Source organism: Malus domestica, chromosome 03 (genome assembly GCF_042453785.1).
Source record: "Malus domestica chromosome 03, GDT2T_hap1".
NCBI classification, from domain to species: Eukaryota; Viridiplantae; Streptophyta; class Magnoliopsida; order Rosales; family Rosaceae; genus Malus; species Malus domestica.
The window spans coordinates 35,827,977-35,891,280 of record NC_091663.1 but is presented as its reverse complement, the minus strand read 5'-3'; the positions used below and the strand labels follow the sequence as shown (position 1 = coordinate 35,891,280).

General features: G+C 37.7%; 8 protein-coding genes across 14 annotated transcripts; 2 read left to right on the top strand and 6 right to left on the bottom strand.

Moving 5' to 3' along the window:
* The first annotated feature begins 5,230 nt into the window (after positions 1-5,230).
* On the top strand, positions 5,231-6,586 carry LOC103432477 (gibberellin receptor GID1B-like). Its single transcript, NM_001294353.1, has 2 exons — positions 5,231-5,269; positions 5,585-6,586. The coding sequence occupies exons 1-2, from the start codon at positions 5,231-5,233 to the stop codon at positions 6,584-6,586; spliced, it is 1,041 nt and encodes a 346-aa protein (NP_001281282.1).
* A 4,911-nt stretch (positions 6,587-11,497) lies between these two features.
* Positions 11,498-15,587, bottom strand: LOC103432476 (pentatricopeptide repeat-containing protein At2g30780). Of its 2 annotated transcripts, none has more exons than XM_008370677.4 (3): positions 15,005-15,587; positions 13,218-14,462; positions 11,498-12,078 (listed from the first exon to the last, which is right to left on the bottom strand). In XM_008370677.4, the coding sequence occupies exons 1-2, from the start codon at positions 15,461-15,463 to the stop codon at positions 13,338-13,340; spliced, it is 1,584 nt and encodes a 527-aa protein (XP_008368899.3). In that variant the 5' UTR covers positions 15,464-15,587; the 3' UTR covers positions 11,498-12,078; positions 13,218-13,337. The 2 variants fall into 2 exon arrangements, with proteins under 2 accessions (XP_008368899.3, XP_070675535.1); XM_070819434.1 differs by having other exon boundaries at positions 12,758-14,462; positions 15,005-15,566.
* A 6,069-nt stretch (positions 15,588-21,656) lies between these two features.
* LOC139194857 (uncharacterized) lies at positions 21,657-22,829 on the bottom strand. The gene is made up of 2 exons (XM_070819783.1): positions 22,425-22,829; positions 21,657-22,253 (listed from the first exon to the last, which is right to left on the bottom strand). Exons 1-2 carry the CDS (start codon positions 22,827-22,829, stop codon positions 21,657-21,659), a joined length of 1,002 nt encoding a protein of 333 aa, XP_070675884.1.
* A 3,640-nt stretch (positions 22,830-26,469) lies between these two features.
* LOC103408095 (LEC14B protein-like) lies at positions 26,470-30,472 on the top strand. 4 transcript variants are annotated; one of them, XM_008346961.4, is made up of 11 exons: positions 26,470-26,762; positions 27,082-27,126; positions 27,231-27,657; positions 27,915-28,034; positions 28,284-28,361; positions 28,716-28,892; positions 29,104-29,181; positions 29,340-29,515; positions 29,747-29,905; positions 30,110-30,170; positions 30,247-30,472. In XM_008346961.4, exons 3-11 carry the CDS (start codon positions 27,259-27,261, stop codon positions 30,409-30,411), a joined length of 1,413 nt encoding a protein of 470 aa, XP_008345183.3. In that variant the 5' UTR covers positions 26,470-26,762; positions 27,082-27,126; positions 27,231-27,258; the 3' UTR covers positions 30,412-30,472. The 4 variants fall into 4 exon arrangements, with proteins under 4 accessions (XP_008345183.3, XP_008345184.3, XP_017180408.3 ...); XM_008346962.4 differs by having other exon boundaries at positions 26,505-26,762; positions 27,228-27,657; XM_017324919.3 differs by lacking the exon at positions 27,082-27,126 and having other exon boundaries at positions 26,522-26,762.
* Positions 30,473-33,643: 3,171 nt separating this feature from the next.
* On the bottom strand, positions 33,644-35,488 carry LOC103432474 (DNA damage-repair/toleration protein DRT100). The gene has a single exon (XM_008370675.4). The coding sequence runs from the start codon at positions 35,078-35,080 to the stop codon at positions 33,863-33,865; it is 1,218 nt and encodes a 405-aa protein (XP_008368897.3). The 5' UTR covers positions 35,081-35,488; the 3' UTR covers positions 33,644-33,862.
* A 3,996-nt stretch (positions 35,489-39,484) lies between these two features.
* LOC103432473 (histidine-containing phosphotransfer protein 1) lies at positions 39,485-41,960 on the bottom strand. Its single transcript, XM_008370673.4, has 6 exons — positions 41,589-41,960; positions 40,987-41,117; positions 40,797-40,865; positions 40,512-40,583; positions 39,998-40,070; positions 39,485-39,762 (listed from the first exon to the last, which is right to left on the bottom strand). The coding sequence occupies exons 1-6, from the start codon at positions 41,649-41,651 to the stop codon at positions 39,712-39,714; spliced, it is 459 nt and encodes a 152-aa protein (XP_008368895.1). The 5' UTR covers positions 41,652-41,960; the 3' UTR covers positions 39,485-39,711.
* A 2,046-nt stretch (positions 41,961-44,006) lies between these two features.
* Positions 44,007-49,855, bottom strand: LOC103432472 (autophagy-related protein 18g). Of its 2 annotated transcripts, none has more exons than XM_008370672.4 (9): positions 49,285-49,855; positions 48,143-48,607; positions 47,567-48,004; positions 46,697-46,942; positions 45,754-46,593; positions 45,518-45,675; positions 45,189-45,319; positions 44,506-45,072; positions 44,007-44,390 (listed from the first exon to the last, which is right to left on the bottom strand). In XM_008370672.4, exons 1-8 carry the CDS (start codon positions 49,453-49,455, stop codon positions 44,507-44,509), a joined length of 3,015 nt encoding a protein of 1,004 aa, XP_008368894.3. In that variant the 5' UTR covers positions 49,456-49,855; the 3' UTR covers positions 44,007-44,390; position 44,506. The 2 variants fall into 2 exon arrangements, with proteins under 2 accessions (XP_008368894.3, XP_070675534.1); XM_070819433.1 differs by having other exon boundaries at positions 48,143-49,121; positions 49,285-49,786.
* Positions 49,856-52,824: 2,969 nt separating this feature from the next.
* On the bottom strand, positions 52,825-56,185 carry LOC103432471 (receptor-like cytosolic serine/threonine-protein kinase RBK2). Of its 2 annotated transcripts, XM_029100374.2 has the most exons (9): positions 55,615-55,778; positions 55,446-55,528; positions 54,893-55,321; positions 54,527-54,775; positions 54,210-54,367; positions 54,013-54,092; positions 53,788-53,923; positions 53,510-53,659; positions 52,825-53,257 (listed from the first exon to the last, which is right to left on the bottom strand). In XM_029100374.2, exons 3-9 carry the CDS (start codon positions 55,251-55,253, stop codon positions 53,144-53,146), a joined length of 1,248 nt encoding a protein of 415 aa, XP_028956207.1. In that variant the 5' UTR covers positions 55,254-55,321; positions 55,446-55,528; positions 55,615-55,778; the 3' UTR covers positions 52,825-53,143. The 2 variants fall into 2 exon arrangements, with proteins under 2 accessions (XP_028956207.1, XP_008368893.1); XM_008370671.4 differs by lacking the exon at positions 55,446-55,528 and having other exon boundaries at positions 55,615-56,185.
* Between the last annotated feature and the right edge of the window lie 7,119 nt (positions 56,186-63,304).

Here is a 63,304-nt window from a genome sequence, read left to right as displayed (position 1 = left end):
ACAAAACTCAAAGCCTCCATTATAAATAACTTTTATTATTTTTTATTTTGTTGAAAAGAGCTTCGTCAATAGTCCCCTCAGGCAGCGACAAAAAGGGTAAATTACGGTGTGACTCCCTGAACTATCATTCCAATTGAAATTGATTTCTTGAACTATTTTTTGGTAAATTAACCCTCTGAACTATTTAAAATGATTCAATTAACCCCCTGCTGTTAGATTGCAAAATCAATTCTATCAAATTCAAGGACAAATTAGTCATTTCATCTTTAATTGTTACTTGTCAGCTATAACCACCAATAAAATTTGACACATGGGCGCAAAATAATTCAAAATTATATAGCATAATGAGAAAACATAAAAAAACCAAACGTTTACATAACGGACCATCCACATTGTTATCACACATTATTTTGTTTTCAAATGTCATAATTACATTGTTTGACGAGTAAGAATTGATGAAGGAATGACTAATTTTTCTTTGAATCTGACGAAATAGTGGATGGAATACCGGTAAGGGGTCAATTGGCTTATTTCAAATAATTCATGGGGTTAATTTACAAAAAAATAGTTTAGGGGTTTAATTTCAACTGAAATAATAGTTCAAGGAGTCAAATAGCAGTTTACCCGTGACAAAAAAATGTCGTCATGTGCCTTCCACTACCGGACGAAAACCGTGTCGTGCTCAATGGTAGGTTCGTGGTTTCAAGGATGTGACAAGGATAAAATCGAAATTTTATCCTGGTGTTTTGGGACGGAACCCTTTGTCGCCACATGGTATCACGTTGGACGCACGCATGAAACTCTTTTCTTTTTTTTTCTTTTTTTTTTCTGAATTTTCTAAAAGTATATTCAGTGCACCAAAAATTTTAGACCCAAAGCTTATATTGTTTTTTGACCAAAAAAAAAAACTTATACTTTTCTTTTAAAATTATATTAATTTTCAATTTTTTCATAGTAAGTATCACTGAGTTGTCAAAAAAAAAATAAAAAATTAGATCTTACATATAGTGATCTAATATATCTTTGAGACGGTTATATCTTAAATTAAACTTGTGCTATTGTTGAGTGATATGTATCATTGTGTCTTGCCTTTTGTATTGTTAGTAAAAAACATACACATTTTGTTCTTAGGAAAACAAATTTACGAGTAGTGAAAACGTTTTAAAAGAAAAGTATCACATTGTATGTGAGATGTCTTAGGTTCGATTCTCGTTGAAGACGAATTTGAACTACATTATTGTTAGCCCATTGTAAGGCTTAATGCATTCTCCCACCCCTTAGTGTAGATATCAGTTGTTCAAAAAAAAAAAAAACACACACACACACACCAGAAAGTTGAAGTCAAAGCTCTAAATGATAATTTATACCTAAATCAATCCACTATTAATCAACCAGGATAATACATATCAAAGTTTAAGAAGTGAGTAACAAATGTGATTAGTTCAAGGCTCATATATTTCGAAATGAGGTCATAAACTAAATCATCTAAAATACAATAATGGTATAGTTTTTGAAGTTTGTAAACACTAAAATAGCAATTGAGATTTGCTCTGGATCCAACTATCCAGAGTCCAAGGACTAGATAATTTGGACCACTCAAATTGAATCCGACTATCCCCAATCCACTAGCCAACCTCGCACAAACTAAGTGCTCCAATTTCTCTTTTGCACAAGCCAAAGATCCAAATTTCTTCATCCTTAAACTTCGAAAAATAAGGTTCGGGAGGATCCAAATTCAAATGATAATGGAGATAATTTCAAATGATGATATATATATGTGTGTGTGTGTGTATCTGTTGTATGTAGCTAAATAATAAATTACTTGAGTAGCGGCATTTGCCCCCAATAGTCCTTGATTAACTCCGTCCATGAACGAAATTCCAAGTTGTTTAAATTACTATAAACATTTTACTTCTTCGATGTGAAACTCATACATATCAACATCACCAAACAATAGCATAAAAACAATTAGCCATAGTCCCGTGAACATCATCGGGAATATCTTATCAATCATCTATGTTTATGTTTCAAATTTAATCTATCTTGCATTACTCAGCATAAAGTGTTGCCTCAAAGGAATATCTTATCAATCATCTCCTAAAAGCCAAACCATGAGGGCCACGTGGCACACTCACATAGTCTGGTGAACAAACATCATCGGGAATATCTGATCAATTATCTATGTTTATGTTTCCAAATTTAATCTATCTTGCATTACTCAACATAAAGTGTCGCCTCAAAGAAATATTTGATCAATCATCTCCTAAAAGCCAAACCATGAGGGCCACGTGGCACACTCACATAGTCCGGTGAACATCATCGATTAAATGAGATATTTACTATACCAAAAACATGTTTCAGTACAACAAACATCATAATACAAATAGTTCAATTCTATAAATAAAAATTCAAATCATTTATATTTTTACATTTGGTGCAGAGCCGTGGTGCACTGAAAAATTTCTCACAAGAGAAGAGCTTCAAAAAGGGTTCCACCACCGAGTTCATCGTATCAACCTTTTAGAATAAGGCCCTCCCATGTGGGCCCCATCCTTAAAACTCTAGAAGTATCCAATCGCCACGTGTTCGTAGCCTATGATGGATTGAACATGCTCCAGATAATACAACAAAACTCAAAGCCCCCATTATAAATAACTTTTATTATTTTTTAAATTTTGTTGAAAAGAGCTCCGTTAATAGTCCCCTCGGGCTGTGACAAAAAGGGTAAATTGGTTGGACTCCCTGAATTATCATTCCAATTGAAATTGATTTCTTGAACTATTTTTTTGGTAAATTAACCATCTGAATTATTTAAAATGATTCAATTAACCCCTTGCCGTTAGATTGCATAATCAATTCCGTCAAATTCAAGGACAAATTAGTCATTTCATCTTTAATTGTTACTTGTCAGCTATAACCACCAATAAAATTTGACACATGGACACAAAATAATTCAAAATTATATAGCATAATGAGAAAACATAAAAAATCAAACGTTTACATAACGGACCATCCACATTGTTATCACACATTATTTTGTTTTCAAATGTCATAATTACACTGTTGGTTATAGTTGACAAGTAAGAATTGATGAAGGAATGACTAATTTTTCTTTGAATTTGACGAAATAGTGGATGGAATATACCGGCAAGTGGTCAATTGGCTTATTTCAAATAATTCATGGGGTTAATTTACCAAAAAAATAATTCAGGGGGTTAATTTCAACTGGAATAATAGTTCAAGGAGTCAAATAGCAGTTTACCCGTGATAAAAAAATGTCGTCACGTGCCTTCCACTAACGGACAATACCGTGTCGTGCTCAATGGTAGGCTCATGGTTTCAAGGATGTGACAAGGATAAAATCAAAATTTTATCCTGGTGGTTAGGGACAGAACCATTTGTCGTCGCGTGGTATCGCGTTGGACACACTCAGGAAACTCTTCTCTTTTTTCTTTTTGAATTTTCTAAAAGTATATTCAGTGCACCAAAAAGACTCAAAGCTTATATTGTTTTTTGACCAAAAAAAATAAAGCTTTTATTTTTCTTTTAAAATTATACTAATTTTCAATTTTTTCATAGTAAGTATTACTGAGTTGTCAAAAAAATTAAATTAGATCTTACATATAGTGTTGTAATATATCTTTGAGATAGTTATGTCTTAAATTAAACTTGTGTCGTTGAGTGATACGTATCATTGTGTCTTGCCTTTTGTATTGTTGGTAAAAAACATACGTAAAAAATAGTATAAAAGTTTGCACATATAATATGTGTGATATGATGTCATGAGTTAAGAGTAACAAGAAAAAATGTAGAAGATATATGAGATGAAAGAATATAGTTCAAAAGTTGTTTTTGGCTTCTCATTTTATAGCGATAATTTAACACATTTTGTTCTTATTACTGAGGAATAGGAAAACAAATTTACGAGTAGTGAAAACATTTTAAAAGAAAAGTATCGCATTGTAAGTGAGATGTCTTAGGTTCGATTCTCGTCGAAGACGAATTTGAACTACATTATTGCTAGCCCATTGTAAGGTTTAACGCATTCTCCCACCCCTTAATGTAGATATCGGTTGTTAAAAAAAACACACACACACACCAGAAAGTTGAAGTCAAAGCTCTAAATGATAATTTATACCTAAATCAATCCACTATTAATCAACCAGGTTAATACATATGAAAGTTTAAAAAGTGAGTAACAAATGAGATTTGTTCAAGGCTCATATATCTCAAAATGAGGTCATAAACTAAATCATCTAAAACACAATAATGATATAATTTTTGAAGTTTGTAAATACCAAAATAGCAATTGAGATTCGTTCTGGATTTAACTATCCAGAGTTCAAAGACTGAACAATTTAGACCACTTAAATTGAATCCGACTGTCCCCAATCCACTAGCCAACCTCACACAAACTAAGTGCTCCAATTTTCCTTTTGCACAAGCCAAAGATCCGAATTTCTTCGTCCTTAAACTCCGAAATGTAAGGTTCGAGAGGATCCGAATTCCCAAAACAGAAAAACATTTACAACGACATCTTATTATTTATGAGAAAATAGAAAATAATTAAATAAAAAAGAAGTGCAAAAATACAGTGTGAAGCCAAAACATAAGTGTCAGTAGCCATTCCGACCTTTTTAACCCATTCGCGCTAGCGACCACGCCACAACGCACACCCTTCTCTCTCGTTCTCTCTCTCTAAAACTAAAAAAAACCAGCAGCAGAAAGCAAAAAAAAAAAAAAACATACAAAAAGTGGGTCCCATTGAACAGTGAATTTGGCCGCCCGCTTTGTCGTCTCTCTCGTCCCCGTCTCCACCACCGTCGTTCCTCTGCGTTTGACTCTCAACCTCCCGCTCCCTCTCTCTCTTAAATATGTACTCTCTCTCTTTCTCTCTCTAAACAGTGATATCTTTTCTCTCTCCCCTTGTGCTCTATTATTTCTTACAAGTGTCTACTCACCGCTCTTCCTTCAGTAAACCCAAAACGAGGAATCAAAAAATTCAATCCGATTCAAGTACAACAAACCCAGCACTTCGCACTGCAGAGAGAAACAAAAGTCCACTGCTCCCTTCGGTAAACCCATCACGTCCTGTCCCCAAACCCAGCAGCTCTGCTCGTGTGTCCATCAAAGGGGTCGTTTGGCTCAGCGTACTCGCTTGGTTTTGAGCCCTTCTTGCTGGGTTTCGGAAAGTCTTGCTGGGTTTGAGAGATACAGAGATTATAGAGACATGGCTGGTAGTAATGAAGTCAGCGTCAATGAATCCAAGGTAGTTCCTCTCTCTCCTTATTTTTCTCAAATTTGACCCCTTTTTTTTTCTTTCTATTTCTAAATTGGGTTGCCTGGCAAGACGACTCGTCTTGATAACCATTTCGTTCTTAGTTTTTGTTTTTCGGACTTTCATTTGGGGCAAAGTTCAAAATTTCAGTTGGATTCTTTCTTATCTTTTTTCCTTTTTGATTTGGTTTCAAGGGGCTTGAATTTTCGTAGTTCTTTCTAATTCTTCCATTTTTGTTGTTGAAAAACAAGGAGTTTTTGATGGATTAATTTCTAATTTCTCTAGTTCTTTCCTTTTTTTTGGCAGAAAGTTGTTCCGCTCAACACATGGGTACTAATCTCCAATTTCAAGCTAGCTTACAACCTCCTCCGCCGCGCTGACGGAACGTTCAACCGCGAGCTGGCGGAGTTCCTCGAACGGAAAGTCCCCGCCAACGTAACTCCGGTTGACGGGGTTTTCTCGTTTGATCACGTCGACACAGCCACCGGCCTCCTCAACCGTGTTTATAAATTTGCCCCCAAAAACGAGTCGCAATGGGGCATTTCGGATCTTGAGCAGCCCTTGAGCACCACCAAGGTCGTCCCGGTCATAATCTTCTTCCACGGCGGAAGCTTCACACATTCCTCAGCCAACAGCGCCATCTACGACACCTTCTGCCGCCGCCTTGTCAACACTTGCAAGGCTGTTGTAGTCTCTGTAAACTACCGCCGTTCGCCTGAACATCGGTATCCTTGTGCTTATGAAGACGGATGGGCGGCTCTCAAGTGGGTGAAATCGAGAAAGTGGCTGCAGAGCGGGAAGGGTAAGAACTCGAAAGTTCACGTTTACCTAGCTGGAGACAGCTCGGGCGGCAACATTGCTCACCACGTCGCAGTCAAGGCGGCAGAAGCGGAGGTTGAGGTGCTCGGAAACATCCTTCTCCACCCGATGTTTGGGGGGCAGAAGAGAACAGAAACAGAGAAGAGATTGGATGGGAAGTACTTCGTAACAATACAAGACCGTGATTGGTACTGGCGGGCATTTCTGCCAGAAGGCGAAGACAGAGATCATCCGGCGTGTCACGTTTTCGGCCCGAGGGACAAGAGCCTCGAGGGCTTGAAATTTCCCAAGAGTCTTGTTGTTGTGGCCGGTTTCGATCTCATGCAAGATTGGCAATTGGCTTATGTGGAAGGGCTTAAAAACGCAGGGCAGGATGTGAAGCTTCGGTTCTTAAAGCAGGCGACGATCGGGTTCTACTTCTTGCCGAACAACGAGCATTTCTACTGCCTCATGGAGGAGGTGAAGAGCTTCGTGAATCCTGACTGTTAATAGATTGATTCTACTTAACTTTACCCGCAAGGCAGCCATTGATACGTAGCAAAAAAGCTTGACATTTTTACTCGGGTGCTCTGTCGTGTGTAGTTGTAAGATTGTCTAGTATTTACTTACTTTATTTACCATTTTGTTGAGGTAATTTGAGAGCTCTCTTCTGCTGCCTCGGAACCGTTCGTTCATGTTCTTGTTTCGGCGGCTTGGAAGGATCGGAACTCGTTTACCGGATTCGGCGTAGCCACTGGATGTAAGAGCTTACTTCCAGCATGATTGATGATAAGCATCGTTGTAGAACTTGCAACGGAGATGCTGGCGGTATCCCAAAAACATACGGCAGTGCGTGATGGCTTGGGATGCCGCCAAAGTGGCATTCCCGGTGCATGTAAGTTCCTCTCGAAGCGTTAGGTGGTCGATTAATATGTTGTTTAGTACATGGTTTTATTATAAGCACTACTAATTTGAAAAATATGAACTGTGGAGCATAATGCTTCTTGTGTATGAACATAAAATGTTATACTTCGTGTACTGTATTAGGTTAAATTAGGCTTAATTATAAAGATTTCGTTTGATATTTGAACTTAATCTCGATTCCTAATCTTCCATTAATGCTTTGTTTAGGTAGTAATCTGGTTTGCTTTTCTTTTGATTTTTCTGGGTTTTGCCAACTTCAATCACGCCTTTCTAGTGAGGAGCTTTGACTCTGTTTGCGTTTTGTGTCTTTATGCGTGACATGATAGATTATGCTTGATTTGAGTGCATGCCTTTTTGCATGTTTTATTAGGACACTGATATTTCAACGCTACGAAACAGCGAGAGATTCTTACGTGCAACCGAATATATTATTAATTGTGTTTACAATTTTTATCAAACGTATACAGTAAAGAGAAATGCAGATACGTGAGAATAGCCGCATGTACAAGATGATATATCACGCCTTGGGAGCTTTGAATGTGTAAAAAAAAAAAAAGATTTTTTTCATACAACTTGAATATATTCCTTGTATTTATAACTCTCATAATTAAGTATCTACAATCATGTGATGAGCGTATAGTAAATGTATGGATACATCGCAGATAAGAAAGGTAAATGCAAGATGACATATATCTTCGGTTAAACAGCAAAATCTCTATTAACAAAACGTTTATTCGCGTTATTTAATTCTTGTGAAATTTCGATGCCAAGTGTAATCAACCACGCCATCCTCACCACCGCACAAATTGAGATAGTGGCATATGACTTGAGGAAAAGGAAGTGATTATTTCCACTTTTTTAGCAGATGAAACATTTCTTTTTCATGTTCCATTTAAGGATTTCAAACCATCAAAAAGATGGTACCAAAAAATAGATAAAAGATGGGGGAATTTTCTTGTTTTTTTTATTCATCAGAAAGGACATGAAAATTGAGTGAGAAAAAATGATTGGAGCAGCGTTTGTAATCGTGGATTTCTTCATCTCTCTCCATCTCTTTGGGTAAATTCTTATTCCGGAGAAGAACTTAAATTGAACGAGCTCACTATCATCTATTGTTTTAGATAGATAGCGCGTTATTAGGTGTATATTTATTCTCTGCAAGGCAATTACTATTAAAATAGAACGCACGAGAGCGATAATCCATTTTATGTTAGTTTTTATCCGTAAAAATACGGATTTCGATCAATTCACTCTAAATCTCTGTGTTTGGACCGCGCGGACCAAGAGATATAGACCGTTCAAAAAATAGAGAAAGAGATCTAAGCCGTTCAAATTTTTATATTTTTGTAAAATGGGCCGATGAGACAAGTTAATAGGAATCAGATGATTAAAATTAAGTTGTCCAAATCTTTTGATATACGACCTCTAAACACAAAAACTCGGAGTGGATCTCAATTCGTATTTGGAATTTGGGGATAATGGCAAGTGCATAGAATTGGTTTGTTTTTAGGTGGTGGGGAGAGTCATCTAGTTGGTAGTGGTTGGGAATTTTGGATGTATTCCAAAGGGACCACATATGAAAACCCATGGATAAAAAACAAACAAGTAAACAAGCAAACAAATTTAATAAGATTTTTGGGATTTGCTTTTGAGTGCTTAATGGCCACTAAGTGGTAGAAAAACACAGCCAGGCTTTGGACAATGACATGGAACCCTGTCCTTACTTGACTCATGACTCTCTATTGCATTGCTTTACAAAGGTTGAATGTATTCTTATGCTTATCCGATCCACCAAAGTTTAGACAGAGATGGGTTACTCTCATCACCAACGCTAGGATAACATCCATTACTTCAAGTTAAAAGGATTTACATTGAAGTTTACAGATCGCGCACCAACGAGGACGACTGGCAGCAACACTCAAAATCTTGGTGAGGCGACACACAAGGCAAAGATATTACCAGCTGAGCCAGCCCTCGTTGGAAACTCTGCTTATGCTTTAATTAGGTTTCGTCGAATTCTTTCATTCACTTTATTATATATTGGGAACTGTGCTTGCTCTTTTTTGTCAAGGAGTTATTCATTTTATGTAGGTACAAATTATAAGAGAGTATGTTAAAAGTACAAAATAAAAATATTCTGCATATACTTTAGACTGTGATTGTTCCTTGTTTACATGAAAAAAGTATTCCTTATATGTAAACAATAATCTACAGAAAAGAAATTCAACCTCGACTATAAGGAGACGAACCAATTAACATCTGTGTGTTCCTACTATATGAACCTTGCATGACTTTTTCGTCTAAGAAGTCATTCCATACGTACGTCATATAAAAGTGAAAGATTAAAAACATAACGTGTTAGACTATGATTTGTTTATAAGAAAACAATACTCTGTATATTATACATGAATATAATTTACAACAAGAGAAACTAAATCTCGAATTCTCGACTACAAAAAAGATGAAACACATTGTTCGGACCAAACGACGAACACGTGTGGAACATTGTTAGCATGAACGGGAGATTTCGTGCTCGACTTGTCGTGGTTTGTTTCTCAACGTCGTATTATGACTTGTCCTTTGTTGATTAGCTGTTAATGTTTGGAGTTATTCCCTAATACGACACATTAAGTCCTTGTCAACAAAATCCACTTTTTTTTAAATGGCAATGTGCAGATAACGACAAAACCCTTAATTTTTTTTTTGGTCTCCACCTCCCCTTCACTTTTCCCGCGTTTAATTAATCTAATTTTTTGGTGGGTCCGCCGTGTTCACATCTCGTTTTTGTCTTATGTGGAAAATTTTGGAGGTTTATTTTTCTTTAATTTTTTACGTTTAATTTTGTTGGTTGAATGATTAAGAAAAAGGTTTTCCCAATAATTAGATTTAGGAGTACATTAATTGGTTAGGTCTAGTTTCAACCTTTCACCCATTATGGAATAAAAGGCACCATCTCAAGCAAGTTCCTTGTTTTAGATCTTTCACTTCTTTCAAAGGGAAAATGAGTGAGTGGGTCGTTTCTTGATTTGTGTGTATTGTTGTTATGTGTTAGCGTGAGTTCGTTCCAACTTTATTGAATATTAGTGGTAGGTATTACTTTATTGAATGTCAATTATTCTTTCAGTGTTTTCGGATTTCGATGAAGATAGTACCGTATCACCATGTCAATTGCCAAGTAAGTTCATCATTTAGATTTTCCACTTGTGTTTGAAAAGGCAAATGAAATATTGGGTTGGTTTTAAAATGTTATTGTCAATAATCATTCTAACTTTATTGGATGCCAGTGATCGTTTCAACTATATTGAATATGAATGGTCGTTCTAATGTTCTTGGATGTTGGTGAATACGCTGTATCACGGTATCACCATGCCAAGAACTTCTTTATTTAGACCCTTCACTTTTCTTTCAAAATTGGTTCATTTCTAAATTTGTACGTTTTGATTTTATGTATTTGGCGTTGTTTTGCTCCAACTTTATTGAATGGCAATGATCGTTCCAACTATATTAATGTTAGTAATTGATTTAATTTTGAGAGTTTTAATGAAACACCACATTTTTACCTTTTCATGGTATTGTTCACTACACCTTTATTTGTCATTTTTCATTAAAACTAAAGTTTTTTTTGGACTTTTCGTTAGTTTTCCTTTAATTTTTTTGAATGTCTATGAAGATACTGTTGTATCACTATACCAAACAACTTCTTTATTTAGATTTATTTTTAGGGTTGGTTACATATTTATTTAGATCTTTTGCTTTTTTTTTGAAAGTAAGAATGCAACACTGGGTCAATTCTAAGTACTGATTTAGTACTGATGTCCTTTTATAAAAAATGGGTATAAAAAAAAAAGCTAAGCTCAAAAATGTGTTTGGTAAACACTTAAAAACAGCTTATTTTCACAATTTTGAGTGAAAAAAAAAGCTGAAAACGTGAAGTAGCAAAAATGAGCTTATTCTCACAGCACAACAATACAAACCATCCCTAAATTATACGTGTTATTTTAATGTATATGCATAATCTCGCTCCAACTTTATTACATGTTAGTGATCGTTTCAACTGTATTAAATGTCAAAGATCGTTCCAAGATGTAGACGAAGATAACGTTCTATGTAATTCTGAAACATTCATACAAAAAAGAGTTTTCTACAAACATACATCATAACAAAGAGAGGGCAAGATTAAAATCAATACATTCGAATGAGGAATGAATTCAATTTTCATGATAAGAATAAATCTTTGGAGATTTGTAATTCACGAAAAGCTAAAAGGAAATAAAGAGAGATTGAACCCATAAAAATGTAAGGGAATTTTAACGAAACACTCATGATACTATTCACTTTTAACGAAAAATCACATTTTTACTTTTCCTTGGTACTACCGTACTATTCGCTATACCTTTGTCTGTCTTTTTTCATTAAAACTAATATTTTTTTTTTGGACTTTTCATTAGTTTTACTTACACAAGGGAAACCACAATACTTTATATATGAAACGACAGATGACGGATTAACAATTATAATTGATAGGAATGCTCATCCGTTGCAATATGATCCAAGGAAACGTATGGAGTTTCATGTGTGTGAAGTCAAACCGAACCGAAAAAATGGAAGAAAACCGAACCGAACCAAACAACAATTTTGGTTTGGTTATCAATTTTGTCAAAAATCCGAACCGATTGAAACCAAACCTATCCCTAGCCTACAGCCTTTCAAACAAGGCAAGGACTAACTCTTCACTGTCAACGTAATTTTTAAAGGAGTGATATCCACACACCCCATTTTCCTTCTCACACACCTATTTAATTTTCGACCATCGGATCGGATGAATTGAAGAAGATCAACAGACAAAAATTATCAAGACAGAAATTATCAAGGGGTGTGTGAGAAGTAAAATGAAATGTGTGGATAGCACATCCCTTTTTAAAATACATCAGTAAATTGAGGCACAAATACCGGAACTTTCTGATGGAAGACAGGCAGCAACCCTCTTTGAAACTTTAGAGGTCTTGGTGAGACTTATTTGGATTTCCATAGGCATTCAGCGCTTCGGTACACTTGGTCCATGAAATAATGTACAGATTCTGCAACCCAGCACGGTCGATCAATTGTATGCATATACAAAACCAATCAAATATAAACTGATATGACAGACTGAAATAACAGAAGTTTCAAAAGCAGTTAAAGAAGTTACGAGCGTCTAAAGAAATATGCAGACGGATTAAATTTCCTCTTTTAGAGGCAGTTGCACGAGGGCCAGTCATGTAACTACGGCATACACTTTGCTCTAATAGACTTCACTAACAGTATCTACACTTTGTTCCTTCGTTGGCATCGCATGCATTACTGGCTTGAGAAATATTGGTTCGGGTTTAGCTGCGGGTATACTATACACACCACATCTAGGAGTGATCTCTTGGCAAGACCACTGACTACATAGGCGCTCGCACTTAAAGAATACTTGTTCCACGATCAACGGAACATGGGTTACCAAGGTCAGCACATCACACTGTTCACGAAATGTGCATCTAAAAAGTAATTCTTGAATTCCAATGAATCCAAATTCATCCAATGCAGTGATATGCCATCATAAAATCAATAGTTAATCTCAACATCCACGCATAATTATCAATGAATCAGAGAGAAATTTAGTTTCTAATGAAGTTCAATTCAACCAATGATAGATAGGCCATAAATCATTCAACCACAACTAACTGATTCTACAGATTGCTGACTTATATACAGAAGAAATTATTGCATTACCAATCAAGATGCGTCAGCACAAATTATTTCAATCAGATCGCACTTCGACTTCTCAAGTGGCAACCTGAAGCATGTGCTCCGTGATTTCTTCCTTTCAATGATCATAGGATGCCATCAATATAACTTATTGGTCAGTTCGATGGGTGGGGGGATGAATAATTATTTACAAAGAAAACCTTGTTTGGCTGATTTATTGTTTTGAATGAATCCAGTGTGGCACTCATCCAGATGATGAGATAAGAACGCCCAGTCACCTAGCATCTTAGAAAGGGAAGGAGAAAAAAAGAGGACATTGAAAATAATAGAGAACCGTAGGATTCTAACAGTCATATTAACAGGAAATAGTGTGCAATCATTCAGAGCAGATAAGCGTGTACATGCAACAAAAAATCAGGAAACTACTGACTAAAGAGAAAAGGAGTCGATACCAACAAGCGAATATCCGAGTGAAGATGTGTACCTGTGAATAATGTTGAACCCCTGCTGTGTCTTATGAATTTGATGAACCATTCGCAAAACTCTCTGAAAGGTTTACGCAATTTCTGCCATCCAAAAAGCTCTACCAAAGTGATGTGGAGAATCATGATAACAATGAATCAAAAGGCATTTCATATCCATGCTTCCACATTAATCCTCGTATTTGTGCCACCTTATATCTTTGACCACACATTAAGTAGGCTCTGTACAGTATCACGAATGTCTTTTTGGTACAGGGCATGTTTAAATTCTCCATCTGAATAAGCACATTCTCCATTTCCTTTAAGCGGTTTTGTGCTGCATACATGACCAACTGACAATGATATAGGGACCTGCAAGTTCTCCACCTAGCAAATTCTGCACGCTTCACAAAACTTTCAAGTCTGTCAACTTCATTGCATCGGAAATAACTTGAAATTATACATCGCATCACACCTGCAGTATGTACAGCAGTTTTACGCTCAAATGCCTCATTTATTGACTTCTCCATCGCCTCCAAGCAATTCTCTTGAGCATAAACTTTAATCAGATTCACATTCAACCAAGGTCTATATTCATTTTCTGGTATAAGTTTCATTAGTTTGTGAATCTTTTCCACTTTGTCTGTCACAGAACTCTTGCAATATGCACATATCATAGCTCTTATCAATGGCATTTCCTTATCATCTACGTGATGTTTTACCAACTCATATGTTTCCTCCATCTTTGCCAAATTACCTGAATGAGCATACCCTCGAAGCATTAGCAAGTGGGTGCTAATATCGGGACTAACAGGGCCCTCCTTCATCTTTTGGAAAGTTTTTTCCATACTATTCCACATCCAAGCTGTTACATATCCAGCAATCAAATGATTGTATGTGCTTAAATTAGGCGACAAACCTAAATCCTTTAAACCCCGGACTGTTGCCTCCATATGGTCAACCAGCATCAAACGACCAAATACAGAAATAAGAATGTTGTACGTTACAATAGTAGGACAGCAATCTGGTTCCTTCTTGAGGTCCCGAAACAAAGACTGACATTTAGCAGTATGACCATTGAACATATAGGCACTCATCAGTGCATTATAAATAGAAGTTGTCTTGATCCGCTTGTTTATAGCCTCAGTAAATAACTCAAGGGCAAGTTCTACATTCTTAGCTTTACCAGCTATTATAATAGCCTTGGCATATTCCTCTGCACTCATAGAAGTGCTACTAGCAACCTGCCGTCTTCTCCACTCAAAAACCTATAACATAAGCAAAAAACAGATGAAAAGAAAATAGATAGTTAAACTGCAACATTTCCAAAGAGATTTTACCTGAGATTAACATGGGCAAAGCACGGTAAAGATTAACCATATTTTCAACAGACGCAAGCATATCTCACGTAAACCAAACCAATCCATTGTATTCCCGTCTTTTAATAGTCTTAAAACTCGATTATTAACGCCACAAACCCTAATGGGAATAGACCGGTCTTGCATTTCATAAAATCTGATTCCAAGTTAGTGCAACAAAAGTGTACACATTGTGAATGGCAAACTGAAAATGTAATATGTTATCCGTCGAAAACTCCTACTTTGAGCAGAAAATGGACCCATATAGAAACAGACACAGAGTTAACAAATGCATAACAATGGCCATTTAGTGGACTTTCATGCTGCATAATTGTACATACAATTGAGGCCACGAACACTAATTTACGAGTTAAGTAATCGAAAAGTCATACTAAAACTGAAAAGCTTCAAACTTTAAATCTGAAGTCTCAAACTTTTATATGAGAAATTACCTCCAGAGCCAATTGAGGCCACGAACGCAGCTGATTCAGAAGCTCAACGACACCCAATCCGTCCTTCCATTCCCACAGGGAGGAGCATCCCTTCTCTTCCAAAACCCTAACAATCTTCTCAGAATCCCCAATATTCTGAACCAATTCGTCCCTCAACTCCGACGCCGTCCGGGCCAGATCCTCCCTGGCCCTCAGGTCTTGCGGCGAGGGCTTGTCTCTGAACAAGTCAATGATGCTCGACATGGAGATGAGCGGAGAAGAAGAAGACGGGGCGGCGGCGGAGGAGGAGTGGGTCTGAGCATTGACGTCGCGGGTTAATCTGTAACTTGGGGAGTTGGTGAGGGTGAAAGCGTAGGGGGGGTGTTGTAGGGTTTTGGAGGCGGCGGCGGCAGCGGAGGATCTGTGACGGGAGAGGAGCTCAGATTGGGCGGCGTCGGATAGCTTCCAAACTCGCTTCATTGGTTGGTGTTGTGAGCGGTGACCGTTGTGCGCGTGTTATGGGTTTTACCAAGGGTTTTTCTCTCTGTCTGATCTTCTTCTCCACCAATGCTTGGATTTTTATTTTTTATTTTTTATACGAGTAATATTAGAGTTGTCAAACGATAAATTTTTATTAGACTAGCTAACTTTCATTTTAAAGTCTGTGTTCGTGGTAGGAATTTCCGTAGGGGATGCTTCATGGCCGACGAGCACACAGCTTCCCAAGAGGTCGGCGCCGGTTGATGTTTTCTGTCGGGCTTCTGCTTTACTGGCGGGCTTTTCGGGCAAGGCTTGTCGGGCAAGGCTGAACGAGAAGGACAGAGTTAACTTTGAAAGGTGCCTTTGTGGGGCCTTAGGTGTAGGCCTTGAGGCTCACAATCAAGATTAACTTTTAAGTGTTCAGTCGTGCCACTGCCATCTTCAGCATGACAAATGTAGAACGGATGTTTGAGTTTTAATTATATATATTCGAGAGACTATGTTAGTTATTGACATGTGCCTTTGTGGGGCCTTAGGTGTAGGCCTTGAGGCTTCTCATAAATAACTAACTTAGTACTCGAACACATAGGTTCCTTTTCTTGGTTATATGAGTCTTATAACCATCATACTTCTGATTACCTGAGTCCAAAGAGCAGAATGAATCCAAATAGGTGCCTTTGTGGGGCCTTGAATAGGCCTTGAGGCTTCCCATCAGAACTCCTTCTATACTCAATGTTCTCGCCCGAGAAATAGGATGAATTCGAATAGGTGCCTTTGTGGGGCCTTGAATAGGCCTTGAGGCTTCCCATCAGAATTCATCCCGTACTCGAACGTTATATGGTAATCATAATATAACAGAAATAAAACTAAGTGACAGGTCGATTACTTGCGCCTCAAGTAACTTCGGACTTCTTGTTATCAAAGCTTGTCGTGGATGGGTTAAGTCCACATCAGGTTCTTTTTTATGCCTTGAGGCCAAGGACTTTTTAGAGTGATCAAATCTTATATGCCCGAGGGCTTAGAACTTAGATCTGGCTTGAACTGTGAAGACATATTCAAATCGGATTCAAGCGCTGAGAGAGAGTCTTTTAATAGCCATATTACTAGAAATAACTTGGATACAACTTGTAGTATACAACATATTGCTAGGCTAATGAATGAAAAGACAAAAACAAAGAGGGTCGGGCAAGGTTTAACCTTGTCGGGCAAGGCTGATCGTCTTGCAACGTCCTATCTTTGTGGTTTATCAGAAGCTTTGGAAGTTTAGAACAGGGGTTGAAAGGTGAGTTTACAGAAAGAAATCGATACTACAACAAGAGTTGAACAGGGTAGCAGAGCTATTACAATAAGGTTTATCCCGAAAGGGATGAAGGTTTGAGCTTACTACAGCTTCGTTTTAAAGGCAAATCTGGTTTTGAGCAGAGTTTGTGCTTGTATTTGTTTGTTTGAGTGTCCTTGACTCTGACTTCTCTTTCTCCTTTTATAGACACCTTGGCTTGGCCTCATGTAGCAACAATCTTGCCCGAATGCAGTTTGAAGGATAATGACTCATCAGCTATTTACTTGTACTGCCACCATAAAGTACTTTTGGGCTGATTAGCTGGCTGGTCTATACCACTTGGCCCTTGGGTAGGTGAGCAAGTGGTGCAAATGATCTGCACCTAGTCGGGAAAGGCCTTTTCTGCCTTCTGGACTTGGGCTATGCTTCGGGCTTCTCCTTCTCTTTTTGGGCCAACTCCCTTCTAAGCCCAAAGTTCAAGTTTTAACCCAAACAGTGCCCCCTTCAATCAATATTTAGATTGGAATTCCAGGCACCAATATTGATTGAATAGGTCTCTATTAATACGCACGGCTTTCGTTCTCGGGATTTGCACATTTTTCAAAAGCAATCACCGTCTTTCTTCGGTTAATCCCATCATTTCCGAATCTCCTGCATTCTTCTTATCTTTGTAATCGAAAACTTCCTAACCTTCCAGTCGTTTCTTCCTTGTTGTTTTATTTCCAAACTTCATCAAATGGCTTCAGGATCCAGCCAAATCCAACTATCATACGAATCTGGCGAAGGCATCGCCACTTTGCGCCGTTTACTCAACGGCCTGCATCGCCCTCGAGCAGGTTTGTATTCTGAGCTTTTCTTTGAAGCACATGGAGTACAGTCGTTGGGTCCTGCGTGGATTTCTCGGGTCCCTGCAGTGATGGAGGATAATATGCCCAAGGATAACTAGTTTTCTCCTAATCCCCATTTGGCTAGGTCGGGCATTTCCTCATCTAAGTGGTCGTCATATCGCTGAGGCTTTCCATTAATGAATGATCCAGCTTGGGCTCAATGGATTGATGAACTAGAGCCAATTTTCAAGAAGAAATGGATGAATAATGGTATTTACGAGTTGATAATGCTCTAAAAACCCACCATTATTCCTAAGCTCGAACCGCTTGCTTCCTCTTTTCTTTTCTGGAATTCGGGCACAAATACTTTTAACTTTCGCATGGGTCCCATGTCTCCGACTATTCTAGATATGGCTCAAGTCTTCGGGCTAAGGCCGTCGGGCATGATAGTAGACATTACTCAAGACTAAGCTCTCCCCTCAATTGCTGAAAGCTCAGGTTCATCCACATCCTTCCTCTCCCTGGAATATAACTCTGCAACCTTCAAGAGTTACGGGACCTCGTTCAAGGGATTCATCCATTTTGTAAAAGAAAATTTTGGAGCAGGTTCTCCCCGTGCTGATAGAGATCAAGAGCACATGTATTTCCTCTTATACTGGCTCAATAAACACATCTTCCCCAATAAATCTAAAGGGGTGAAGGTTGAATGGATCCCCTTGGTGGAAGCTCTTCATAACTTCGATAATGTAGCAACAGGTTCATTCATTCTTTCTCATATTTACCATCTTCTCTTCGAAATGACTCAGGGCGAGCCATTTGAGACTAACCTGAATGGACCCATATGGATGATACAAACATGGCTCCAATGGTAATTTTCAGAGTTTCGGGCTGCCAACTTAGAGTTCCCAGAAAGTATGGCCCCTGCCCGAATTCTAGCTGAAGCTGCTCCTACTGATCACTCCACCTTTGCCTCCTTTTATTTCTTCAAGGTTTGTAAGACTCGATCAGACCTGGAATGGGGTGTGTTAGTCTTGAGAAGATATCCTTGGTTCTCCGACCAGGCCTTTTCAGATGCTCCTGGAGAAGATGCCACCTCCTTTTGTAGGGAAAAATTTATTAGTTGCATTCAATCGAGAGACATGGCCTGGGGAGTTCGGGGTAATCGATACGATCGAGGGTTGGAGGTGTATCACCCTAACTTTTGCGGCAGGCAATTAGGCTTTAGGCAAACCATCCCTATCCCATTTTTTGACTCTGTTCATTGTGACACTTCTTTTCGCTTAGTATCTCCCTCTGAGACGACCTTTAGAGTTGCCCGACACAGTCTTGAAGTCATGAGTCAGGCTGCCCGAAAGTCCGTCATCCTTAATTTTGAATGCACTTCACTCTTCTCTTCTTGGTGGGAAGACAAATGGACCAAGAAATATGGAGGAGACTTGAGAGAGACTCATGATCGCCTGTTCGGTCAACTTTCTCTTAAATCATACCCCAGTTCGGGTGAACTTGAAAATTGGAAGGAGATTATTCAAGAGAAGAATCGGGTTCTTCTGATAGGTATTTCTTCTTCTTATCTTGATTCCATAACCCTTCTCTTAAACCCTTTTAACTTTTTCCCTACTTAATCCTGCAGCCAAAGTGGATGTTGAATCAGTACCTACTGAGTCCAAGGATGACTCAGCTGATGCAACAGTTCTTCACGGAGCTGCAGCAAAGGCTGAAAGGCGGGAAGCTGGAGAAGGTGGGGATGTTTCAAAAGATTTAGGAGCTGAAAAAGAAGTGCCTGAAGCCACCATCTAAGTGTCTAAGCGAAGGAAATCAGTTGTGATTGAGAACTCAGATTCTGATCCTGCATCCCCACCCAAGACCAAACGACGAATTCCTACCCCTACTAGAAAGAGTAAGAGAACCAGAACCGTCCAAAATCTCAAGTTTCCAGATCCTCCTGCTCCAGTTGCTGAGGCGGGCAAAAAGAAGCAAAAATCTTCAAGTGAGTTGTGTTCCTTTTTTGTTAGGTTGCCACATTTCTTCTTTATCTAGTTACCTATGTTTTTCTTGAACACATGACCTCAAGCATCAAAGAAACCAACCATCGCTTCCAAGGATGAACCCTTAGGAGCTGAAATGTATAAAAAGGTTGAAAAATTGCGAAACCTCACCCCTTAAAGAACTTGAGGTACGGTCTACTTTCATGTCTACATAGTCTTTCCTGTTTTCACAAAAACCCTGAGCATGGTTACTTGAGTCAGGTTGCAAGAAACGAAAAGCTTCATCTGCCCGAGGTCTCTTCACCACTTGCCCAAGAAACAAACCTCTCTCCCCCCTCGGGTTAATCCTTCGGAGGTACACTCCCTTTCTTCTTAAACCTTAGGTTAACTTTTATAATTTCTGGGTGTAATGCCTGATCTTTTTCTTCTTCTGACTTTATCCAGGTCGGGGTATCTACCCCCTTGCCTAGTCAAGGTTCTTCTTTTGTCTTGAAGGCAACTCCATCTTCTCAATTTGATCCATCCACATGAGTAATGTTGCACTTTGTGGACGAGGACAGTAATTTGGTGAGTAACCATCCTTACAGTGATTTCCCGTACATTGTTTCGATATTAACTTTGGTTTACCTCTTCCTCAGCCTTCTTCAATACAACATCCATCAGTGGCAACAAGTGACGAACCCATAGTCCCTGAGATTCCTGTGACTTCAGAAGCAACTACTCTGCAGGTGTTTGCCTGCCCGACAGTTACCCTTGATGAACCTCATTCATCTCCTCAGGGTCGAACTCTGGTAAGGAGATATTTTCTTCATGTTCTTCTCTTACCATATGCTTACTAACAATTGCTGCCCTTCCTGGGTACTTCCAGGGTATTGGTGAAGGTTCAGGCGCAGTTTCTTCTTCCCCTGTCAGTGGTAGGGAGTCTTCTCCTCAACCAGGAATTGGTACTCTTCCTTGTGAGACTCCAAGGCTTAGTCAGGTATATTTCTTCCTCCCAAAAGTTCCTTTCACTTCAAACTATATATTTAACAATTTGATCTTCTTTTGGTCTTTGCAGTAAGTTATTGAAGAAACCTCTCATCCTCGCTTGGTTCGTAAGCCAAAGCTCCCCCGACCTCATTTAATTATTGGGAGTGCCGGGATTGTTCATCCTGGAATAGAGAAAGCCGGAGAGCTAAAAACTGCCTCATCAGTAGGTGCTACTTCATTAGAGGAAACTGAAGTGCGAAATCCCCCTCATGCTTCTCCATTTTCAAAAACTGCTAAGTTGCCCGAACTATTTGAAAAATTTGGGCAGCTCGAGACAAGGCTGAAATCTTCGAAGCATTATTCACCTTCAGGTTTTCCAGAGCAAAAGTGAGTTTTCCAAGAATGGGCAATGAAGGATTTCTCTGCTTCATTTAGCCTTAAGGCTCTGTATGATCTGGAAAAGGTTACGAGTGAACTTTTCAAAGCGGGCCAGCTGTCAAAAACCCAACATGATTCTTTTCTCTCTTTCTTTGAGAATTTGAGGGCTCTTCGGGACCAACATAAAAGAGCAGAAAGACAAGCCAATCGTGTAAGATGTTTCCAGGAGAAGGAATCAAGTTCTTCTGCTCAGGTAGACAAGTTGATGAATGATGGGTTATTAACGAAAGAAAAAATTGGGGTGGTGACTTCTGAAATCCAAAAACTAGAGGAATAACTGGTTGTTCTCAAGGCTGAGCAAGCAACTCTTCTTGACACCCTCGAAAATCAAATCGAAGAAGTGAAGAAGACAAACTTGGAGTTAGAGCATTCTAAATCTCAGCTTGCAAATAGCCACACCGTTCTAGTCGAACCTAGTAGGATTTTTACAATCATGCAGACATATCACTCCCGAATAATCACCCTGAGTGAAGATGTAAAATTATTAGACTAGGATTACTTGTAATCCCTCTTTGAGTGGAATGAACATGTACTTGGTCTTTTGCTTGCTTCGCTTCTGGCCCTTGTCTGAACTTCTTTCGGGCAACTCTTTGCCCCCTTGTTTACTTTCCTCTTTATTTGAGCGAGGGTGTTGTGATGACCTGAGATCCATCTTTCCCTTTTGTCGTAACAATTGATGACACTGGCTTCTTCATCTAAACTAGATGAATCGCGTTGATAGGAGCTTCCGGGAAAGGATTGGTATCAACCATCATACTAGCTTGTGGCTTGTCAATTAACAACTTTCCTTTCACTATAAGGTCTTGTATCCAGTCTCTGAACTGGACACAATTAGTTATAGAATGGTTGAAGGTATAGTGTAACTTGCAATACTTCTTTCCCCTCAGCTCTTCTGATTTGGGCATCTTTTTCGTACTGTCGGGCACAATTACTCTTGCCTTCACCAGCTCTTCATAAATCTCAGGTGCTTTGACCAGATCGAACGAATAGCTCTGGTACTTGGGAGGTTTCATTGGAACAAAGCCTCCATCGTTCATCACAATCTTCTGGTCCTTGATGGGTTGAACTAATCCTTTCACCGTCAATGGTTTGAAAGGCATAGTCATCTTAGCAGCACACACCTCGATTTCCTCTCTGTCATGGTCATCCTCCTGCTCTGGTCCAATTTCTCCTACCTCCACATGATGAATTGCAGCTTTTTTTTTGTAGAAGGGATGAGTTTTGGAAGTATGCTTCATTTGCTGTTCTTCTAGCAATAGCCTTTCATATTTTGTGGCAGCAATGACTAATTCCTGTAGATCGTTAAATTGTGTGTCATAAAATCTTTTCCTCAAAGGTAATCTCAGAGCCCTTTGAGCGATTGATATGAGCTGAGCTTGGTTAACAGGGAATTGACACCTCATCCTTGTCTTCCTGAACCTCATCATGAAGTCTTATGTGGACTCATGCTCGTATTGTTTGACCTCAACTAGATCATTAATAGTCATTTCTGGTTCTATTCTGTAAAATTGTTCATGGAAAGCCATCTTCATCTGCCCCCAGTTGACAATAGAGTTAGGGGGTAATAGAGAATACCACTGGGATGTAAGTCCTGCCAACGAATTCCCAAACAACCTTAACTTGTAGTTTGGGTTGTCTTCATATGCCACATAGTGATTAGAGAATTTGAAAATGTGATCTCTGGATGACACACTGCTATCTTCACCTGTGAATGATGGGAATGCGGGCATCTTGAAATTGAGAGGAAATGGATTCTGTTCATCAATGTATTCAGGATAAGGCTTTTGATAAGTAATCCTGAACCCCAGGCGGGCTCGTGGTTGAGCATTTTGAACCACTGCCCTCCTCAATTCAGCCAACTCATCCATTAGTTGTTGAGTAGCCGTATTATTCTAGAAGAGAAGAGCAGACTTGTTCTTCGGGCTTCAGTTATTGCCTGTGAATGTTTCTTTCTTTGATTCAGGCTTTCTCCAGTTGGTTCCCCCTCCCTTATGAGCCAATGGGGGTGGGCTATAAGGAAGAGGTTTGTCCGACGTTGCGGAGCTTTCTTTTTTGCTGGAATCTCCTGTTATTATGGGCATCCCATACATTGTCCTTTCTTGCTGGCCTTGCTTCCTGTTATTAAAGGATAATAATGGGAAGCTAGGAAACTCTTTCCCCAAGACTGACTCTATCACGGGTTGACTTCCTTCAGGAACTGCTTTCTTCTTTCCCCTATCCGTTTCTTCTTCTAATAGTGGAAATAGGGGAATGACTGGCTTACTTCTGATGGTAACCTGGCTCATCCCACTCTCTTGAGCGCCTTTTGGAGTGGAAAACTCCAGATCCAGCCTCCTCTGTAAATTCCCTGTTAAAGTACACAGTCTACTGACTTCCCCCTTGGTCTCCAAAGAGATTTTTTCCATACTTCTCAATACTTGTATCATGGTAGCCTGTAATTCCTCATTAGTTCATTTCCATTCCGACTTCCCGGATGAAAATGGGTTTTCTAGGACCATCTTTCTTGATGGGGAAGGAAGAAGGATTTCCTGAGTGATCTGTCATTGGTAGCAAAAGTTGAGAAGAACCGTCCTTCGTATTCTTTCTGCACAGTTTATGGCCTTTCTTCTTGGACATGCAAGATCCACACAAATGAAATCCCACTGAGCGTGCCAAAACTATGTTCGTGGCAGGAATTTCCGTGGATGATGCTTCCTGGCCAACGAGCACACAGCTTCCCGAGAGGTCGACGCCGGTTGATGTTTTCTGTCGGGCTTCTGCTTTACTGGCGGGCTTGTCGGGCAAAGCCTGTTGGGCAAGGCTTAAAGAGAATGACATAGTTAACTTTGAAATGTGCCTTTGTGGGGCCTTAGGTGTAGGCCTTGAGGCTCACAATCAAGATTAACTTTTAAGTGTTCAGGCGTGCCACTGCCATCTTCAGCATGGCAAATGTAGAACGGATGTTTGAGTTTTAATTATATATATTCGAGAGACTATGTTAGTTATTGACAGGTGCCTTTGTGGGGCCTTAGGTGTAGGCCTTGAGGCTTCTCATAAATAACTAACTTAGTACTTGAACACATAGGTTCCTTTTCTTGGTTATATGAGTCTTATAACCATCATACTTCTGATTACCTGAGCCCAAAGAGCAGAATGAATCCAAATAGGTGCATTTGTGGGGCCTTGAATAGGCCTTGAGGCTTCCCATCAGAACTCCTTCTATACTCAATGTTCTCGCCCGAGAAATAGGATGAATCCAAATAGGTGCCTTTGTGGGGCCTTGAATAGGCCTTGAGGCTTCCCATCATAATTCATCCCGTACTCGAACGTTATATGGTAATCATAAATAACAGAAATAAAACTAAGTGACAGGTCGATTACTTGCGCCTCAAGTAACTTCGGACTTCTTGTTATCAAAGCTTGTCGTGGATGGGTTAAGTCCACTTCATGTTCTTTTTTATGCCTTGAGGCCAAAGACTTTTGAGAGTGATCAAATCTTATATGCCCGAGGGCTTAGAACTTAGATCTGGCTTGAACTATGAAGACATATTCAAATCGGATTCAAGCGCTGAGAGAGAGTCTTTTAATAGCCATATTACTAGAAATAACTTGGATACAACTTGTAGTATACAACATATTGCTAGGCTAATGAATGAAATGACAAAAACAAAGAGGGTCGGGTAAGGTTTAACCTTGTCGGGCAAGGTTGATCGTCTTGCAACTTCCTATCTTTGTGGTTTATCAGAAGCTTTGGAAGTTTAGAACAGGGGTTGGGAGGTGAGTTTACAGAAAGAAATCGATACTACAGCAAGAGTTGAACAGGGTAGCAGAGCTATTACAATAAGGTTTATCCCGAAAGGGATGAAGGCTTGGGCTGACTACACCTTCGTTTTAAAGGCAAATATGGCTTTGAGCAGAGTTTGTGCTTGTATTTGTTTGTTTGAGTGTCCTTGACTCTGAATTCTCTTTCTCCTTTTATAAACACCTTGGCTTGGCCTTCTGTAGCAACAATCTTACCCGAATACAGTTTGAATGATAGTGACTTATCAGCTATTTACTTGTACTGCCACCATAAAGTACTTTTGGGCTGATTAGCTGGCTGGTCTATACCACTTAGCCCTTGGGTAGGTGAGCAAGTGGTGCAAATGATCTGCACCTAGTCGGGAAAGGCATTTTCTGCCTTCTGGACTTGGGTTGTGCTTCGGGCTTCTCCTTGTTTTTTTGGGCCAACTCCATTCTAAGCCCAAAGTTCAAGTTTTAACCCAAACAGTCTGTATTTTATATAACATGTTTTGGGTTCGATATATCAACGTTGTAGTCACAATTATTATAGCATCACATGCCCATATGACAGTTTAAAAATATCGATCTTGTTCAAGCCCAAATAGGATGATGCTATATGTTCATACTTTTTTTATCTTTTACACAGTCTTTCTAAATTTCGATCGTCGAATTGAATGAATTGAAGAAATTAAATGACGGAAATTAAAAAACAATTTGTGAGAGCTAAAAATAAATGTGTGGACAATACCAACCCCAATAATATACTAGAAGATGACATAGCTACGAAGGCCCGTCTCCAACCTACAAAAGGTCTCACAAAAAGGAGAAAATAGCATTCAACCACTTAGTACTACAATTTCGTGATATTCCTTTTTATTTGTAAGTGAAAAGTCTTAGGTTCGATTTTCGCAAAAGACGAATTTGAACCATATTATTATGGCTAACCCAATGTGAGGTTTAGCCCACTTCCCCACCACCCCGCCCTTGAAGTACATAATATCATTTGTTCAAAAATAAATAAATAATAGCAACCAAGCCTTATCCTACTAAGAAAAAAATATAGCAACAACCAAACCTTATTCTACTAAGAAAAAAAATTAATAATAGCAACAGCCAAGCCTTATCCCACTAAGTAGCGGTAGTTGTATGAATTCTAGAATGCCACTGCGTTCGGCTTTGCGTCAAGTGTTCTGTTAGCTCCAAATAGCTCATATCTTCTATCATTTCTCGTGTGCTTACACATCCAATGAAGCATTCTTATCTCCGCCATACTTAATTTTTGTATGTCTTTCTTTTTATAGCTTAACATTCCGTGCCATAAAAACATTGCTAGTCTTATTGTGGTTCTATAAAAAAAAAAATTCTTGAGCTAAAGTTGCATACACAACACACCCAATGCATTCTTCCACTTCATTCATCCATCTTGTATTCTTTTGTTGTGCTTTCTAACTAATTCTTTGTTCTTTTGCAAGATAGATCCAAAATAACTAAAAAGTTTACTCTTTGGTACTTCCTAATCTCCAATCCACGCTTTGCTCACTTTTTACCATGCTCAAACCACACATTGAGTCACGTCCGGGTCACGATCCAATTTTAGCACAAATTCATATCATAGAGATTCGATATGATGAACAAAGTACCGGATGTTGACTACCTGACACACTTCTCATCTTCTTCTATAGATAAACTTGCATAGGTAAAACCGGTGGAGTTAAAAAGGAGAAAAAGAGAAGACAATAAAAAAACAAAACAAAAAAACTAGTGCCCCGAGCTGCCACGTCGTCAATCCGTCAGCAGCGACTCTGCGGGGGAGGAGGCAGTGAATTCTGCTGTCACTCTTATCGACCAAGCCCACCTCCAAAAAAGTCTCCATCCATTAATCCATTTATTGCACAAACTCCATGGATTCATAGGTTATGTGATATACTGATACTCTGAATCCTGAGTATCCATTAATCCACCACCAAAGTCATTGCTTAACCAAAAATCCAACAAAAAGTCCCCATCTTTGTGCCCAGTTCATCACTTTTTCCAAAGAGGTAAGCAAGAAATTCTCTCTCCTTCCTTTGATTTTCTTTAAGTTTTTGCGTAGAGATCGATCGAACTGGCAATTGGGTTCTTACTTCTTAATTCTCGAAAACCATTTAGTTTAATTTGTAGTCCGAGGATGAAAGTGTTCTTGGATTTAAGGTTGTTGGGTTGGGAGCTGGTTCTTGTATTTGTAGAATTACCGAAAAAAGTTAGTAGCTTGAGGTGCATGATAGAAAATAATTAGGACATAGATTGTTCACTGAATGGAAAATCTAGCAATTGGGTTGTTCTTATGTTACTTTTGCTGTTTTTTGATGGCTTAAATAGGATTTTGACATGATTGGGAAGCAGTTTTGAAGTTTCAACTACATTGTAAGTGCTTGTAATGTTTTTTATGACTTAAATTTGTAGGATTGACACCTTTGCTGTTTTTTAATGAATGAGATTTGAGATGTATGATAACGTTGTTATAGCAGACGCGGCCGCAGTTGGTGATTTGATGAGATGGGGTATTCACTCAGTAGATTGGCACTAGAATCTGATCATTTTGATCCTGGAAATGCTGCCGTCCATGGAGTCGGTAACGGTCAAACACCCAACAAACCATTGCATAATCTAGAGCATGAAGTAGCCCAGCTCACAAAGTTGAGGTCAGCTCCCAATGAGCGGCTTACCCAAATTGGACCTAGAAGGCGGGACTTGCCCGTTTCCACGGTCAGGATGCTGGCTGGTCGAGAGGGCAATTATTCGGGAAGAGGAGGCAGGTTCTCTTCTGCAGATCGTTGCCATGTTCTAAGTAGATATTTGCCAGTCAATGGTCCTTGGCCTGTCGGCCAAATGTCTAGCCGAGCTTATGTCTCTCAGTTTTCGGCAGATGGATCCCTTTTCATTGCTGGGTTTCAGGTAACATGTTCATTGCTTGCACTGTAAACTAAATTTGGCAAATTGAGAACAGGATGACCATCCTGACATCTTTCTTTATCGAGTTCATCTGATTGTTTATTAAACCAATTGAAAAGAAAACGTAAGATGGTTGCATTGTTTCTTCAGTTCTGAAGCAGAAACTTACTTGAACTTGGAGTTATGTAAATTTCAAATGTAGTGATTGTCGATGATGCTATGGGCTTGAATTTTAGTTTTTGTTCAAATGCTCGTTGCAGGATAGCCATATTAAAATATACAATGTGGATAGAGAGTGGAAAGTCCAGAAGAACATTCATGCCAAAAGTATGCGATGGACTGTCACTGATACGTCTCTTTCCCCGGATCAACGCCATCTTGTGAGGCCCTGTATATTGTTATCTTAATTTCATGAAAAATTGGGCCCTTGGCCTTCGATTATGATACAAGAAGTCAAGATTCATGAGATAATGGTGCAAAAAAGGATGTTAAACTACTATATATACATATCAAGCACTAAATATTTGGAAATCGGAAACTATTTATAATCTCTCAAAACACCCAGAGGTCTACATATCAATGTCTCTCAATAGTTTTATCTTTATTAAATTTAGATTCCGCTATTTCAGGTTTATGCGAGTATGTCCCCTATTGTTCATATGGTTGATGTGGGATCTTCTGAAGTGGAGTCTCGTGCAAATATAACGGTATGCAAATGCGCTTTCTTATGTTTTTTGAAATTTCTAGAGGGTGCATTCTCAACAATTTTCTTGTCTTCTACTTGTTACAAAAACTCAGTGAAGATGCTAGTGACTTTGAATGATAAATAAATACTACAGAAATCACTCGGTCACATAACCATTTGATTGGATGTTGTCTTACATTTTGTCATCTTATTTCGGATTGGAGAAAAGGAAAATATAATGAAATAAATTGGATAATGGTGTTCTTTCTTCCAGCAGAATTATCATGTCCAAGACTAGAGAATGAAGGAAACTGGGAATTTTGGTTTTGCTTCTGCCGTAAGTTTGCTGACAGTCAGAGAATGATTTTTTGTGCAGGAGATCCACGAGGGTTTGGATTTTTCCTCTGGTGATGACGGAGGGTACTCATTTGGTATTTTCTCCATAAAATTCTCAACAGATGGACTTGAACTTGTTGCTGGAAGTAGCGATGATTCCATATATGTTTATGATCTTGAAGCCAATATGCTATCCCTTCGGATTCCAGCGCACGAGGTATAAGAATTTCTGGACGCTTCTATGATTCTATCTTGTGTTTCTTTTATTTCGTTTATTGATTGTCAGTACTCTTTAATATTGTCGTATTTTTTTTTTTACTTTTATTTTCTTGTCGTATTGAAGAATACTGAAGTGTAATGTGGTGACTGCTCTTTGAATGAGAGTGGAATCTTTCAGGCTGGAAATTTGATGGTGCTTTCTTTTGCAGTCTGATGTGAACACCGTATGCTTTGCCGATGAAGGTGGCCATCTTATTTATTCTGGGAGTGATGATACTCTGTGTAAGGTAAATTTGCCATCCCCGTGACTTCTAATTTTGAGTTTCCATTGTTCATAACTACGTCTGAGAGTGATGATACTCTTCAGTTAGGTAAATTTTCGAAGTCATTATTTGACTTACATGAGATGCATGCAGAAACTCATATAAGGTATAGCTTTGTGTAGGTATGGGATAGACGTTGCTTTAACGCCACAAGGAAGCCAGCAGGAGTCTTGACTGGACACCTAGAAGGTATTGCATTCATTGACAGCAAAGGAGATGGTCGTTATTTCATTTCGAATGGTAAAGATCAGACCATTAAACTTTGGGATATCAGGAAAATGTCTTCTAGTCCCGCTCGGTATGTTAACATCCTAGCTATCCATGGTGCTTTTGGAATCATATGAAGTTTATTTATCTACTATTTAATCATGGTCAGTGAACACTACGATATTAATCCCGTTATACAAACATCATAATATTATCTCTTTTCACTTCGTCATTCAAGATCAGGATAGTTTGGAAGGGCTTCGCTTGAACTTCCAGTTAATTTACTACAGTAAGAGAATAACAAATTTTCAATTTGTTCCAGCACTCCAGGGGTCAGGAGTTCTGAGTGGGATTACAGATGGATGGACTACCCACCCCAGGCAAAAGATAAGAAACATCCGTCTGATCAATCAGTAGCTACGTATAGAGGACATTCAGTCTTGCGTACGCTTATTCGCTGCTACTTTTCTCCGGCATATAGGTAAGCGTTAGTAATAATCTTTTCGTTCAAATTTCCCTAGAGCTCTAGCATCTGCTTTCACATCCTGGTCAAGTATTTTATGCTCAAATGTAATGTTCAACTGCTTTGATTAAAATTTTATCGCGGTATAAGTTTCTTACTCATTTCGCAGTACTGTCGATTATTTGATACTAACGAAAGATTTCATCTACGTAAAATTTGCAGCACCGGTCAGAAGTACATATACACGGGATCGCATAACTGTTGTGTTTATATATATGATTTGGTATGTGCTGTACGTTTTATTCTCTCTGGTAGAAGATTTCAGTCCGAACTTCTGGTAATTTGATCGATCTGTGTAGGTCACCGGAGCCCAAGTTGCGACGCTGAAGTATCATAAAGCACCGGTGAGGGACTGTAGTTGGCACCCCTATTACCCGATGCTCGTAAGCTCTTCTTGGGACGGGAAGGTTGCTAAATGGGAGTTCCCCGGCAGTGGAGAAGCGCCGGCCTCATTGTATTATTAATATCGGATTTGTATTCACTAAATTCACTTGTACATAAATAAAGAAGGGAGTTTTAACGAAATACTCTCGGTACTGTTTACTTTTAACGAAAAACCACATTTTTACCTTGTTCTGGTTCTATTCACTACATTTTTATTTGTCATTTTTCATTAAAACTAAAGTTTTTTTGGATTTTTCGTTGGTTTTCCTAAATAAATAACCTTGTACGTGGTAATTATATTGTTCGTCCAAACCATTCCTATTTGTTCCTCTTGGTTTTTTTGTTTGATTACTTTTGAGTGCTACTAGAATTTCGAACTCGAGATGCATGGGGAAAATTTTAACACCTTATCTATTAGGATATTTGACACATGTAATCTCGGGAAAGTCAAAGTTCACAAAACCAGCATGGAGGCTAAAAAGAACAACAACAAAATTTTATCCACTAAATGGGGTTGGTTGTGTGAATCCTAGAGTGCCAAGTCTTTCATTAGACTCTAATACTCTATGTATTTTTTTGAAAATTAATTTCCAAGTCTTTTTATGTCTTTCTCAACCCTTTGTGCTCTGAGTCTTTGTTACATAGTCGCATTTTCTAACCGAAACATCTGTAGTTCTTCGTTTCACACGTTCAAACCACATTAATCAATTTTCTCTCATTTTATCTTCAATTGGAGCCACTTCTACACGAGAAAAAAAAAAACAAGCAGAAAATAAAATCTAAGTAATTTCATTGTGAAAGACAAAAATCGATGTCAAAAGTAAAAGGTCCAATTCTCATCTATGAGAATCAAACTCACATAAACCATCATTGCAGACATAAAAGAAAGAGGAAAAGCAAACAAAGAGGGCTCCTAATCTGCATTAAGTTGTAATATAAATAATAATTAGTGGGGCATAAATGTTGTAAGTGACATAAAACAAAGAGGGCCCCTACTTTGGAGACATAAGCAAACATTGCAATTTAATATTTCCTAATTGGGAAAGAAGCGTAATTATGCAGCACAACCCTTCCTTAATTGCAATAATTAGCAAATGTTAAATATTCAACATTTATGCCCCACTTTCTGCAAATATGAATTATTATTTCTTTATCCCCTAATTCCCTCCCAAAATAAAAAACAAAAATAATTAATAGCACATTCTTGTTGCACAAGCTTCACAGAATCCAATTCCCAAACCAAGAGCATGTTTTTCTCTTCTCACAAAATAAAGGATTTTGATGTTAGTGAAATCTAACGGTAACTGTATTTCAAGTTAATTAAATATTTTTAGAAGAAATTTTTTAATAACCCTCAACATTATGATTAATTCAAACTCATTTGTGTCGACGTGATAACTTCTTGGTGACTTGTTAAACATGTCCGACCACGTTACGCCCCATCCAAAGTTTCTCTTCATTGTTATATAAAAACTTCAAAATATGTGTCAATGCGTAATTAATCAGTAATATCACCACTGTAACGTCTCACGTATAGAGAATAGAAAAATTGGGTTGAGTTTGACCTCCAGCGTGGGAAAAGAGGTGGTAACATGGGTTGAAAGCTTTTGGCAGCAACCAAAACTCTAGAGAACAAGAAGAAGAGACAACAAATGAGTCAAATGGGTTTTCTTTTTCTTTTGGTTAAAGTGTCATACATTGTTGTAACTTTAGTGTTGACTGCTAGCTCTCTCTCTCTCTCTCTCTCTCTCTCTCTCTCTCTCTCTCTCTCTCTGTACTTTAGGTTTATCCAACTCCCACCTAATCCCAGCTACCTTCACATGTCCTCTCCCATCGCTTACATAAGTAAGAAGGGCAAGATTATGTAGCTTTCAAGAGGAACAAGCCACCACCTATGGATTCTTTAGGTTGACAGTTGTATCAGCGATCCAAGAGATTCTTACATACCAATCTATTCACGTACCTAATCACGTAATGAGTGCTATAAGAAGATGCAGATATATCGCTACAACAACCTCTCCTATTACCACCCACCATAACTTTGTGTTATATTTTATATCGAATTGCATATATGCAATACAAGTATAAGGGCAACTCCAAGCCAATAAGGCTTCTTACTTTGCGATAGTCGTCCCGGGGGGGCAAGAACATCCATCTTACGCAACCTTACTTTTCATTTGCAAATAGGTTGTTTTCACGATTGGAAGGCCTGAACTTTCCACAGATGAGCAATTTTTCCGTTGTGCAAAATATAATATTATTATATGATGGAGTGAAATAAAGCTGATTCCGAAAGTGTGAAATAATGTGAGGTTATTCAAGTAAATGCGTGATGAATAACGTTGCTTCACATTTCTCTCAAATAGTCCAATCATGAATACTGCTTTTTGTTCAGAAGCCCGTGCATTGCAAAAGCTGAAAAGCAGAAGCAACCCCCTCAAAGTGCTTCTGTGCTTCTCTATCTTCTTCCATCAGAAAGAAAGCAAATGAAGAGGAGGTTGCTCATCAAAACAAAATATAACTCGACAATTTCTTAATATGACCGGCATACCTCCTCGTTAAGATATGTATGCCTTTGTGATCAAGGTTGGGACTTGACGTTTGTATAATACACCCAATTTCACACCCCTTGTATCTCCCAACTCAATTTTAGGTTGTCATCAAAATTTTCAATTAGCAAAATAGGGATGGGCTTGAAAAATCGTTGGACCGGAACAAAAAAAAGAAGAACCGATTAAAAACAAATTAAAACTAAAAAAAAAAGACCAAACCGAATGAATATAAATTAATATTTATTTATTTATTTATGTTGGATATTTATTTGCCAAACTTGATTCCAAGTCGGCTGTTAGCCTACTTTCAATCCAAGGTTAAGTAAACCTAACTTTAAGCCCGAATATGTTAAAAGCCATATTCCCTAGATTTTCCTTTCCTTTTCCCTCCAATTTCTAGGTTAAAAAGTAAATGAAAAAAACCGAAATCGAACCTAAAGTCAAACCAAACCGAAATACAGATTCCAAAATCGTACCGAACTAAATCGATAGTAATTTTGATTCGGTTTTCGATTTTGACGAAAATCAAACCGAATGAAACTAAACTCACTCCTAATCATCAATTCAAAAGACAATAATAATGCAGAACGCAAACGGATCGATAGCAAATGAAGATTTGCTCTAGTGACATACAGCATTTACTTCATTATCGAAAAACTTCAGTTTAGATACGACAATTATTAATTATAAAAGGAAAGATGTACATATTAGTTATTTTATTATGAGAATAGTAAGAGATACACACCAACAAACATTCATGTCCTTTCCAAAAATTCCTTCATATTTAATAATAAAATAGTAGAGCATGAATTTCCCCTGCATTTTTACACTATTTCTGACTATCCACAATCTTTTCTTATTCATAATATTCCCTCCAAAATAAATAAATGAATCTAAAATAACCCCCCGCCCCACAAAATATTAATTCTCCTTTTTAAAGAAAAATAAACAAAATTAAACCCCATGGGAATTTCCTGCTTTACCCCCTCCACTCGTTACACTGCGCCGTCGGCCTAGCCTTCTGCTTGCCGGCCTTGAGCGGGCACGGCGTCTGTACGGGCGGGACCATGCAATTATACTGCAGACACAGCGAGCTTCTCACCGGAATCTCAGCCGTCGGATTGATCTGGATCCCCGTCAGAAAATTGTGCTGTAAATACAGTACCTGTATATGCGCTGCCAATAGCCGGTCCACGAAGCTACCCGGAACCTGACCCGTGAACCGGTTGTTATTCAAGTAGAGACTCTGTACGGTCGAAAACAACGGCGAGATTTCACCGGATAGTCGGTTGTAGCTGAGATCGACGTTGGCGATTGAAACTTGACCGTCCGGTGCGATCCGACCCGAAAACAAGTTTCGCTGCAATTGGAGGTTTGTGATTGGGAAGGTGAAGATCCGACCCGGGATTGTGCCCGTGAGCTGGTTGATGCTGAGGTCGAGGTAGTTGAGCTGGTCGAGCCGGTTCAGGAGGAGGTCGACCGGACCGGAGAGCCGGTTCCAGGAGAAAGAGAGGTATTGGAGAGAGGGAGGGAGGGAGTTGGGTGTGAGCGAACCGGAGAGGTCGTTGTGCTTTAAGTCGAGTCGGGACAGGGTTTGGGAGGTGAACGGAGGGACCGAACCGGAGAGGCGGTTGTAGCAGAGGATGAGGTTGGAGAGCTCCGGAAGGGCTGCGACGGAGCTGGGGATTGCTCCGGCGAATTGGTTGTAGCTTAGGTCGAGTGTTCTGAGGTTGCGGAGCTGGCCGAGACTCGGCGGAATCTGACCGGAGATGAAGTTGCGGCTGAGTGCGAGGAACCGGAGGCTCTTGAGCTGGGATATCGACTGGGGCAGAGTGCCGAAGATCCGACCCGGAACGATTGATAGCTCAGCGAGGGCGGATAGCTTGCCGATTGCCGGGTCTAGCCGACCCGTCAGACCCGGCGCACCGGCTCTTGGGTCGCCGAGATTGAGGGAAATAACCTTGTCGGAATCGCAGTAAACGCCGGCGAAGTTGCAGGGGTCGGAGGTGAAGTCCCAGGAGGCGAAATACTTTGATCCCGGCATGTCTTCCAGCGACTTCCGAATCGACTGCAGAGCCAAGAAATCAACCGGGTCGAGAATGGCAACGGCGATTGGAATCGGAATGGGGTTCCATTGAATCAAACAGACGAAGAACACTATGCACACAAACCCATTACTCCTCTGCTTTTCCGCCATTGGAAGCAAGCTCTGTGAGTGAAAGAAATGGACTTGGCGATATGGGTTTTATAGCTGGGAGAAAGAAAGTTGCTTTTAATGGGGGAATTAAAGCACTTTTCCGTGAGAGAAGCTACAGATTTCTCGTGGGAAATGAGAAATCACAGAGCGGTGATAACTTTAATGGTGGGAAATATTAAGCATCCAGAAAAAAAAAAGATGGTGGCTTGGAGAAGAAGGCAATCGATTCAATCTTGTATTCTAATCCTACTCGAGCTCAGATTTTCTCGAAAGATTTCTGCTTTTTAATTTCTAAATTTTTCTGAATATTTTGGGGTTTTTGGCTTCTCAGAGAAGACGCAATCACTCTCTCTGCTGCTATACTGTAAACAGAGCCACTTAGGAGCGATTTTTAATTTTATTTATTTTTATTTTTATTATTATTAAAATGTTACTGTTTTTGTTTTACTGGGGGTTGGGTTCGGGGTTAAACGGTTGTCCGAGCCTACGTGGCGGGTGGTGCCTTAGGTTCGGGATCCAGGTCGGCGAACTGAGAGGGCGGGGATCCCGTGAGCTTGCAGTTTAACACTTTTGATCTGACGTGGAACTTAGGGAGGTGGGTATTTGCCAGCTGGGTTTGGTTTTCTTCTTACAAACAGATTTTCTCTAAATCTCTCCCACCAAATCCTAGGGATCCAGAGATTCGGACCCTTGAAATTTGATCTAACGTCTACAAATATGAAGTTTCTCTAAAAGGTATAATAATTGTAGTCGTTGGATCAAATTTTAAGGGTCTGGATCTCCGGATCCCTATGATTTGGTGAGAGAGATCCGGAGGGGATCTCTTCCTACACAAAAAGGCTACTACTTGTCTTTTTATGAGGACTCGGATTCCTACTCACAAAGGAGAATATTGTAATTTACTTTGGAGGTAGTTGATCTCATACTCGAAGTATTTACTAACTTAGAATTGGTTAGAATTCGATTTTTTAATTTTATTTTTAAGTTATTTTGATTCATGATTTTACGTTGCAATCAGTAATCCAATATTGGAAAAACGATGAATTATCATTCTGTTGAGGATGAATCTCACATTGATGGGAGAATGGATCTTGCATGTGCCTATAAGTAGTTGAGCTATTTTTCATATTGCCAATTGATTTTATGGTAGAATCTCAAATTTCTTCTTATTATCCAAGCATGTTGTCTCATGCATGAAGCCTAACAGCCACTCATGCTTCACGTACCCAATTTGTATTTTCCATGTGCCATGCTTGAAAATTCATCACATGTAAGGTTGTGTGTTGAGAATGAATCTTACATTGATGGAAGAAAGGATATTGTAACCTTACATATGCTTATAAATAGTTGGTCTACTCCTCATACTGTTAATTTGTTTTATAATAAAACCTTAACTTTTTCACATCGCACGCCTATTCTCAAATAAGTAAACACGTCAATAGAAACAACTTGATCATGAACTTCACAATTAAACTACTAAAAATTGCTCATAAAATATGATTGAAGTCTTTTTTTTTTTTTTTTTTTTCTTCAGTTGGAGAAATGTTTTGGGAAAGAAAAACTATCACTAATACAAACTCAGATTTGATTTGGGATTTTGGAGCTACATAAAAGCTCACAAAAGCTCAAAATCCCACAATAACAAGAGTTTATTGTGGTCTCTAAGTAAGTGCAAGTATGATGGTAAGAGGGTAACTTTTACTTTCTATTATTTTTTTCTGTTAACTTTTCCATTTATGTAGGCTGCCAAGTGTTCTTCAAAACCTTCAATTCTTAGCTAATTTGTTAAGAGTTTATTTCTACACTACACCCGCTATTTTTTAATTAATTAATATCCTACCAAAATCTTTTATGAAGTTGCATAATTGCATTCACCTCTTAATTTCACTGCACAAAGAAATAATGACAAAAAATTAAAAATTCCAACGACATTTATTCTTCAAACTCCTCTCCTTTTCGTTGGATGTTGGGAGTCTTGGGAGTTAAGAAAGATGGTACACTAGGGGAATGAGATCCATTTCGGATTTCTGTGAATAGAATCTTTGAACCAAGAGATAGGAACAGTACAAGAGAGTAAGAAAGATATCCAGGCTGTTTAAGTTTTTGGGTTTTACGAAGTGAGTCAGTGGATAGGCTGATAGAGGCTGTAAAATTGAATTTAGTGATTCAACTCTCTAAATTAGCAGGCTTTAAACACTGAAATCCGAAGTGAATCTTAATCTGTACACTTAGTCATAACAAAACAAACCAGTTTCACTAGATTGGAGAGTCAAAGGAACTGGTAAAACAAAAGTTTCTAACTTGTTCTTCACTCCTCCGTCCTTTGTTCCTTTCTTGGTTTCAGAAACTGCCTGGCTGGAGTCAAAAAGTTTAGAAAGAAAAACCACACTGCAATGCAACGCCACCAAAAGGGTGCCAAACAAGTAACAAAAAAAACTAGGTAATTGCTTTAAATTATTACAAGACATGAAATATATATCAAAACAAATTATACTAAAATAGTAAAAAAACTTGATTCCTTATGTGTAAAAAGTCGTCAATTCTTGCCGACAAAATCACAGATTTAACAGATGCACATAAACTTGCCTAGTATTATAGAGGTTCTTCTTGGTTAGATGCAGGGTGGTGCGGTTTCGATCCATCATGGCAGTTATGATTTAGGATTACGAGTTAATTAAGCTAAGGTTTTAGTTGCTCTAGGTTACGTGGGCTTGGCGATGTGGGTTTTTAAAGTTTTTTTGTACAATCTTTGTCCACTTTAGTTTTGCATGGTCGGGTTGTTGCTTTTACATTCTTGTTGAGATTCGTATCTTGTACGTATCTTTGACGTATTGTTGGAGTTTCCTAATTGATAAATTTGGTTTGATTATGAAAAGAATTATTATAAATGTGTCAGACTATGATTTACAGTGAGTCGGAAACAATCAATATTCACCAAAATATAAGCAAATACTGTATATCAATGTAGGGAGTAGAATTCTCTTCCTCCAGATTCCTTTCCCTTATCCCTCACTTTCCTCTTTGTCTTTCTCTCTCTATAAAGTAGTCAACACAAAATGTTGACGTGACTTAATCTTGACTGTTTAGAGGAAAGGAAAGGAAACGAGAATTTGGAAGGGAAAGAATCGTACTCTCAATGCAGATGGTATTGTTATCTGGAAGAATGAATTTGGCAGGTAATGTTGAGCAGGAAGCAAGAAAGCAAAGCCTGCAACCCCATCTGGCATTAGCAATGACGCCCCACAGATGATCATGGCACAACCACCCCAACAACTAAAACACCCCCACATTCCCTCTCTTGGTTTTTGGACATGTACACTTGCCATGCTTGATATAGTTGAGACTGTTAAAAGCTTGCAATCTTTTTGCCTCCACATTTATTTAACTTTGTCACATGTCCTTTTCATCCAGCTGCTTCACCTTCCACACAAAATGAGCTTCCTTCTTTGAGTACTAGGAGTGAGGAGTGCGTGAGAAGAGAATCTATCCTACTACCGGAGATAGAGTAATAGGAGGAGAGATGTGTGTGAGAAGAGAATATGCCCTACAATCGGAGATGTATCTTGTGATTTGTGAGTGTTGTAAGCAAAAGATGGCTTATGCCTCGCTTGGAACATATTTTATTGTATTTATGCTAGCTAATTTGCCATTTAATTGTATTTGCAAGTCCTCAAAACACGAGGATTATTCATGATGACAAGTTATTTTTTTGTGTGAGGCAAGTTAATCTGTCGTACAATCGAGGATATATCTAGTCACTAATGAGTGTGGTAAGCACAAGAGGACTTTTTCCCAAATGACATCATTTTTTTTTCGTGTGAGAAGTTGTCGACTGCGATGTATGTGCGGTTTCTAGAGCAAGGAGAGACAAATACTAAACAATGATCAAACCAACTTTCCAAAAAAGCACTTTTGTGGTTCTCAATCTTATGATCCAACAGGCCCAAAAATAGCGGGCTGTGGGGGAGCATTTTAACCAAATTGGATCATATGGGCCTTGCCAACCCTAACTCAAGTTCAATGATAAAAGCTTCCTCACTAACAAAATAAGGGTTGGTTTGGTATTGCTGTGCTTTGAAAAAAAACTGCGTCTGTTGTGCTGTGAGAATAAACAGCTATTAAATAAAGCAACAGAGTGTTTGATAACTTTTTTTGTAAAAGTGCTTTTGAAAAAAAAAAAAAAACAGTATTATAATGTTTGGTAAACTTTTATGTAAAACAGATGTGAAAAAAAGCCGGTTTTTCAAAACTGGGTTTTGCAGCTTTGTGTTTTTGGCTTTTTTTCACCAAAAACTGTGAAAAAAAACTGAAATTGAATGTTAACCAAACACAAAAAAGCTCCCAGCTATTTTTGATACCCACTTTTTTCAGAATCACCTCAGTACCAAACCAGGCCTATCAAGATAATAAATGATCTGTTGGATAAAGGGTTTAGGGTTTAGGAAAATAGAGCCTTACATTACACGCCTCCAAGAAAGTTATTAAGCTACATCGTTACGAAGATGCAGGTGGAATATAGGAAAATTTCACTACATCAGAGTAAAATCGAACTCGCTAAAGGACTTCGGAAACTCTGATATCCATATTTCTTGACAAATGATATAGCAGTGGACAGGACTCCATCGTAGCATTTATTCCATCATCGGAATTGACCCGCCAGCAGCCACGATCTGTTGCTCCAACTATAAAAACCAAAGGGACAAAGTCAATGAATGGATGAGATATAGGCAGAGAAGCTAATGTCAAATCGAAACTGAGATTGTTCGTGGCAGCAGTTCAAGGATGCTTTCGAGGATCGCAAGGGATGAATGCGTCAAGGGTAGAACATAAGTTATCACCCCAAGCTCACAAGCATGGAATCTAAAAAAGCATCGCGGAAAATGCAAGCTACCTTAAGTAACATTTTCACGTACTTACCCTAAATAAATTTTCAAGGTTGTTCTTAAGTGCAGAGCTCTCTTGCTGCAGTTGTTGCAAACATCTCAAACACCTACACAAAACATTACTGAGTCGCATTTAGATGCAAATGCCATGCTACAAACCCTTTCTTCATCGCAAGGGTTGAGTTCAAACACAAATGAAATACAAGGCCAACACAAGATACCAAGATTTCAAATTCTAGTCCGAAAAGTGATTGTAGCGTTAATGAAAGGAGGAGCATACGCATTGACAAATTTCCAATTGATGGTATCTCTTCTCGATAAACAAGTGGGCTATGCAAAATTGTGCTCAAAACAGCTAGAGAAATTGATAGTCATGAACTGGAAAAACTACTCAAGCTAGAATAAATCCATCTCGGGATTTAGGGTGCGAATTTGCGTCAATGCCCTAAACTGATACACCACTTTTTGAAGTAATAAGTGGCTAAATTCTGAAGATTTTATTCAGAGAAAACAAATTGAGAAAATCACCATGAAGCAAAAACACTTACCCTTCAAGGTTCTGAGCCTCACAAAAATTTCTGAAGTTGATGCATACATTTTTAAGTCTGAATGCACCAATCCTGCAAACCAACGGAATCAATGTCCAATTAAAACACTTCAAAAAACAACAAAAGTACAAATTTTTTGCAATAGCTGACATAGGTGCTCTAAGTTTCAATTAACAAGCAGACCAGTTCTCAGATTTTCAAAGCACTATCGTTTGAGGCAAGCGAGGTATTCGAGTCGAAAGAGAAGAAACTTTCAAATAATAAGGAAAAAGAGCTTGGAATTACCAGGCACTGCTACCCTTGAATTGATGGACATAGGCATCTACCTGTTTGAAGTTTACAACGTTCTGTTCTCTACGAAAAATAAACGAAACCCAAGTTAACGTTGTTTTCGCACAGCTACCACCAAACAAAATTAGTCCGAAAGTGAAGCAAATCAAAGAATGTCACTCAAGTTTAACACAAAAGAACTCACAGAGCCCTGGCCATATTGTTGAAAAGCTTCTCAGAATCTTGAAAGAAAAGAGAAACAACTTCAACTACAAAATCTGGGCTGTTTTCATCCTGCAGCTTCTTTAGCTGTGCAAACTGATCGTCCAAGAATCCCTTTTCACCACAACCAGAAACCCCACAATCAAAGTTTACTTCAACGGCCCAAAATTCAAAACAATGGGGGAAACGCAGTATTGAACCACAAATGGAAATATTTTAGGGAAATTACGTCTGACTATCCAGTAATTTCTATAGACATTTCATCCTTATAATCTGAAAGTTCCTAACTTTAAACGCGAACTAATCATATACACCAAAAATTAAGCTTCTTTCGATGAAATTAACAAAACCCATAAAAAATTTCCACTGAAAACCAACAGTTTGCCAGCAGAGAACCCAGAAAACATTCCACGGAAACAAACAGATACCAGCAGAGAAACCCCAGAAAATTTTCCACGGAAACAAACAGATGTCAGCAGAGAAACCCCAGAAAACTTTCCATAGAAACAAACAGAGGTCAGCAGAGAAAACCCAGTAGGGATTAACTAAAACATCAAAGAAGAAAGGGAAAAAAAAATCAGAAACCTCTCGGCGCAGATACTGAGTGTAGTCGAACCACTGCTTCCGCCACTGAGTCACTGCGTCCATGGTAGCCTTCTCGCTCACTTCCTAGAAGCACAGCGGCGAGTTTTTGACTCCGCAGTCGACTCGGGAACAGTAATGCGGAATCGAGCAGATATTATACAATTTGTGTTGGAGAAAAAAGGGGTTATAAATGTGTGGAAATTGAAATGGAAAGGCTTTTTCTTTTTCTTGAAAGTGAACGTTTCAAAGGAAAATGTCTTTAGCGACAAAGTACTGAGTGACTGACAGACTGACAGACGTTGCCAGGGACGGAAGGTTTTCGTCAACGTCAACGGAATAACCTCTATTTTATTTAATCTCCCCAAATAATACAAATATTGGCTATCTTAGTCAATTACCAAATTAAAAAAAAAAAAAAGTTTATCCAGCGAGATGCGTTAGGTTCAAATCTTGTAAATAGTAAATTCGACACCAATTTATTTCTCTATTGTTCACGTTAGGCGTCTTTTTCAGCTAACATGTGCATAGTTCTAAAGGAATGCAAACACCTAATCTGAATTCATAAATCTTTTTCAAATATTGGTCGAAATAAAATTTTTAATTCTAATTGTTGAAATGATTTGTTATTAGTATATCATCCATATCTGATCATTATGCATGGGATTTGATTTTGAGAAATGCTACGTAGACTCACCTACAATGAGACTTTTTCTAGATTCTTCGTCACCTTATGTTTTTTACACAATGTTTTATCATATTGGTATGAGAATCGACGTTAATATTTAGAGTTGGCATAGAGTTCGTCTAAAATCTCACTTTTGAGCGGATCTCCTTACAATTTCTCTTTTATTTTTTATCATTTCAACCAATTGCCTACATAAAATTTTTCCTTTTTTAATAAAAGCAATAATCTATACTAAATCAATCTAAATTACGAGAAATAAACATTTTACGGTAATCAATTCAAGTTCGCTAATTTTAAATTTTAAACTACAGACGAAATACGAATATGAGTGCTTACTACTCTTAGAAATTCAAATTCATTAATGGACACCTTTATCCAAAAGTTGGGATTGCATAGTTAAAAGAGTCCGTGACAAAATGGCTTTTGACTACTCCAATTTTAGGAGGGACACACGGCAGGCAGCAGCCGCCGCCGCCGCCACCACTACACAAGTCGTATGAGGTGTCCTCCTCATGACTAATTTGATATTATGCGACCAAAACACAAACTAATTAAAATTAAGGCCTAAATCAAATAACCAATCAATACAATTCTATATGGAGGATCCATATCCAAATCCACGTAAGCACTCATAAAATGTTGACCATGGTTTTTTGAAAACTTGGCATACGAATTGTTTGGGATTATTTGGAGCTTTATTACGCGATCTAGTACTACAGTTTAGTGATATTTTTCTTTATTTAGAAGTGAGAAGTTTTAGGTTCGAATCTCATGGATGATGAATTTGATACCAAATTAGGTTGTCTATTGTGTAGCTTAACCAAACTTCATTTCTCCTAGCAGAAAAATATCGATATACTAAAAAGAAAAAGAAAAAAAAATTGGAGCGTCATTACTTTAGGAAAACCCTCCACCCAAGAAGCAATCAAATCTAAAATTAGTTTATGGGTTTGACTAATTTGGAGCTTTATTATGCGATCTAATACTACGATTTGATGATATTCCTTTTTATTTAGAAGTAAGAAGTTTTAGATTCGAATATTGTATATGACGAATTCGATACCAAATTAGGTTGTCCATTGTGTAGCTTAACCGAACTCCCTCTCTCCCTAATAGAAAAATATCGATGTACTAAATATATATATATATATATATATATATATATATATATATTGGAGCTTCATTACTTTAGGAAAACCCTGCACCCAAGAAGCAATCATATCTAAAATTAGTTTATGGGTTTGACGACTACTAAAGAAATTATAGTGTAATGTGTATGCATGCCATGGATTTAAATTTCGCGAACATATTCAATTTAACGACATTTAATTTTTGTTTTGTCAAGACTTTGATGTTACTTTCTATTTTGTTGAGAAATTTTAAATTCGATTGCTGATAACTTTCAATTTTGTGAAAATTACAAGTTTTGGTATTTGCTTGTTGCATGCACGCCCATATTAATGTGGCAAAAACCAACTAGGTCATAATCTAGTTGCGCTTCTCCTCCCGTTGGAGGATATCCCGAGTTCAAATCTCCCACCCCGCCCACCATCAATTTAAGAATGAAGATGTCCCGAGTTCAAATCCCCCACCCCGCCATCAATTAAGAATGACGATGTCCCGAATTAACCATAAAACATCGTACCATCGCACGAGTAGCGAGTTTAATGGTTAATTCTAGCATAACTTTTACACTTTCCAGTAAACTAGTTTAGTTATGAGAATGCACACCATACCATCAAAACGTGTACTTCTTTTTTCATTTCTTTCTCTTTTTTTGGGGTTTCCATTTCACCATATCAGAAGAATAAAAGTAATAGTTGTACAAACTTGGAGAGAACTTTGTTTCATACCAAATTTATCTGTACAGGACATAAGAGGACGATCGGCGAATCGTTCAACGCGAGCAATACCAATTCCAAAATCCACTTTCTACAAACCTTTGTCAACCCACAGCTAACCACAATCCATAAAAAATTTTGAATTTCCATCTATAATATGTACAATTCCGAGAGTGAGAGAAGAGGAGTCACCTTTGCTTCGGCGACACGTTAACGTCGTGCATTTCTTATTGATTGTCGGAATAGGCAACACGCAGCTTGTACTTATAGATCAACCTGCCAAAAGAAGATACAACGAGGTCGTTGCTATCAACTCATCTAAACAAATCGTTGAAAATTTAAAAGTTAGCTTGTGCGATGATGTAGTGTGGCAATAGCTTTAGATTTTAACCTCAATCAGAAAAGGCAAATATGCCTCCAAGCATTTCACCATCTTCCTTGTCTTTGGGTTTCATCTTACCGCAGTGGCTACTGTCGCTGTCAACATCGTCACCTACGACATCAGTTAGGCCATTGCATCCAATCTTCTCCAGTGCATTACAATGCTCCTCCTGGAAAAACTGTGAAAGATCTATCGGATGCTGCAAAGTGGAAGCCCCCTCTGCCACAATATCGGTACTCGAAGCATGTTGATCAGAGTATAAAACCGAGACCTCCCTGACCCCAATTGCTTTCAATGCTGGGACTTCTTCTACAGAAATTCTTCCTCCTGAACTCAATTTACTTTCTAACACAGGCAAACTGTTGGTGACACAGCCGTTGACTTGAGAATCGATGTTCTTAAAATGTTCAGATGGAGTACCCCGAATGCTGAAAGATACATGGTTTTCTAACGAAGGCTCAACAATTGTATTGGCTCTTCTTTCCGAGCCATCCAAGGTCTGATACACTGTTGTGCGGGGCTTCTCATTGTTCATTTGATCCAAGTCGAGAAAATGCTCAATTCTTCTTGACGAACCTGATATAGATTCAAAATAGTAATTATGTGGAACAATTAGTTAAAAAATGAGCAGAATAGAATATCATCCATAAGAAAGAATTTTATAAGAGGCCCCAGCATACGGTTTTACTTACCCCCATCTGAGCTTTCAGTGGAGCTAAGTGATGCAGGGTTCGAGTGACATATAACAGTCTCTTCCAAGGTCTTGTCTTCAGCTTGATGAGCTGGCGAAGTATGACTGGGATACCTCCCACCAGCAAGGCTTCTGAATCATACAATGAAGCGAGCATTTAACAAGAATCAGAATGGTTGAAGGACGAAAGACACGCATGAAACACATAACAGTATCATGCCCTCAGCCTGGTAAGCTCAGGCATCAGCATCTCAAAGGATCAAACCACTTGTATTATTTCGATTACAGTCACTACAATGTGTGTGGAACTATAGATAAAACAGTCGTCACCTGTCATCCCAGCTTGATTTGATGAAATGGAACTGCTCAAAAACAGGCAACAAATCCTTCTGTCTCATTTCAATTTCATGAACAGGGACCTTTTCAGTTTCGAACTCTCCACCAATGAAACTATCAGCTCTTGGACAGCCCATCATGTAAAAACAAATCTAGAGCAGAAAAAAGTAAATTACCACCAAAACAGAGAAAAATATTAACTGGATATGTAACCTTGAAACAAGAACTACCTTAGACTTTTGCCATATTGGTAATCTCAAAGAACTGATTTGCACCTCTGCATTGGAGAGGTACCAGTGGGACCTATCATGGACCTTCCCAGAATAAGTTTTAAGTCTCCTTTCGCCCCCAACAGCACCATTTAAGTCTAGAGACTCCATTCTATGAGTACCATCAGAACCTGATTTGTTCTGGATTATGTCAGCCACCTCTTGTCTATCGGATGTGGTACCAAAACTACCGTCCTCCCTTTCTGGCCAGTCTGACCGCCTACACACGTCCCACCATTGAATAGGTTCAACTTTCACTCTCAGCTCTTCGTCCTGCATATGCATAGACGTGGCGACCTGGGTACTTAGACCACTATGACTCTGTTCTACCCCTGTCCTTGGCTGAAGTTCATGTTGAACTACATGACCCGATGGAGTATAAACTAAGAGATGTTCCAAGGTACTCTTCCTTGAGTTACAGTGCTGAAGACTCTGACATAAAGAATTATGAAAAACTGCAGCAACAGCACCAGATGGCACAAAGACCTTCCCTGTTGCTGAAGCAGTGGCATTGTTGACTGTGCTAAGCCATCCAAAACTACTGTACTTTATCCTGCTCACCACGGAAAGAGCAACAGGTGGTGGTGGTGGAAAAGATTGTTGATTAATGATGCAAGAAGAAGCAGACCACCAAGGTAGGGTTAAAACTGGGCACAGGGAGGGTTCTTCACCGTGATTATTAAGAAGCCGAAATCCAGCATCGCCACCAAAAGGGGATAAAACAAAAACATGGCAGGTCCCCTTGGACGAAACAATAGCAACCCACTGACTGTAATGACTAAAGCAAATGTCCTGGATCATCTGTCATAATGATAAAAATTTAGAAAAATGGATGGATAGAAAATACAACAAAAATTACAGAAAAGAACTGTATGAACATCTTCAAAACTCCATATATACTAACAGCTGATAATATTCCACGATGCAGTTTGTAAAGATGCACATGAGAAGAGCTCCAATCAAAGTTTTGAACACCTGATCCACTGCGTTTGCATGAAGGCATTATCCGAAAAATATTAATATTATTTCCATATACTGAGGCAGTAACGAGAAGGGTCCCACTAGGATCGAAACACAGTGCAGATATTGGACTGGTATGAGCTTTAAACTGCGATATAACAGCTCGGGTAATAAAATCTTTGACAACAACCTGCAAGAAATTGTTTTAACCAAGTAAAGAATAAGAGCTTTTCACTCAAGCTAAAGCTAAAACTTCTGGCCATCAATTTAGGCATAACACAACACTGTCCTAAACATCTGATAATCAACACGTAATAATTTAATATCCCATTTCTTTTTCCTAAATCTTATAATTCTTATAGGCTAAATTATTAACAGCTCCATTTACGTTTTTATTCAACGTAGGAAAGGTAAAGAGGGCAGTCTACAAGGATGCGATAGTGCTTTTGTGCTCTATGTCAGTATCAGTGTTTATCATGGTGAAAAGCTAGCATCCTACGGTCTAAAATCGTCTAACAAGGTCTAATCTATCAATCCTACTAATGATATATCAAGTACTATCAAGAGCTATTTCAAAAATTAAATGAAGTTAAGGATTGATATAAGAAAAACTTGCGCACATTATCATCCTAAAGCAAACAACAACAGTTTCAGACACCATGTCCAGGATAAAGAACAAAGTGAGAATCAATATGAGGAATAGATTCTTCAATTTCGTAGCTTCCAAGCGTAGACAAGAGATCATTGGTGAGATTTTCATTAACTTAATGAAAAGTTGCAGTACTTAAATATTCATTCCGAACAAAGAACTAACCATCCCTGCATTATCCATTTCTGTGCCTGCATGCCTGCTAACTTTCCAGCCTGAATTTGACGATATTGGAGAGTTAGATCCATCAGGGAGCATGTCTTGACAGTATTTATACAAGGTTTTGCATCCCATGTCACCCAGGTTAATTATTCCAGCAGCCAACTGTTTACTAGACTCCACTGCATAACGAGCCACATAACTACCATTGCCAGGTGATGTAGATGGACTAACTCCGGGAGAAGGAGTGAGGTTTTGGGGGCCTAAGCAACTTGCGTTTGACACTAGAGGGCTGTTGGAAGCATAGGCTAACCACCTAGGACCCACAGTCATTGGGCCGTAACCAACATTAAATCCATTTGATCCTTGCCCTGCTAGCTGAGGAACAGGATAGGTAAGAACACTGAATCTGTTTTCGAGGGTGAGCGCATCAAAGCAGTAAATCTGCAACCGAATGTCAGGAAGGTCAGCAATACGCATCCAATCTCTTTATTTATACAGAAGGTATAATTTAAAATTATTCGATCTCATAGTTTAAACTTGACAAATTCTATTTTATGTCACATGTAACCGAGTGCTTACTTGAGTTGCAAGACCCACAGCTACTATCCGAGGACTGCATCTAATCATACACACAGCTGACCGAAACCTCAGAACATGTACGTAACCTTGGGACCTAAGGGAGTAAAACCGAACAGCTGTAGGAGAGCTGACAGGGTTCCCAGGCCGAGACTCCAAATTACCCTCTCTGCCTGTGCCTCCCATGTGGCCAGTATTCTGAACAATTCCCACACCATTAGTGTCATCTCCAGCAACAACCAGCAGCAAAGGATGCGCGGTTCTGAACCCTTGGTTACCATCAGATGCAGCAGGACAGGGCTGCATCTGTAAGAATGAAACCGGGCCATCACGCTTTGAAACTAGTTCACTGAAATTTGAGGCATCTTCCATATCGAAAACTTGAAACCCATTCTGATAACCGAGTAAGAGAACATGCTTGAAGGTAGAGTGACTAAGCTCTAGCCTGTCAAAGCCAGCCCACGTTACCTGTTTCACCATTGGAAGTTAACTAGTAGCCTAGTGTATATGCAGTAATCAGATAACTCATCGATCAAAACCTCGCTAAGAAAACACAACGTAGTAATCGCCAAATCCAACAAGAAGTTCGCTAATTCACTTAAAGCAACATAAACTGAAGAGAATATTCACCACTAAAGCAAAAACAAATCACTTTCCACAAAAATCGACCAAGAATCTTTGCCAATTCACTTAAAGCACAACATAAACTGAAGAAACATTCGCAGCTAAAAAGAAAACCCTCAATTTCGACGAAATTCAACCTGAAGTTTGCTAATTCACATAAAGCAACATAAAACTGAACTAAAAATGTGATTGCATTAGATACATGTAAGTATTGTAGCCAAATCCATTCGCCGCCAAAACAAAAAACAAATCATTTTCCAAAAATTCAAGCTCAGTAAATATTTAGGAGCCAAACAAACACGAATCCAGCGATTCGACCTCCCGGAATGCTGCCATTGACTATAACCTCCTTCCCGCCCTAAAATTTCATGAATAATCACTACTTCAACAAACAATACGGAAACTAAAATCCAACAATAATCTCCAGAATAATTACAACATGAATAATCACTACTTCAAAAGCTAAAATAGGAAATAAAATTCAATTAAAAATAAGCAAAATTAGGAAATTAAGTTTATACCTGATCCTTCTGATCCTCGGAAGCAGAAATCGAAGCAGCTACAGACGCACCGGCAGAGCGAACAGTAGAAGCGACGGTGCTCGCATTCGTCGACACAGTTTTAAGGCACGACGAAATAATCCTAAGCGAGTTCGGCAACAAGCCATTGTTCTTCCCCTTACTCTTCTTCATCCTCCACCGCCACCGCCTTCACCTAGCACTTTGTATCTTCCTTCAGCCTCCACCGCCGCTTCCTGAGTTATCCTCTCCACCGCCGCCGCCTCCGATGAGCATCTCCGATCGCTGGCGATCGGATTATATAGCATCCGCTAATTACAGTTGATGGTTATGATTAGGAACGTCTTTGACTTCAACTGCAACAACAAGAAGGCTCCTCAACAAGGCGTGTGGTCTCGTCGTGCTTAGCTAAATTCTCTCACCATATATATAGATATAATTATATATATACAATCAGAGACTCCCCTTTTTTTTTTCTTTTCTTTTTTTTTTCTCTTTCGCTTTCAGTTTTCTATTTCTTTTTCTTTCTCATCATCATATCTCTATCTTGTTTCTCTCTCTTCTGTTGGCGCTTGGTGTTTGGTTTTGGTGTCGTAGTTATGTCTAGCTTCTGTGGTGGAAATTCAATACGATGAACAGACACGATTTAAGGATTCTCATAATCTTTATAAAAAGAATCCAGAGATGATCCTTATTCTCAAATAACAGTCTATGTGAATCAGTAAAAGTGTTGAATAAGGATGGCTTACCATGTCTGCCTTAAGTTGGTGTTGGTGGTGTAAGGGGGACGCTTTGAGGTTGTTTCGAGTGTCCAGTCTTATTACCCCATGCACTTCCGGTTTGTTTTTTGCTTGTTAGCCTCTTGTTCGGCTTTCGTTGTTCTCTTTGGCTTCTTTTGCCCCGGTTAATACATCTCTAGTTTTCCCAAAAAAAAAAAAAGTGAGTTTTTTACTGTGTAAATTTTGGTTATTTATTGTTTGAATTTGGTTATTAATTAAGAGTTAAACGCGTATTGTTAGATAGTTGAGCACAATCATGTACCATGAGAATTTATCATATTGAGAGATTTTTTAATGTATTGGGAACACGAGACGGTATATCAAGTGTAATAATACAATTGATTGGAAAATAGAAAAAAAAATTCAACTAATTGTATTATAACACTTGGTGTACTGGACTCTGTTCTCAGCACATTGAAAAATTTATAGTATTGTATGTAATATGGATAGTAACTAGAAAGGAAAAAAGAATCTACGTAAAAATCTCAAGTGAAACTAATATCATTTTTCAGTTAAAAAGTATGATGGTGCGTAACTAGTTGCTTTAGCGTCATTCAAGTTTAAGTTGGTTAAAGGATGTATAAGTTTGATTTGTACGGGTACTGGATGTATTAGGTTCGATTAACACTAAGTTGTAGCATATTGTGATGCATTGATGATGAGTTTATTATCCGTTGCAAAAATATTAGTTTAAAGGTCTGCTTGTTTGTTAGAGAACATGTATTATGTTAGGTTTGGGGATTATGTTAGGTTTGGTTTGTGGGCATGTGAGTTTTGAGAATGAGAAGTTGGTTTTCTTGTATTTGGTAAACCCATATAGAAAAAAAAAATTCTAAACCTGGAAAATTAGAGAAAATGAAAGGAAATGAAAACCCTTTGTACCTTTAAGTTTTTTATTTTTTATGAGAAATTGCATAATAACTATTATTTAATGACCATTGTACCCTTATTGTTAATTTAAATTACCAAATTTATTTCCATTTTCTCGATACACTTTCATCTCATAAGTCATAACACATAAAGAAATATTTATTTTTCTGTAGCTCTCCTTTTACCCCAAGTCAAATCCTTATTCCCAGAGTCAGAATTTGATCCAAATAGATGATAATTTATTTATACAAAATTAATGATAAATTGTTTTCAAAAAATTAATGATAAATTTGCTTTGGTTTTTAGAATTTCGAAATGATAAATTTTTTATGTTTAAATTATAATTCTTATTTATTTGAATAAAAAGAAATGAAAAGAGTGAATAATGAAGTCGCATGGTAACGGAAGGGAGCCAACAGGATTCTCTCCGGATGCTTTTGGTGAGATTTTAAAGATTTGTCTCTCCGGATGCTTTTGGTGAGATTTTAAAGATTTGTGAATCGTATTTATATATCGTACATTATATGATTAATTTTTATCATGTAATATTTATATTTATTTTTAAATACAAAATTTAAAATAAATTTTTACTACACGATGTAACATAAACGAATACGATTTATAAATTATTAGAATCCTCTAAAGAGGATCCAGCAGAGTTCGGTCTTGGAAGGGAGGAACGTGAGCGTCAGAGTAATTCAGGGAGTTGGAAAAGCTGACGACTTTGGTTGGGTGAAATACGCCATCCGGCGTTGGGTTACGTGCCGGGTTCACAACAAAACTTTGCCGGTAGGCCCCGATACCACCTATGGCTACGCGCGCTGCGCCGCGCCACTGCATACCCCGGCCTAGCCTAGCCTAGCAATATTTTATTAGACCGAACAACTTTCTACCGTCATTTAATGGAATTCCAATCTTGTCCGGCTCTGTGTCCGGAGCCAATCGACCAGAGAATTCAGATCAAACAATTTAAATTTTGCAGTTCTTAGGAGTCTATTTATTAACCAACCTCACACAAAACAAAACCTTTAAACGACCCATATCTCTTTCTCTCTATTGAATGATCAGGATTGTATTGTATGATCTATTAACTATGGACACAAAGATTTAGAATGGGTTTGAATTCATTAATGAGTTTATTCACGTTTCCAATAAAAGCGTTACAATCATTCGTACCCGCACTTCTGAACTCATATGACGGTTGATGCATATGATCCACCAACATGAGTGAGGATCCTAGCAGGATCCTCTTTATGAGGATCTCGGGGATCTTCCAATCACATCTGATCATTGTATATCGTTCGACTAGTTTTTTGTCATGTATTGTTTATATTCAATTTTAAATATAAAAATTTACAATGATTTCTGATCGCACGATATACGATGAACGAAAGTAATTAGAAGATCCCCAAGATCCTTACAAAAAAAATCCGACGAGAATCCTCCTGGCACCAACATGGGAGATTTGGCCGTGAATGCATGGATCAACTCAATCGAACAAGCAGATTTGGCCGTTGATAGCCCACCAGAAACCTTTTGCTAGATCAAAACATTCAGCTTCATCGGACAAACTACACCTACATGCGTCAGTTGATCTCTATCTTTTTTATGCATGGATTAACTAACATACAAGATACAATTCTAGAATTACTTAATTAGTAAGGAATGTCTGCGTAACTAAGACGGCTCTCACACCATGTACGACGTTGAATGGAAAAACACATGGTCGCATAATTTTATAAGAAGTGTCGTAAGAATGACCTGATCAGACAACCAAAGTTTTTTAGTATCGATTGACCATAGCTCTCTAAATTTCTAATTATGGTTTAGTTGTTGACAAACATGTCACATGTGGGAAGTCAATATCTAAGCAAAAACAAAAATACAACCCATATTGTGGTAGGAAAACATAATGCTCTACCATTACTTAACTTACTAAACATTCTTTTCTTTGATTGTGATTTGTATCGGATTCTATCATGTACATGGTGGGTTGGATAAAACACATTTGTCACTCTTTCCTTTTCGTCTATTAAGTCTTATATGTACACGTTACATATATTGAGAATCGTATTCATTCCTTTCCTTTCCTTCTTTGGACTGGTTGGACCATACCACAAAACTCCTATAGTTTCCATTTCCATTACTCTAAGTTTCCGTGTCCCGTTACCTTGCCGGCTTCCACAGTTCGAGAGCCTGCCCGAATGGTTGTGTTAGTCTTCTGTGTCGATGAGCTCTTCGCGCAATGTCTTCCGGAAAATTGGCATCGATATGCTTTTCTTCACGGACTTCAGGCAGCTAAGATCTCCACTCAAAAGTTGTACCACCTATAACCACAAGTGGAAATGCAGAATCATATGGATTCAATTAGATCAACGCAAGTTTATGGTAGAAGTGCTTATTGAATAACCCATGTGCTTCATGGAAAAGTACTTGGAAGTGCCTTTTCAAGAAGCGTTTGGATGTGTTCTCCAGAAAGCGTTTCTATGACCTAGAAGCACTTTTTCCCTTCTAGAAGCAAATCCAACTAGACCATAACTTGAAAAAAAATGAAACAAACAAGCAAACCGAGCATATACCTGACTCATACTTGGCCGGCGTATCGAGGACTTGTGTATGCATAAAGAAGCAGCCAACAGTACAAGATTCACCTGGCGACGGTTGTACTCATCAGCTAGAGAAGGATCAACTAAGTCTTTAATTGCATTCTTCTTCAGCAAGGGCCGAGCCTGTTAAAGTACAGAAATAAACTCTGTGTTATGAATATTGTTCGACCTATTTGAGCAAAATTAACCAAACGAAGATAAACAGCATATGCTTATGGAATTCAAGTGGGAAAGAAAAGTAGATAACTCACCCACATAACAAGGCTTTGCTGTGAGTAATCTAGAGCTCGTCGTCCAGTGACTAGTTCCAAGAGCACCACACCATACGCAAACACATCAGTTTTCTCATCTACTATGCCGTGCAGTAGGAACTCGGGCGCAAGATAGCTGTGAATTGTGAGAAAAATATATAAGATCAAGACAGCTGAAATCTTTGATGGATAACAGAAGATTGAAGCAATTATAAGATTACATACCCAAATGTGCCCTCACAATTTGATGTAGTGTGGTGAGTCCATTTCTCCGGTAGCCATTTTGCAAGACCAAAGTCACAAATCTGTGTGAAAGTCATCCAGATCAGTCGCCGTATTCATAAAACTTAAGAACTCGAAGCAGAAAGAGTACAACAGAACAAAAAAAATTCAAGCTACAAAACATATTCAAAAGAACATACCTTGGCCTCAAAATCGTCGGTGAGCAAAATATTTGCAGCCTTAATATCTCTGTGGATGATTCTCCTTTGACAACCCTCGTGAAGATATTGCAAACCCTTAGCTGCACCTATTGCAATTTTATACCGGATGCCCCAATCGAGCTTCTCTTCCTCGGAACCTATAAAAATAAATCAGTACACAGATATTACTTTTATTTACAAGACGACATATATTCTAAATTACTCTAATCTGCGAAGAAGGGGATTCAAAAACTGTGGTTTTACTTTCTGTTAAATTAAAATAGCAGCATGATGGGTATAAAAAACTGTGGACTAACCATAAAGCACAGAAGCCAAGCTTCCTTTTGTAGACAACTCAAGAACTAAATGCATCCCTCCTTCAACACCATACCCAATTAGCCTGGCAGTATTGGGATGTTTCACATGAGCCATGACACCGATCTCCGCTAAGAAGTCCCCGGTGATCTCCTCCTGTCCCCGGGTTAGCCGTTTGATTGCCACAAGTTCCCCATTTGACAGACAGCCCTTGAAAACTTCAGCATAACCCCCCTTTCCAATCAGATTTTCTGTATCAAAACACAGGCAAAACAATTATCACAATGCATTCATAAAGCGAAATGGCTGAATAATCTTTCCGAAATGGGAATGCTGACAAAGGAAAAAATTGTAACAAGTCTACTAACCGTGGCTAAAAGATTTGGTTGCGGCCTGGAGCTCATACAGGGAGAAGTTCTTCCACGGTGACTTGAAAGGGTACATCAATTCAGCATCGTCTGCCTGAAATTTCGGCCCGGTAATCTCCCTCATGCTGCTGCTCATTCTCTTTGAGAATTTCAGCAGCGGATGCACAGTCGTGGCTAAAGGTTTTTTGGACTTAGTTGTCAACAATTTAACGAGTCCACGCCACCTAGAACTCTGTTTCGAATTCTGCTGAGTTTCTGAGTCCGGCGTGGGCTCTTTCTCGGAGCTCGTTTCGGAATCCGAGCTCCGAAAATAGTCCTCAAGAACTCCCTTGGGAGAGTAACTCTCAGCCTTCTCCTTCATTTTGTTCAAAGATCAGAACTCGCCAAAAGTCCAAATCTTTCAATTCACCCAACTGTCTACGTGCTCCTCTGCATCAAAAGAAACACAAAAATTAGATGAAAATTCAGAAGGGTTGATAAAAAATGTCATAAAGTTCAAAACTTTAGAACAAAAGTGTGGGAATCCATAAAGTCCAGAGAAAATAATTAAGACCCAATTAAGATAAACAAAAAACTGAAGAATCCCAAGAGGCAGAAGAATTCACAGAGCTCTCTGTCTCAACATGCAATTACTCACTGAGGCAAATCCACAAACAAAAAGTGAGCAAAAACAGAAACGCACAAAACTACCAGATAAAAAATATGAGAAACTTTGAGCATACCAACATGGCGGCTGAGCAGTGAATGTTCTGTTATATTTCTGTTATACTCCCCGTAGAAAAATTGAATAATTAAACAGAGAGATGAAGAGAGAGGAGAGAGAGAGAGAATGTTCAAAGATTTGGAAGATGAGCAACGAGAAGGAAAACAGGTGGACTTGGATTCTGATTTACTCTTACCGCTTCAACGGATGGCTCTCTTTTCAAGGTTTCCCGGGAATCTATTCACAAATAATTTTCTTTTTATTTTCTTTCAAATTTTTATAAAAATTAATTATTGATAATTAAAAATTATAAGAATTATGTCCAAGACGTATCTTTTTAGATAGCGGTACGAAATGACGGTTGCTAGTTGAATTATTATTTTTTAAATAATAAAATAGATTATAACTATTAATCGTCACATTATTTAATTTACTCCTCTTTGAATTTAGTAGTTCGATAGTATGGACCGAGGAATGAGGACCACTTATTTTAAACTCTACAGCCTTCATTAGCTCATTTCACTAGTTTTCTTTACACAAACTAAGGATCATAATCTCTCTCTAGAACAATCCAGGTTTCTCGGTCCGTGGATACGAAACTACAAAATCTGGAAAAAATCTGAATTTAAAAAAATAGTCTTCATAGCATATTTCGACTTGTAAAATATATGTGGTAGGCAGGGGGAACTCTTTATCCTATGTCAGTGTCTATGTGGAGCATATAACACTAAATACGATTTGGTCCGAATATACGTGGGATTTTGTGGCCAATGACAGCTTCGATTTGGTCTCCATTAGGATATGCCATGTTGGATAGTCTAGCACGTGGAATTTGACGCTAGTTCTGTTTTTTTTCTTAATCTAATAGTTGTGTATGAGATGGTATTTGAATTTATAATCTCTTCTAAATCGTATAAAGAATTGGTCAAGCGTTTGTAGACAACTTTTGTGTTCATTTGAGCAAAAGTTTAACCTAATTCTCTTCGCTCCACTGAATAATTTGTAAAACACAAAAGACCATGTAACTTAAAGTGAAGCGACGTGCATAATATGCGGGTAGACATCTTAAAATTGATTTTCTATGTAATAAAAATAAGAAAAAGAAACAAATGTACTTTGCATTTTCTCGTCATATTGTGGATGAAGACGATGCAAACTAATGTGAGAATCAAACTTGTGATATAAATGTGATTTTGTAAGTAACTTGCTTTACAGTTGACACTAGAATTTAGCAAGAAGATTGTGATTACCTTATGCCGCAGAAGTATGACTTATATTCCCGATGTTGAAAGAGTGGTCAAGTTCAAAGTCTTCAAGTATAATAAAATACACAAAGTTAGGACAACAATGTGAAACCTACCGTATACAACTATTTATAAAGGGTTTGAATAGAAAGCATATAGCTTTATTACACTAGGAATCCAACTATTTATAAAGGGTTTGAATAGAAAGCATATAGCTTTATTACACTAGGAATCCTTAAAGATTTAGTAGATTTAATATCCGAAACATATTAAAGTATAAACTAATCCTAAAGATTTTAGGAATTTTTATTGCTAAAGGAATAATATTGGTCATGGGAATACCTATCAAGAATATGATTTATTTATTTTTGGGTAAGTTTCCATAGCACCAACTTACTTTGCATTAAGTGGCGCATCTCTAATTTATAAAAAGATTTTTCAGTGTGACTGGAATAAGGGGTGATACGTTATATGTTATTATACAATTAGAGGGATACTTGAAAAAAACTTCCCCCAATTATATAAAGACATGTGTCGCACCGCTTTCGGATCACATTGAAAAGTCTTTTCAATTCCTAATGCTAGTCAAGAAATTAGGGTTTAGGACTTTTGGTTGTTATTTAGTTGTGAGGGTTTAGATACGGATTACGGTCGATTTTAATTAATGAGTTATTTAGTTATTTATCTAATAGTGATGGAGACCTTTGTACTGTCCAAAGTCAATTCGGTTGAACTTAATAGGATTGGTAAGCTAAGCTTATCCCTTATGGTTGATGTTTGGTGCCTAATTAACAATAATTATATATGAGAATACTGGTCCATGATGAAGACTTATAAGGTGGTATGTGAATATCGCATTGCTTTGTGTGGAGCATACCATGAGTAAAGAGCTATATTGCTCCATGGTAATAATCATAAAGGCTGTTATCGCACATGATCAGTTGATTTAGCGTAACTCGGTTTTCATTTAGTTAGAGATCTTTTGTTCATCTCACTAGAAAAACTTATATAACACAAGTCATCGTGACAGTAGTGTCTCGTGCTATGTAAATTGTTTTCTCGACTCACAAGCAATTTGTTCTCTCTCACCTCATGAGAAGTAGTGATGTGATGCAATTATTTATTTATTTTTAACAAATGATATTATCTATACTAAAAGCGGAGGGGGTCGACTTAGCCTCGCAATTGGGCTAGCAATAATGTGGTTCAAATTTATCTTTGGTGAGAATCAAACCTAAATAGTAAAAAGGAAAACCATTAAACCGTAATCTAAGTGGCAAAACATATTTTTAAATACCCTAATTATTAATTGAAATATCAATTGTAATCTTTGAGTATTAATTGCTAGTGGTGTTCAAGATCGAAGCTACCTAAACCTACCGATCCAATTCAATTTTCAATTTAACACTTCTTATAAAAATAAAAATAAACTTCCATTGGTTTTGAAGATTTGGCAGAGTAAATTGGATCTCTTAAATTTAGAATCGACATGATTGGATCGGATGACAAATTTGCTACGAGAATCTAAAAATATCTAATATTCCAATCTAATATAATTATCGTATTACGAACAAGTTAAGTTCTTTGATGAAACGTGAACATGCGATTTAATATACACTAAACCAAATGCGCAGTGTCCAAATATTATTGGCACCCCTTTAGCGAATTTGTAATCATTTCCTATGCAATGATCACTCTAACTCTTTCTTTTTTTTTCTTTTTTTTTTTAAACACATTACTCTATTTCACTTTGCATGAAATATTCAAAACCCTAACGCAAGGAACGTAGATTATGAGAATGATTAAGGACATTCTTCACTCACAAATTAAGAAATCGTTCCAACTAATCATACCCATCATCAATTATAGTTATAGATGACAGATTCAGGATTCGGACATTTGGGGTCCCAATATCAAAGGTCTAAGTTTTTTAATAAAAACAAAGCGTAAAGACTAGCACAAAAAAAATTTAAATTTATTCACTGAGGCATTTCGTTGAATACTTGGTGGATTTGTTGTTGTCATTTGAAGGGTTCTCCAAAGACCTTCATATGTATATTTAGCCGAATTTCGAATGATCCTGGAACTACCTTGGTTTCAATGTACATCCGCCATTTTTAGGTTTTCTTGCGTCCCATACATATAGAGTATGATGCATAACTAATTAATATATAATACTACACAGTCGCTTGTTTCTTAAGCTTATCGAATCATACCACCAATCCACAGATAATATTAATAATTTTATAAAAATTAAGTCGAAATGGTTCAGAGTCAGCTTAAAATGTGCATTATGGTAGGTGGGGAATTTCAATCCCAGCTTAGTTAAATCAGTTTCGGATATCCTAACTGGTCAACTAATTTTCTTATTCTCTCATTAAAAAATAAATAATAGATAAAAAAACTTGTTTAGAAAAAGTCTCAGTTTTGATTAACATGGATAGTAAAGACGATATACATTTGTGATAAGTTTGATATCTGTAGTGAAAAGTTATTCTCCTGATTGTGGTTTAGCTCCGTTGTGACACTGTGAGTATATTATAAAGTCTTTGTATGTATCATGTAATTTAGTAAAATAAAAAGTAAAAATATTGACGAAGTTCTGGTAATGCTAGTTGAAGTTTAAAATTAAATAAAAATAAAATAGATAATTGGGGTTTGAAGGATCAACAAAGGATGCATGGCTTAAGAACATATTAGCAATATATGTGTTTTAAAATAATCTCGGCTATTCAAGAATATTCTCAGGTGTTTGTCAATGGAATTTCTGCATGCGTAATAAATAAAAGAATACAATTTTAGACCAATAAATTTAAGTTCCTCTACCAAAAGAAAAACAAAACTACTGCATGCTTATATTTTGTTAGGTCAAATCTTTTTCGTGATTCTTGTGGTTAGATACTACTTTTAAATCGACCTTTGTTGTGAAAACACTGTTAATATTAACTCAACTATTCATCTAAAAGAAAACAAAATTTAATGTTTGCATAATAATTGATTATTCTAATCTAGATACGGTGATATACTCTGTGATTTTTCAAGTCTTAGTTTTGGACTCTTACACTATGTTTGGATGAGGGAAATAAACTTGGAATTTGGATAAAAGTCAGAATTTATAAATTGACACGCACAAATTCCCTTGTTTGGATTTATAACATAGAAATTTAAAATTTCCGCGTGGAAAAAAAACTTAGAATTTGGGGCCTCCAATTTCCAAGTTTAAATTCCATGTAAATATGTGTCATTTCCCAATTTCTATGATTGGGAGTTTAAAATTAACAAATTCCGTTTTCAATTCCATTGTTTTTTTAAGTTAACCAAACAACAAAATTCACAAATTCAAGAAAATAAAATCTCTTCATTTCAATTTCCGTCATTTTAAAATTCCTTTGTAATCTTAAATTTCTTCATCCAAACATAATGTTAGCCCTCTTGAGGTGGGAATTGGGATATGCCCGAGGACGGCTAGTTAGATAATATGAACCTTGTAATTTTTATTTTATTTTATTTTTATAATTGTTCTAAAAATAAAAAAATTTCATGTCCATATGCCGCTTTATGATTGGTTGAGGTATTCAATGAAAACTAAAATGACACTTTTGCCCCTACATATGACATAATACTGAGGGAAATTCAATTTGGACCATTTTGATATCGACCGTCATTGATAACGAATTTCACCACAAGATTACGATTAGTAGCTTTTTCACCACAAAATCCAATTTAAAAATAAAGTATCACTATAGGGATTACGAAAAAAAATTTGACCTATTTTGTTATTTGTTTCTTGGATAATAAGAAATTGCATGACGTAGGATTCGTGTGCAAGTTAGCACAAATTAGCACAAATATTCTTTTTTTTTCTTCGAATTTTAATACCATCACACGCAATACCTTGTTGGGACGATCTGAAATAATTGTGTCCATGTGATGTGGGATATGTTGAGGCAATCACAAGAAAAGGAATTTCTATTCCCTTTTTGTAATGACATAAAACAATTTTTTGATCAATCATTAACTTATTTAATATTATAAGATAAGGCTTGTACAAAGAGAAATTTATATGCGTGTTGGAAACGTGATCACGTGTTATCATCAAAATGTTATAATATGAGTAGACGATAAGGTTGATAAGTTACATTTTTGTTGTTTCTAAACTTGACTTCCACTCTTCATGCTTGCCAAACGAAAAGAAATAATGTTTCACTTTCTATACAGTCATCATGGCTTTGTCTTGTTTGTTATATTAATAAAAAAAAATTATACGTGTATGTTATATTTAAATGAAATAATAAAATCACGTGACAATATTTTAAATACAAATTTTTTTTTGCTCCGTACATAATGCCAAGAAGATTGTTGAGCCAAGGATAGTGCTATTCACACATCCCATTTTACCTCTCACACACCCTTGTTAAATTTTTGTCCATTGATCTTCTTCAATTCATTCGATCCGACGGCCGGAAATTGAGAAGAGTGTGTGAGAGGTAAAAATGAGTGTGTAGATAGCACCACCCTTGAGCCAATTGGAGGTAGTTTGGTGTTCAAGTTGGTTCCTCCTTGTATCTTACAACAACTTGAGTAGTGAGAGGTGGTCTTTTTTTTGAGAGATTGAAAGCTTCAATTCTTAAGATAGAGTGCACACAAACAAGTTTAGGCTTTGCCACCTTGAGGTGTACGTTTCCTCTATTTGGAGGCATGAGCCATTAGCATTGCTTTTGTTGATTCACAAACAATTGGTGACCGAATCAGGTTGTAGCTCATGTAGTTAAAAACGAAACGATCTGATTTTACTTTGAGAATCCTCGAGTTTGTAGTTAAAATGATTAATTTCATTTCTGCTCAATGTATATTGAGGAGGGGAGAGGGGGCATTATTGGGTCCAATCATACATATTCAGGAGATTCTATATGCAATCCAACTACAATCAAAATCTAATCCGATCCAATTGTCAGCTGAACCCATTTGTAACTCAAAGTGGTTAAAAACAATTACACTTTTAATAAGGAAAACTAACGAAAAGTAAAAAAAAAAAACTTTAGTTTTAATGAAAAATAACAAATAAAGGTGTAGTGAATAATATCAGGAAAATGCAAAATTGTAATTTTTTGTTAAAAATGAATAGTACCGGGAGTATTTCGTTAAAATTTTCCTTTTAATATCTGTTGAGATTGTGTATTAGATCCTATCAAACCTATTTTTGGACAATTTATTTTAAGGAAAACTAACGAAAAGGGCTTGAAAACTTTGAGTTTTAATGATAAAGACAAAATAAAGGGTAAAGTGAATAGTACCAGGATTGACTTTTTAGTGTAAAAATGTGGTTTTTCGTTAAAGTGAACAGTACCGGGTGCTTTTCGTTAAAATTCTCTTTTATTTTATCCTATAACCTATTAGAAAAGAGAGATTTTCGTGCAATCAATAGAGCCCAAAAGCCTGCTGAAACATCTTGTCAAACTTTCACATATTAAAGCCATTGGGCCTAGCGGCCTAGGTTAGTTACGTTGGAGGCATGCCCATTTTCACAACTCGGATTTTAATTGCTTTGCGTACGTAGGTTGTACACGGTCTCTCTTTTCGACTTGAAAAAAATTAACTAGATGATATCTTAAACTAATCATACATTATCATATTAATGTTATTTTTTCGTAATTAACTATAAATATCACCGCTTTGCATACTTGTGCTTGTACATGGTCTTCTCTTCTCAACTTGAGAACGACTAATCAAATGATTCTTAAACCAATCATACATTATCATATTGCTGTCATTCTTCATGATTAACCATGGATATCACCAGTGTTATATACCGGATAAAGAAACATTTCTCATTGGTAACCGATCATTCTATTTGTCTCACTCATCAAGTGCACATAAAGACACTGAGCCATGATAATATTCTGATTAGATAATTTTCCCCCCCCTCAGCTGAGTCACTGTGATATCATGTAGTTGTGTAGTTGTAGAAAATTCGAAGCAGACAACGTATCCTAATGGCTAACCGTGATTAGAAAATTAAACGAAAACACAGGGGGGCTGGCATTTAGGACTTAGGAGTTGAATTATAATCAACGGCATATGATTAAGAATTAAAATGCATTATGAGTTGCCAAACTGTGTTGGAAACTGGACATGTGTATTATTAATATTGGGGGTGACGATCTTTAGGAATTCTTGTCTCATTCTATTTCCTCGTAAATATAGTTTTTTATTCATTGATTTGTGAATCTCAAGGCAATGGCTATCCGTAAAGGCGGAGAAGTAGTGATATGTGATGTCACTTTTAAAAAAAAAAAAAAATTTCAGACAAGTTTTTATAGGGGTTACTTCGTAATGGATTTAATGATCCAAATGTCTATCTTTTAGGTATTTTTTAAAAAATCATTAATATCTACTAAAAATCATCAAAATATAAAACTACATAACCGTTGGATTAAGAGTTTAGGGTTGCTTTGTATAGCCGTA

Excerpts from the sequence above, each read along its gene's own strand:
- LOC103432477 (NM_001294353.1), top strand. The coding sequence starts at position 5,231 with ATGGCTGGTAGTAATGAAGTCAGCGTCAATGAATCCAAG. Across the intron at positions 5,270-5,584 it reads TCAGCGTCAATGAATCCAAG|AAAGTTGTTCCGCTCAACAC; the intron begins GTAGTTCCTCTC and ends TTTTTTTGGCAG.
- LOC103432476 (XM_008370677.4), bottom strand. The coding sequence starts at position 15,463 with ATGAAGCGAGTTTGGAAGCTATCCGACGCCGCCCAATCTGAGCTCCTC. Across the intron at positions 14,463-15,004 it reads GGCCTCAATTGGCTCTGGAG|GTTTTTGAGTGGAGAAGACG; the intron begins GTAATTTCTCAT and ends CTTATGTTATAG.
- LOC139194857 (XM_070819783.1), bottom strand. The coding sequence starts at position 22,829 with ATGGATGAGTTGGCTGAATTGAGGAGGGCAGTGGTTCAAAATGCTCAA. Across the intron at positions 22,254-22,424 it reads CTATTAATGATCTAGTTGAG|GAATTAGTCATTGCTGCCAC; the intron begins GTCAAACAATAC and ends AACGATCTACAG.
- LOC103408095 (XM_008346961.4), top strand. The coding sequence starts at position 27,259 with ATGGGGTATTCACTCAGTAGATTGGCACTAGAATCTGATCATTTTGAT. Across the intron at positions 28,362-28,715 it reads AGTCTCGTGCAAATATAACG|GAGATCCACGAGGGTTTGGA; the intron begins GTATGCAAATGC and ends TTTTTTGTGCAG. Across the intron at positions 29,182-29,339 it reads GTGATGATACTCTGTGTAAG|GTATGGGATAGACGTTGCTT; the intron begins GTAAATTTGCCA and ends AGCTTTGTGTAG.
- LOC103432474 (XM_008370675.4), bottom strand. The coding sequence starts at position 35,080 with ATGGCGGAAAAGCAGAGGAGTAATGGGTTTGTGTGCATAGTGTTCTTC.
- LOC103432473 (XM_008370673.4), bottom strand. The coding sequence starts at position 41,651 with ATGGACGCAGTGACTCAGTGGCGGAAGCAGTGGTTCGACTACACTCAG. Across the intron at positions 40,866-40,986 it reads AACAATATGGCCAGGGCTCT|AGAACAGAACGTTGTAAACT; the intron begins GTGAGTTCTTTT and ends TATTTTTCGTAG. Across the intron at positions 40,071-40,511 it reads GAGGCTCAGAACCTTGAAGG|GTGTTTGAGATGTTTGCAAC; the intron begins GTAAGTGTTTTT and ends TGTTTTGTGTAG.
- LOC103432472 (XM_008370672.4), bottom strand. The coding sequence starts at position 49,455 with ATGAAGAAGAGTAAGGGGAAGAACAATGGCTTGTTGCCGAACTCGCTT. Across the intron at positions 48,005-48,142 it reads CTGTGGGTCTTGCAACTCAA|ATTTACTGCTTTGATGCGCT; the intron begins GTAAGCACTCGG and ends ATTCGGTTGCAG. Across the intron at positions 45,320-45,517 it reads AAATCAAGCTGGGATGACAG|AAGCCTTGCTGGTGGGAGGT; the intron begins GTGACGACTGTT and ends TGTATGATTCAG.
- LOC103432471 (XM_008370671.4), bottom strand. The coding sequence starts at position 55,253 with ATGAAGGAGAAGGCTGAGAGTTACTCTCCCAAGGGAGTTCTTGAGGAC. Across the intron at positions 53,924-54,012 it reads AATTGTGAGGGCACATTTGG|CTATCTTGCGCCCGAGTTCC; the intron begins GTATGTAATCTT and ends CACAATTCACAG. Across the intron at positions 53,258-53,509 it reads GCCGGCCAAGTATGAGTCAG|GTGGTACAACTTTTGAGTGG; the intron begins GTATATGCTCGG and ends TTGTGGTTATAG.